This window comes from Danio rerio, chromosome 15 (genome assembly GCF_052040795.2).
Source record: "Danio rerio strain M-AB ecotype USA chromosome 15, GRCz13ab, whole genome shotgun sequence".
Taxonomy (NCBI): domain Eukaryota; kingdom Metazoa; phylum Chordata; class Actinopteri; order Cypriniformes; family Danionidae; genus Danio; species Danio rerio.
Genome location: NC_141035.1, coordinates 4652782 through 4706158, shown reverse-complemented (window position 1 = coordinate 4706158; position 53377 = coordinate 4652782). Strand labels below are relative to the sequence as shown.

The 53377-nt window shown below is 36.2% G+C and overlaps 1 protein-coding gene across 5 annotated transcripts; it reads left to right on the top strand.

Moving 5' to 3' along the window:
* The first annotated feature begins 4004 nt into the window (after nucleotides 1-4004).
* On the top strand, nucleotides 4005-42279 carry rffl (ring finger and FYVE-like domain containing E3 ubiquitin protein ligase). 5 transcript variants are annotated; one of them, XR_015508443.1, is made up of 9 exons: nucleotides 4005-4213; nucleotides 5806-5871; nucleotides 16676-16864; nucleotides 24509-24892; nucleotides 29243-29305; nucleotides 31121-31331; nucleotides 33819-33842; nucleotides 35231-41713; nucleotides 41757-42279. XR_015508443.1 is itself a non-coding variant. In XM_087282647.1 (8 exons), the coding sequence occupies exons 3-8, from the start codon at nucleotides 16688-16690 to the stop codon at nucleotides 35410-35412; spliced, it is 1041 nt and encodes a 346-aa protein (XP_087138773.1). In that variant the 5' UTR covers nucleotides 4005-4213; nucleotides 5806-5871; nucleotides 16679-16687; the 3' UTR covers nucleotides 35413-42279.
* Nucleotides 42280-53377: the final 11098 nt, after the last annotated feature.

Here is a 53377-nt window from a genome sequence, read left to right as displayed (position 1 = left end):
AGGTCAAAATTATGAGACCCTTTAAGCTATATTTCTTTCCAATAGTCTACAGAACAAAACAAAAAGTTACACAATAACTTGCCTAATTACCCCAACTTGCCTAGTTAACCTAATTAACAAGCCTTTAAATATTAGTTTAAGCTGTATAGAAGTGTCTTTAAAATATCTAGTAAAATATTTACTGTCATGATGGCAAAGATAAAATAAAAACTATTATGTTTAGAAATGTGATGTCAAAATCTCTGTTAAACAGAAATTGGGAAAAATATACCGGGGGGGCTAATAATTCTGACTTCAACAGTATGTATACAACTGAGGTCTGCTTGTTTTGACACGTTATTTAAAATATGTGGCTAAGAAAATACTACTTTATTTATTTTTTCTGGGCCATTAAAAATCTTTAGCGTCTAGCCCTTTATAAGTCTGAAATTTCATTCTTCATGGTCTTAAAAAGGTCTTAAAAAGTATTGAATTTGATTTGGTGAAACCTGCAGAAACCCTGGCATAGTATGAAATTAATGAGTTAATTACTTCATTACTTCTACTTGAGTGGAGTAAGTTCACCATACTCATATAGATTAGTTTAACTCAAATGGTTTGTAGCAATCGCTTCTCTCAAACGGTGTGAGTTGCCTTATCGGGTTTTACAGTACTGAGTTGGTTTGAGTTCTCTTCATTTATTGGGTTTTACTGTGCGCGAGTTGCTTCATTTACTCAAATGGATTAAGTTCACAGTACTCATTGTGATTAGTTTTTGAACTTAAATGGTTTATTGGAATCTGTTTGATTTACTGTTATTTTTTGGGTTTTACAGTGTACCTTTCTGTTATGCTAGGATTGAAAACATGCACTGAATTAAACGGCTGTAAAAACGCATCAGATTAATATTTTTATTCAAATTTATTTGCAATAATCTGTTAATCAACCTCAGTCCTGATTAAAACTACTAAATGTGTTTAAATAGATGTAACTCTTTAATTGTCAAATTTATAAATGGTGTCTCTGATTTGGTGAATAAAAACACACAAAATGACATTTGTAATATAAAACGTAATTGTGGACAGAATTTTTTTTATATTTTATCACAGTCTTGGACATGTGAACGATTAGTAACAACATTGCCTTTGATGCGTTGTTAGTGTTTGTACAGTGTAAGATTTTCTTTTTTTTCCCCCCTAATTTACTGTTGGGGTCTCTTTTTGCGCCACTGACTTCCATTATAACCACATTTTTTGATTGCAAAACAATGACACCATATGCATTTTTAATTGTTGGTGGCTTTCCTTTTGGGAAAAGGTCAACAAAAACAATGAAGATTTAAATCTAACATTGCATCAAAGACAATGTTGTTAGTAATCATTCATATGTCCAAGACTGTGATAAAAGCTTAAAAATCCAGTCCACAATTACTATTTATATTGAAAATACGTCATTTTGTGTGCCTTTTTTACCAAATCAGTGACCTCATTTATGAATTTGGCAATTAAAGAGGTGAAATCCTGTAGAAGGGTTGTCACGATATCATTAATTTACGTTACAGCTGAAGTATCACGATACCAAGTAGTATTGCGATATTGTAATACATAACTTAAATCTATGACAAAGAAAATTGTCAGAAGTACTATATTGTGTGTTATAATAGGCCTACTTGAATTAAATTCATAACTCTCTTATTATGGAAAAAGTATTCGTGCATCTAAAATGCATTCATTCGTTTTTATTGAGATAACTGACCAAACAAAAATACTAAAATTAAAATACAAATTATACAGAATAAAATTCTTTACAAAAAGGGCATCTTTCCAACTAAATTATGAAGTGGTCAAAAATTGTTTCAATGTTTCCTGTTGCTCTTTAGGGTTTTTCATCTATTGTTGTCTTTTTAACAGATTGTTGCAGCTGTTGTTGCTACTAAATCATGTTGACAGGAACAGAAATGAACTGGTTCAGATGTGCGATCAAACAAGAGTCAGAAAAAAACCTTAAGGTTTCCACAGACTTTTAAAATAATTTTTTAGCCATTGTGGCACAAACGTGTGAGCATTTTAGTGACTTGTGCATATATACATTCGTACCAAAGTCAAAACTGTACTAATCTAAAAAAGCAAACAAAAACAAAACTTGAAATCACAGTCCGAAAATAAGAACACAAAAATGAAAATAAATGCAATTTTATTAAATAGAAAAAATTAAGATACACATTAAAACACACAATTTACGTTAAATTGTGTAGTTTTTTATTATTATTTATTAAATACAAGAATAATAACATCACTGCATTGAAAAAAATATATAACAACAAAAAATAAGAAGCGATAACTTTTTTTTTTTTTTTTTTTTTTTTTTTAAAGCCTCAATTATTAAGAAAAAAGATTATCATAAGCTTTAGGAAATTTACCCCCGGTTTCACAAACAAAGTTTAAGGCTAGTCAAGAATTAATTGCATGTTTGAGCTGTCTCAACTCAAAATAGCAGTGAGATATGTCTTAAAATACGTCAGTGTCTTTTTTTGTCTCCAGGTGCACACCAGCAATATATTTTTCTAAAGCCATTTTTATAAATGTGGCTTAAATAGCCTAATTTAACTAAGCCTTAGTCCTGGCCTAATCTAAGCCCTGTTTGTGAATCTGGGCCTTACTATTCTTATTATTATTAATAAGCTTAAAAGATTCAATATTGTACGAAATTTCAACAAGGAAAGTATTAAATGCAGGTATTGTTTTTAGGAACTTATTTTTGTTTATGAATATGTACAGCGTAACAAAAAATTTACAATAAGATCGAGAGCATGATCATTACCCGAGAAATACAAAATTGTGTAGTTTTTGGTGGCGCAGAGGGTAGCGCTGTCGCCTCACAAGAATGTCACTGGTTCAAGCCTCAAGGAATTTCAGTTTGCATGTTCTCCCATGCGCTACAGGTGAGTTAAATATACTAAATTGGCCCGTATATGTGTGAATGAGAGTGTATGGGTGTTTGCCACTACTGGGTTGCAATTGGAAGGGTATCCGCTGTTTAAAACATATGCCAGACTTAGTTGGCGGACCAAGGGACTAATGAATGAAGATGAGATTAAATGTTTTTTTTCTTGTCACAGTCCGTTGTGCATTCTTTTTTCTTACAGCAGAGGTCGCTGCTTCCTATGTAAATGCTCACAGTAAAACAATCTACATTCATAAAACTAGCATCATAGAAAATCAGCACATTTTGGAAATGCACGTTTTTTTTTGCCAGTATGTATAGTTGTATAATAAGGTGATACAAGTTTATGTAAACGAATTAATGCACTTTTGTGCAATTTGAGCTGTTTAGGTTAAACCAGGTTTTCATAAAAAAGCCTGTAGAACACTTACAGCTTTTATTACAATTATGCCTATATATTTTTGGATGTATATTTGTATAATACAGATTATGTAAACGAATTAATGTATTTTTATGCAATTTAAGCTATTTTGTTTATCAGATTTTCATGAAAAAAGGCTGTGGAACATTAGAGCTTCAGCTTCCAGATTAAAATTGCATTAAAAGTTGCTGCAAGTTACTTGTCTTTTCTCGTGTTACCAAAAACAAAATTTAATTACCCTAAATATTTAATTTAAGAACTGATAGGGGATATTGATACTGATGTTTAATGTTAACATTAAAAAGTCTAAGATGAAGTAATTTATTGAAAAAAGTAGCATGAATGACTGCTGCATCATCATGGTCATGTGATATTTGTTAGGGTTCTCATCGCTTATCAGTGTGGACCAATCACAGTCGTTTGCGGTTGGCAGTAGGTAATATTTCCAGTTGTAGGTTATAAAGTCGATTGGGTGTACGTTAAGACAAAAACATATCGTCTTCCTCTTAAAGGAAGTTATGATCGATTAAGAATGTTACAATTATTATACTCATTCCATTAATGTTTTGTTTGTAATCAATAACTAATGGCTTAAAAAAACTTGTCCGACGTGCGCGTTCTCGTGATTTGAAAGCATCGACGTGCGCGCGCCTGGACTCTTAACGACTTTCTACCTCACGAAACGTCGCGTCCCCTTGTAAACTCGAAACACTGAAAGTGTGTGTGAACTGGTCCAAGTTCAACTATTAAACAGCATAATTGGACGTTTTGTTTAAAACTCGTTTCCAAATGTCCATGTTTGTTTCCCAGCAATACGGAGTTTTGAACATCTGCGGGTTTTGAGCGCCTCTCTTCTTCGTTTCATTCGAGGTAAGTTAAGTTTCGACCCAATAAAACGAGTAACGTTAGATATTAAACAACATTAGTTGTCGTTTAAGTTTTTACTTGTGCTAATATATACTTTGAATGTTTCAAGTGATTAATTGTACACTTATGCAAATTAGTTGTCGTTTTTAACTCTTGGTTTGCTCTCGTGACTTGTGAACGCAGTGTCGCATGATACCATTAAACTGAAAGGTGACATCTTGCTGCTAATATACCATTAATTTAGTTTATTATTGGAGGTTAACTGCTAATATACCATAAATTTACTTTATTATTGTAAGTTTACTGCAAATATATCATTAATTTAGTTTATTATTGTAAGGTTACTGCTAATATACCATTAATTTACTTTATTATTGTAGGTTTACTGCTAATATACTATTAATTTACTTCATTATTGTAAGTTAACTGCTAATATATTATAATTTTACTTTACTATTGTAAGTTAACTTCTAATATACTATTAATTTAGTGTATTAATGCAAGTTAGCTGCTAATATACCTTAAATTTAAATTTATTTTTGTAAGTTAACTGCTAATGTATCATAATGTTATTTTATTGTTGTATGTTTACTGCTAATAAACCATTATTTAACTTTATTATTGTAAGCTAACTGCTAATATACACCATTATATGACTTTGTTATTGTGAGTTAACTGCCAAAATACAATTTTTTACTTTTACTATTGTAAGTTAACTTCTAATATACCATTATTTTACTTTATTATTGTAAGTTGACTGCTATGTGCTATCATCACACAATAATTTTACATTATTATTGTAAGTTTAGTGCTAATATACCTTTTTTACTTTATTATTGTGAGTTTACTGCTAATATACCATTATTTTACTTTTTTAATGTATGTTAACCGCTAATATACACCATTATATTACTTTATTAATGTGATTTTACTACAAATATACCCTTATCTTACCTTTTTATTGTAAGTTAACTGCTAATATACCTTTTTTACTTTATTATTATGATATAACTGCTAATATACCATTATTTCACTTTATTATTGTAAGTTTACTGATAATATACCATTATTTTACATTATTATTTTAAGTTTATTGCTAATATACCATTAATTTACTTCATTATTGTAAGTTTACTGCTAATATACTATTATTTTACCTTAATAATATAGGTTTACTGGTCATATGCCAATATTTTACATCATTATTGTGAGTTAGCTGCTAATGTACACAATTCTATTACTTTATTATTGTGAGTTTACTGCTAGTTTACCATTATTTTACTTTATTATTGTAAGTTAACTGCTAATACACCATTATTTTACTTTACCTTTGAAAGTTAACTGCTAATTTTTTTGTTGCACGAGTTAGTCTTTGTGAACGAATCTTTTCCTGTTTTAAAGAGGAAGTTTAAGAAGAGGTACACACGGATGTTTGAGGTTGCCAAGTCATTGTGAGAGCTTTGAGTTGTGAAGTTGATTTGCAAACATGGGAAGTTATAATCAGATCCTCAATGTCGTAAAAAAGGCAAAGTGTCCCAACAAATGCTACAAACGTTCCTCACAAATGGGTTGCTGTGTTCTCTTTCTTTTTATAGATGGCAAAGGCTTGGACTTTATATCCTTGAACGTCACAGTTTACAAGACACTGAGTCACTGTCAAGGTACTGACATTGTTGTTGTTGCTTTTACTGTCTCCACGTAAGAAGTGTCATTCATGCATGCGTTTACCTAAGGAAAGTATTCTATGACAATTGTATCATAGAAGACTGAAAAATACTGAAAATAAGAGGATTTCAATTCAAATTTGACAACTTGTCATCCGTCAAATTGATAAATAAGATTTTCTTTTTAATTCAATTTAATTACAATTTAATTGCATTTATTTATTTAAAATTTTCATGTGGCTTTCCTCCAAGTGCTCTAGTTTCCCCTACAGACCAAAGACATGCACTATAGGGGAATTGGTTTAACTAAATTGGCCGTAGTGTATGTGTGTGAATGTTAGTGTGTTTGGGTGTTTCCCAGTGATAGGTTGGGACTGGAAGGGCATTCGCGTAAAACAAATGCTGTAATAGTTGGCGGTTCATTCTGCTGTGGCAACCCCTGATAAATAAGGGACTAAGCTGAAGGAAAATAAATAAATAAATGAATTATTAATTATTTTTCATGTGGGGTTCAAGATTTGAATGATATGAATGGTGGATGTTATTTCATTACTCATTGTGAATTTCTGATATGTTTTTGCACTATAAACATCCATTAATTATATATAAAAAATGTGTATATAAAATAAATAAAATAAAAATGTTGAAAAAATTTGTTGATGTGCTATTTCGTTTTCAAATTGGTCTCATAATTTGCATAGTTTTCTATGATGAAATTCTTTATCATTCATACATTCATTTTCTTTTCAGCTTAGTATCTTTATTAATCTACGGTTGCCACAGCGGAATGAACCGCCAACTTATCCAGCATATGTTTTACACAACGGATGCCCTTCCAGCTGGAACCCATTTCTGGGAAACACCCATACACTCTCATTCACACATGTACACAAACAATTTAGCTTACCCAATTCTCCTATAGCGCGCGTCTTTGGACTTGTAGGGGAAACCGGAGCACCTGGAGGAAACCCACTTGAACATGGGGAGAACATGCAAACTCCACACAGAAATGCCAACTGACCCAGCCGAGGCTTAAACCAGCGACCTTCTTGCTGTGAGGCGACCGTGCTACAAATTTTTTATCTGATTTGTATTTTTATTAGAAGATAGAATTGATTAATTTAAAATGGACAGCAAAAACCCTCCATATTTACCTGGAGGATGTACTTTTTATTGAAAATGGCCATGAAGATTTTATATGCGGTCACCGGCCACTTTATTAGGGACATCTTGCTAGTACCGGGTGTAACCTCCTCCTTTTTGCCTTCAGAACTGCCTTAATCCTTCGTAGCAAAGATTTAAAAAGGTACCAGAAATATTCCTCAGAGATTGTGATCCATTTTGACATGAAAGCATCATGCAGTTGCTGTAGATTTGTCGGCTGCACATCCATGATGCAAATCTCCACCACATCCCAAAGGTGCTCTATTGGATTGAGATCTGGTGACTGTGGAGGCCATTTGAGTAGAGTGAACTCATTGTCATGTTCAAGAAACCAGTCTGAGATGATACGTGATTTATGACATGGTGTGTCATCCTGCTGGAAGTAGCCATCAGAAGATGGGTACACTGTGATCATAAAAATGGAAATGGTCAGCAAGTAACAATACTCAGGTAGGCTGTGGCGTTGACACGATGCTCAATTAGTACTAATGGGCCCAAAGTGTGCCAAGAAAATATCCCCCACACCATTACTCCACCACCAGCCTGAATTGTTGATACAAGACAGGATGGATTCATGCTTTCATGTTGTTGATGCCAAGTTCTGACCCGACTATCGGAATGTTGCAGCAGAAATCGAGACTCATCAGAGCAGGCAACCTTTCTCCAATCTTCTATTGTCCAATTGTAGTGAGCCTGTGTGAATTGTAGCCTCAGTTTCCTGTTCTTAGCTGACAGGAGTGGCACCCGTTGTGGTCTTCTGCTGCTGTAGCCCATTCGTCTCAAGGTTCAACGTGTTGTGTGTTCAGAGATGCTCTTCTGCAGACCTCGGTTGTAACGAGTAGTTATTTGAGTTACTGTTGCCTTTCTATCAGCTCCAACCAGTCTGGTCATTCTAGTCCAGACCTCTAGTTAATATTTTCCACATCTCCCTTCTCGTTCAGTCAAAGCCCAAAATACTGCCAAACTGCAGAGGTTGTGTTCTTTTCGAGACCAGGTCACTTAGTGCGAGACTCGCCATCTTACCTAACCTCTCTCTCTCTCCTCCACACTGTCCCGTGATGACAATCACGCATACGCATATTTAGGCATTAAATGAATAATATTGAATACTTGTCTCCTATTTAGGTTCATTGTTTTCTATGACAGTATAACGGTATTGAAACTGACACCGCTGCTATTTCAGGCATACCAGATTACTGTATTACCGCCCAAGCCTAACTGGTGGCGATGTTCGGTACTGCGGCCAAACAAAATCTTACTGAAAGCTTTAAATTTGAAGTGTAATTTGATCAAATATTTAGCTTATATTTTCTGTCAACGTTGGACTAAAATAGGTTTTGTAAAATACATATTGTATATAAGATTTTCAAATAAACATTGTTTTATTATAATTTTTACAAACTTAAAGGCAAATAAATTTGTTTTATTTACCGTTTTTAGCTACAATCTGACAAGTGTCTTCATTAAAGTCAGAATAAGCTTAAACCTATTCAAGTGTTGAGGATTGGGGTTGAATTGAAGTTGAATTTTCGTGTCTATGTTCAAAAAGTGCGGGTGAAAGTTCTGGGCTTAAATGGTGTAGCAGTCAAAACCTAATGGGTCATTTATAATCGTCACTCTGCTCTTAACCGTATGACCTGTCAGCAGTAACTCCAGGCATCACATGTGTCCTCCTGCTGTCTCAGTGTGTGTAGCCACAGTGCTGCTATTGTTGGTGTGTTTCTAGGGAGCGTCCGGGTGTAGACACCACGGCAGGCCGGGGAAAAGGGGGCTGTGGATTTTATGACAGCCCAGCACTAACAATGTCCAGTCAGCTGGTCAGTTGGTGAAGGCTGTGAGAGCATTTGTTGTTTTGAACTTTGCACATGCTGCCATGTTTGCTGACTCCAGGTAATGGCAATTGTTTGTTTGGTTATGGGGATTGTTTTCCAATTTTGCAAAGTGAATGCAAGTTACGGGTTCCTCTTTAGATATGAAAGACATCCATATCATTTCTAGACACACATATGTGTATGTTTTGGAACTTTGTAATGCATGTGTAGATATAGTTGTGTTGTTGTTGTGGCCAATGGCAGATGTCAGAAAATGTGTGGAATGTAGTATATTAGGGTTGAGTTTACAGTATTGATTAACAATCTTTTTAATCTGATGAACTGTTATACGATCACGTTTCTAAGAATTTCGAGTTATGACAGACCCCTAGTTTTACATGTTTTTTTTTTTTTTTTTTGTGATTTAAAAATGATTTTGTGTTGGTAATTATCCGAAATTTGCATAAAATCTTGGGATTAAAAATATGTAAATTTAAAAATTAAAAGTTTCAAATATATATGATATATTATTTACCATATTAGGTAACCTACCATGTTGGATGTGGAATCTTCATGACACAAATCCTAAAAATAAAGCTTCTTTATTTTGGTCTTAGACAAGATCTAAAACGGTAGGTTAGATTAAGCTGAATTAAGGTTGTACAACTATTTTTACCCATGATCTTAGTTTCTCTTTCTCAAATTTCACTCCCCGGAGCATCTGACATTATTTACCTCTCTCAGGACATGCTTTATGGCTTCCCCTACCGTAATACACCTAAAACACGGATTGCTGTTAAACTCGTCAATGGCAGGAAAGTGTTTTCTCTCGTCAACGGCAGGGAAAGTGTTACGCAAAATTATTTATCGATTTGGTGCCGATCATAATACCAGCCATACATGTAAAGCACAAATAATTTCCTTCAATTCGGTCATGTCCAGCAGCCGTTATCCTTGAGTCAATCTCCATGTTAGCTACGTAAAAAAATCGCATACTTATGCACTATTCTACGCCATTTTGTAGTATAAATAGTGTAAGTAGTGCGTTAACACTGAAAACTCTAAAAATAATAAGTACACTTTAATTACCCGGATGATGCACCGCAGTTTTGCTCGCGTAGCGGAAGGGGCGGAGCTATCGGGCGCACATGTTGGATAACTTTATTTATTTTGGATGGTGAAAGCAAAATTCTCCCATGAAAGTGATTATAGCGCCTCCCGATGGTGAATGCGGTTATACTCATGGCAGGTATCATTTGATAGTTTGGTCATATTTCACTGATTTAGCAACCGTCAAAGTCATCAGGGAAACGGTTTGAATTTCTGCTTAGTAAAAAAACAGTATGCCATTTGGGACAACACTACACTATAATGTTGAGTGTGTAAGTGCATAAGTACATAGTGTATGAGTGCATAGTGTATAGTGTGCCATTTGAGACGCAGCGATAGCCTGTTCCACTTCTTCATTTGTTAGATGTTTGCTCTCACTTTTATAGTCTGAAGCAGTTTGCACCACAGGATGTCTAATCGCGTCTTTGCATTGACTTCACATGTAAATCACTCCCGCTTGACGTCTCATCTGCGTCTGCTTACTGCATAGATGTATGTAACGTCTCTAACTCACGTAAAACAATTAATTTTATACTGAAATAAATAGAATATGGTTATATGGTATTAGATTATTTACATTTTTGCGATTATTTTGCGTTTAGGAATTTTGCAGGACCGCAAAAAAACTTATTGGTTTGTTTTATAATTGTATTAATTTTAGACATTTAGGCTAATTAATTTACCTAAAAACCAAAATAGAAATGTTTAGGAATTAAAAGTCAAGTTTAATAATCAGTTAATTATATTTCTTTAATAAGAGACAGTTTAATAAAACAAACAAAAAAACACAAAGTTTAGTTGCACTTTTGACCCGGTAATGAACTTTTTTTGTTTTGTTTCTTTTTCTTTTTTGTTTTGCTTTGACCCTGGGTAAACACACATTTCATGACAGTGATGTGAAAGTGATGCTAGCAGGGTTAGCATCGCATTTGTGGTTTTAACTCTGCATTGTGGTGCTAAGTTTGTTCAGTGTGAAACTGAGTCATTTGCTTGTTGCTGCTAGATGCTTGGTAACAGACAGCCAATTAGAAATTGAGCAGATTGGCGAAATGGATTTAAAAGTATATCACAATATTTTCTGGTATTTATAGCAATAATAATATTATTTTTAATCATTCATAAGTATTCGTAAAGAGACAAAAGAATTATCTTTAGAAAAAAAGTTTCTTCTGATTTGTGTGTAAAAAAACAAATGTCTGCAACCCAGCTCCTGAATGCCCACGATCCTGCAGAACTCAAACCCGCATGTCAAACTTTGCATGATTATATAAAAAATACAGGCAGACGTGCTGGAGCAGGTTAGAAATAATCTTTGCAGCCAGGACAGTGGGCAGATAAAGCAAGAACACAATAAACAAACGCTTTTTTTGTTTTTAAATATTTCAATATATGAATTATTTGTGTTCTTCAGCCATCCTGGGTATTTTAAAAGCATAAAGTATATTAATAGTGCAATACTAATTTACCTAGCCTTTATCACTCTAAAGAATACTTTTTAAAATACTATGATTTCTGCTTTATTCTGTGATATTAAACCATGTCACAAAAAATGAGTCACTTCAAACTAGGGTTGAGCGATACTGCAAAAAACAAAAACCCACGATATCATGTTTCATATCATTTGGTATCGATAATGTATTGTTAAAAATATTACTATTCAATAATTTAGTAAAAATAGGATCTTTTAACCACTTTATTTTAATTTACCAACGTTACTAAAGCAAATAGTTTTAATAGTCAAAAACTAAAATATTTTAATAAAATATCTGATCTCTTTCTAATAAAATATACATGAGTGTTAAAGAGACTCTCTTAAACTTGATAAATAAAATGTTACAAAGTGTAACAATCAAAGTAAATTTCAAGGTAAATCCACATCTGTATAATGTCAATAATAATGATACAGTAAACCTTTGTAAACAAAATTAATTATGATAATCAAATCTGAGCTTTCAAGTAAAGGAACCAACCAACATCATTCAAATACATACGGCAACATTACAAATTGGGAAGTTGAATGACTACATCACCCTTTTGCTAAAAATCTTTCAGATGGGGAGGTAGTGGCTGAGATGCACAAGAAAAGAAACCAAACAGCCACTCTGACGACATCCTTACATCCTTTATTTACAATCTCCTCACTGCTGCTATACGCCACTCATTTTCACATGTGTTTTTACTCTGACCTGAAGTGACATGTGCATGCGCATGGTTTCCTTTACCATTCTTAGTGCGCTTTGCGCTCCCCTGGCGTCTCTTGTAACAAGACGACCATCAACTGTTTTTTCAGAGGATTACAAATGGAAAAATCATTGCTGCAGCTTGATGCATGTTTATGGAGGAAAGTGAAAAGCACTACAGTGTTTGGGTGTGCTGTGTTTGTCTGAGGTAGTTCAGATGTTTTTCATCTGGGTGCACCTGGAAAATGCACTTGGATTACTTGTGCGCCACTTGCACACCATGTGTGTGTCACTCTCATGTGTGCGTTGTGAAAGTCGCGTGCCTTCATTGAAAATGACAAATTTACACTCTAAGCTTATTGGCATTGCTTCCAAGGTGCGCACTTAGCAGCCACATTCAAACCCAACTTTTTTCGTCATTATTGACAATGATGTTTGGTCAGTAAATATCGATATTAATTTATCAATCCAGCCCTACCTCAAACACTCAACTGATGTCATGAGGGGAATTTAAAGTGAAAGCATGTCAGTAATTTTTTTATTTTATTTTTTGTAAACAGCAGGCATGTCCAAGCTTGGTCCTGGAGGGCCGGTGTCCTGCAAAGTTTAGTTCCAACCCCAATCAGACACACCCGGGCTAGGTAGTCAAGCTCTTATAGGTTTTCTAGAAACATCCTGGTAGGTGTGTTGAGGCAAGCTTGAGCTAAAATCTGCAGGACACCGGCCCTCCAGGACCGATTTTAAACACAACACAACAGGCTTGAACATGCAAAACTATCACACAATGTTAAAACCCATTATAGATTTAACCGTTATTTAAACATTTTTATCAATAGTTTATAATTTTTTCAAATGAAATACTTTGCTGCTCATTTTCATTCATTTGTTTTTGTTTTCTTGCCTTTGTGTGTATAATGAGGCTTAAAACAGCTAAAGCGGTGTCATTTTGTAAAAAATAACTGGTAAAAGCTGGTTCCCTACTGTTCATCCAATCAGTGATTCAAGTCTTGCAAATATGCAAATTAGAACATTAACTCTGGGTTTGTGAATGTACAGTATGAAACTTTTGTTAATGAATATCCAGGATTAACAGTTAACCCCAGGTGTAGTATGAGCAGTGTGATACGTGATTACTGACAACTCAGGATTCTGTTTATCCAGGGTTAAGGATCAACCAGTGTCAACAATTTCAAATGTGAAAAGTCCGTCAGTGTTTGCAAAATAAATGTGTTTAATTGTTTTGCTTTTCTTGATGGTTCCAGCACTGGACCATGATGATTTTGTCATTATTGTAGATGTTCTGTTACCATTGTCAGCCTGATAATAGCTGATGAAGTTGGATGAAGCTAGAGGTTTTCCTTTCTAAAGTTTTGTCAAGAGTAACAGGATCCTTCTGTTAGTTACTCCCTTTCTTTGGGTTTGCAGCTTTTTTTTTGTTTGTTTGTTTTTAAGTAGCAGGAGAAACTTTGTAGATCTGAAACAAAGAGCTTAAAATGACCAAGAGGCGACACTCAATAGAACGTTCCATTGCAACAGCAGCGCCCAGCAACAGCCCTGGATTTCGCCATTTTGGAGTGAAAGTGATCGGCCGTCCATTGGATCTCATTACTTTAGCAATGGCAAGCAGCTGCTTTTGTTTTTTATTTATCTATTTAAAAAGCGTATTAAAGCTGAGATACAACCTGAAAGACGACAATACAACACTTATTATCATATTCATCAGCACTTTTAATAGTTTATTTTACAGACTTATAATATGCTGTTGTTCTATTGGAGTTTTCATTCCAAAATGTTTCCCAAATTACACTAGAGTGTCGCCTCTTGGTCATTCTAAGCTCTTTGTCTGAAATCACTCTGGTTTTTCCACATGAATGTGATTTATTCAATTTTTTATTTCTTAGTGGGTTTTGTTTTGTAGTAGAGCTGCACGATTCTGGCTAAAATGAGAATCATGATTATTTTGCTTAAAATAAAGATCATGATTTTCTCACAATTCTGCAGATGTAAAATAAAGGTAAGGTAAGTTCACGCTATGCTGAATGATACACATTTCTCGTTTTTGATTGCAGCAATGATTTCAGCAAAAACTGTTAATATGGTGAATTAAACTGCGGACACTGAATGATAAGGATGAAATGTGAAAATCTACGTTCACATAACCTACCATACAGGTGCTGTTCACTGTCAGAATGCAGTTGTTTTGCTTGTTGATGATTACCCAGGCCTTGTACAGTTCCGTCTTCTTTCCTTGTCTTTGGCTAGGCAGAACCTCAGTTTTTAGCACTACAAAGTTTTAGATCTGGTAATCATTTAACATTATTTCCTGCACATGACCACACTGAACTAAATCGTTGGCATCCAAAGACTTGTAGACCTTTAACTTCTCTCTTGTAAAATCACTTGGAGCTTCAATGAGATAGTATATTTGGGGCTGGATGCTTGGCCATTTTGTCTCATCCAATATCATACGGAGGGTGTCCCAGTGTTGCAAATAGACCTGTCAGACGAACGCCGCTCACTTTAACGTTAATTTTGCAGAATAACTGTGCTTATCACTGGGTGACGAGCTGTTAGAATATGCTGAAAGCATTATGTAAATATATATATATATATATATATATATATATATATATATATATATATATATATATATATATATATATATATAAAATATGTAACAAGGCTCGAAATGAATCTTTTTGCTTGGTAGCATCGGTGCTCCTAACTTAAAAAATATAGGCGGATCAGCCAAAATTTAGTCGCACTTATAGGCACCGTTACTACAAGTTTTATACAAACATATTTATTGCATTTGAAATAAACAGTAATCAAACTAACAAGCAAAAAATATGCAAGCGTGAGGAAAATATGTCCAGTTATCACAAGAAAATTGATTTTTATAACATAACTGAGAGACCAAAAGCCAAAGGTACACGGAGCGCTCACCGGCCCTGCATGCACTGCTTGACATGAATGAATCTCGATATAACTGTGCTGTTCTCACGGGTGGTGTCTAATATTGCACTGATGTTTTTGACATGTACTGTACCTTATTATATGCATACGTCATGCTAATAGCAATACCGGTAGCAATATTAGGTTACTCAGTGCAAGCCCGTTTGCGTTGGTTTACGTGGTGTTAAATTTGACATATAGCTGCCACTAGCACGGCAGACACCATCTGGCGACTACATGAAGGATTAAACAGAAGCTCTCATGGTAGATGTGGCAAACGGTAACCTGATAATTCCATCCCGCAGACTTTTCATAGCAGACTTGAAGCCAATGGATGTCTTTTATCCAAAAGTGTAGATGGTAGATTAACATTCAGCACATGATCACTAGTAAGATGTGTCATTATTTGTAACTTTAGATGCCATGGTTTCTAAAACTAAATCTGTCAGTGTTATCTTCATTCTCCTCTTCAGCGCGTTAACAATTTTTCGCGGTAGTAGCTCTCCCTGTCATCCCAAGCCAGAGGGCATTGACTGAGTGATCGACAGCTGATATTTCAGTGCTAGAGCAGTGGGCCAATAAGAAGAGCGCAAAGGCGGGGCAAGCATTACGGACTTGGCTTTGTTTACTGCAGCATGTTGACATGACAGCTGTTTTAAACCATTCCTAAGCACTACATCTCGCGTTTCAAGTGCAGACAAAGAGCTTAGAGATGCATTCTGCGTGAATGTCTCCCGAATCTGCGCATGTGGTGAACATTTTGTAGTAAAAACTGGTCGCACACAACAATTTTATGCACTCGCACAAATGCTCCCAAATATATTTTGAGGTTGCATAGATCAAATTTCGGTCGCAATTTCGAGCCCTGTATAATCAATATAACTTGTCTCTAATACAACATCAAACTCTGTACCGCATCTGATGTCATTCCCTCGCTGTAAATGGTGGTAATTCGTCTATTCATCCGAAATCATCAGCAAATGTTTGCTAAAGTTTTAAACTGGACATATGGAGATTGAAGTCAAATTCTGATCATAAAGGTTTTTAATATCAGTACTTTTTTCCATATGACTGACCGTCTGTCATTGTAATCATGATAATAATGGCTACTGGCGAGAGTTACCTCGGTGCAGTCGTTTTTACTGTTTTAATGATTCATCTTATCGTCTTATTCAAACACCATGTCCAAACTGTGAGAGGTGCAACCATGGTAGTGCTACTGGATCAGTCAGCCTTTATTTGCCTGTGTGTGTGTGTGTGAGGATACAGTGTCATCCTAGTAGGAGTATTGCACAGCTCCTGTGTTTTAGACTGCACACAGCCTTTGAATAAATGATGGAAGTCCTACTTCTTAAGCCAAATGACTCCAGCTGACAGCTGATCAGCCACCCTGACTGACGCTGTAAGAACTTTAATCATCACGCTAATTCACTTCCAAGGGTACTTATTAGAGAAGACCACTCTTTGAAGAAAGTTCACCCTTTGTCTTTTAGATCTAGGGGGTTTGGTTTGATCTGAGCTGATTCAGTGTGTGGTTTGCTTGTAACAGACGCATGCTTTTTTTCCCTGTGTGTTTTCCAGTAGGTGTGGAGCATGTGGGCCAGCTGCTGCGGCTGGCTATGTCTGGATGATTCCAGTATGGAAGACACCAGAGGAAGCCAACAGCGCCAGGCCTTCACGAACTCAGGCTTCAGCAGTTACCCGTCTCCCACTGCACCAGAACACACATGCAAGTCCTGTGGAGGTCGCTTCGACAGTTTAACCAGGAAGGTAATCACATGAAAAGTAGGGATGCAACAATTTTAGATTTTGGTTGATCATAGTCCGAGGAATAATCACAATTTCATCGTCATCGTGATTATTCTGCAATTATTAACTTCAAAACACTACTAGTTTAGAAAACCACGTGAAAACTTATATTGTGAAGTGTTAATGCTGTTCAGTAACCAGATAATACAGCACAAAATAATATACCGCATATATAAAAAAAACTATAGTTTGTTTCTAGGGATGTAACAATATTGTAAATACCGTCATACCGCAATAGCAATTTCTTTCAATATTACTGTGGTTGTGACTTTTGGTGAAAAGTTTGCTCAGGCGAATGGAGCGAATGGGAGGTAGCGGAAACTACAATTTTCATCAGCCCAGGCGTGGCCATCATCCTTTGCGGTCTGTTGTCGCTACAGATCCAGTAATGAAGAAATGGAGGGTGCTGCTAGTAGCGGCAAAGAAAAAGAGCTAAAAATGGTCGAACCTAAAGCGGGTTTTAAATCAGATGTGTGGAAGCATTTCAGTTTCTCTCTGAAAAGAAGAAAAGGTGACAGAAAAAAGGGTATGCAGGCACTGCCAGACAGTGCTGAAATACAAGTCGGGGAATACGACTAACATGATGGGGATTCTTTTAGTCAAGGGGACAGCAGAACACAGCACACTGCTCAGATTGATGGAGACATTGACTTGTACCACCAAGAGACCTCTATCTCACTCATGGCTTGTCCTTTCGAGTGGTGTTTTTTTTTTTTTTTTTTTTTTTTTTTTTTAACATGGTTTAATATTTTTTGTTATTAAAATTGAATAATTTAAGTTCCTCTTTGAAAGTTTACAGATAGATCATTTGTATGTCATTGATCTGTTCAGTGTTGAGGTAACCTGAACATTCTAGCACTTTTTTTGAGTCTCTTCAATAGTTTTTTTTTTTTCCTTTAAATTATTTAATAAACACCGTACCGTGCCATTCATACCGAGGTATTACCGTATCGTGAAATTTTTATACCGTTACATCCCTATTCATTTCTCTTTGGACTTAAAAATAAGTCAAAAGTTTTTGGCATTTAAACACAAGTAATAATTTTGCACTGAAAATAAATGAATGACAATAATTAAATAATAAAAACAATAGTTTCTGTCTAATGTAAATCTAAGCATCAAATTAGCTAATATTTTTCTTTAAAAGAAATTAAATGTAGTCAAAGGCTGCTGAAACTCAGTCTGAGAGGCACTTTTCAGCAACTAGATTATGAACTTGTTTTGTATTTTTTTAATCTTTGGAGTAGAAATGTCTATATTCCTTACAAAGTTTGAAACTGAATGGTCAGTTCTCGTCTCGTGACATTCGCACCATTATTTTAACTGGGTGCGCCTGAAAAGCATGAGAGCGCCACTTCCAATATGCGCGAAGGATAAGAAATAACGAACTTGTGCGCACAAAAGTCTCAATATGTTAGCAGCCCTCAGTTAATAGCCTCAGCCACAGTTCATCTAATGACAATTAGAAATTGAAAGCTACCAGCTGCAAATAAATTTTTAGTTTATTAAGCTTTAGTGAATGAAGTTGTGCCAAATCATTTTTAAGTTGACTGAAAAGGCTGTTTAAAGTCATGTATACTTTATGGAATAATTTGGCACAACTTCAGCCACTGAAGCTTAATAAACTCAAGATGTCTTTGTGGCCAGTTGCAGAAGCATTCATTTTAAAAAAGCATTATGGGACATTGCATTCAGACAGAGCAGAGTGCACCACACATCATAGAACACTGATAAGCTACACACAACAAATAAGGTTTGATTCAAGTTCATTTAATAACATCAAGATAATAGTTCTGTGATAATGAAATCTGTTTGCATCGCTTCTCAATGAACTACGGTTGTGCAACTTAAATGACAACATATAATAAGATGTTTTTACTCAGGTGATCTTTGCTACTTTAAAAATGAATCTTTAAAATACCTGTTTCTTTGGCTCCTCAAATTTAAAACGATGATTAGGATGAGTAAATGATGACAGATTTTTGATGTGAAGAGAAGTGAATTACCCCTTTAAACCTTGTGCCAGTCACAAATTGCACTTATTTTATAATTCATGCAAGTCTATTTTTATTTAAAGTTAAAGTGGAACCTAACAGCCACACACCTAAAAGAGCACTGATGTCCTCACGAGCAGGTTTTGAGCCTTTGCTCACTGATTATCATGCTAGACACTCACATGTGAAAGTTCACAGTTTTTCAGGTCAGAATGTCTAGTTGAGTTTGTTCCTGTTCCAGCTGGCCCTGTTGCTGAAGGCCATGATGCTGCGCTCAAGCCTTATTCTAGTACAGGGTTTCCGCTGGGTTTTAAAAGGTCTTAAAAAGTTACAAATTTCTTATTGAAATTTAAGGCCTTAGAAAGTCTTAAGTTCGCTGTTTTTTTTTTGTTGTTGTTGTTGCTTGGTTTTCATGGTGTTGTAGTTCTTTATTTCACTAGTCCAAATGTAAACTACAAATGAGACCAACATGCAATAACCATCACCTTTCTGTTATTGAACTCGGTGTGCGTGGCGAATGTGACGTCATCGCAGTGTTTGCAGAGATCGCTTTGGGTGCACGCAACATGATTTCGGCTGGCGGAGCTCACGAAAATTTTTGAGACTTGAGCGAACAGTTCGTGCGGTGCCACGTTTCATTTGAGTTGAATATGAATCACTTGGTCTGTACAGAAACCTTTATGATCCGTCCATGCATGATCAGAGGGATAAACAGATAAACAATAATTCTTAACTAGAAATTGCAACAGCTCTGTGTTAAAAAGTTTGGAAAAACCTGAAGGAAAAGTTTGTTAAAGCCAAAAGTGGTCATGGTAAAAGTGGAGACCCAGGTACACAATTACAGAAATATGTTTTTCCACCAGTCATAGGTTTTACACTGATGTATACATTTCCGTTTTGAGTTTAAAACAATTTAATAGTTGCCAAACCAAAATTAAGGAACAAATTATTTCTTTGATAATTGGGAAATAATATTTGAACCTATCGATTTACAATACACTGATGACATTTTTCTGGGCTTTATTGGTGATATTGGTCAGGAATGTTGGACCATTATTGCCTTTTTAGCATATAAGAAGAGGACAGAAACTAGCCAGACAGTAATGTGTGAATTGTGGAGTGGATTTATTTATTTTTGTTCTTTTTATAATAAAAATATAATTGTAGAGCAACCGATATTCTGTAGTCATCAATATTTAACTTTATTAAGTAGAACTGTCTGAGATATGAACAAAAGCAAGTGATGCATCAAAGTTTGATCTTTAAAAATCTTGAATGGTTATAAAAATCCTTATCATTCAAATAAATTATATAAATCTATAAATATTATCAAAAATAATAAATATAATTAGTTTAAAACTCTTGAACGATATTAATGATATGATGTAGTTCATGAAAAATGTCGTACTTCTCTGTTTATCTGTCTGACTTTCTGGTGGCTTTCTTTTGACCGCCCCTGTCGTTTTTAAGAGCCTCGTCCGTTTGAGGAGGTTCCAGCGGAGGTGCGCAATGCAGCGCCAGATGGAAGTATAAATCAGACTTAAGGTGTTTTTTTTTTCCCTGTAGTTCGATAATGCAAGTAAATTGTCTTCATTCATTTCTTGTCGGCTTAGTCCCTTTATTAATCCGGGGTCGCCACAGCGGCATGAACCGCCAACTTATCCAGCAAGTTTTTACGAAGCGGATGTCTTCCAGCCGCAACCCATCTATGGGAAGCATACACACACACACACTCATGCACTACGAACAATTTAGCCTACCCAATTCACCTGTACCACATGTCTTTGGACTGTGGGGGAAACCAGAGCACCCGAAGGAAACCCACGCAAAGGCAGGACATGCAAACTCCACACAGAAACGCCAACTGAGCCGAGGATCGAACCAGCAACCCAGCGAACGTAAGGCTTGCTGTGAGGCGAACGTGATACACACTGCGCCACTGCGTCGCCTAAATTGTCTTCAGTCCTGTTCAATTTAAATACATTTGTTTTGTCACTAATTTGTGATAGGTCTTAAATTGAATGCTTAATGGTCTTAAAAAAACTTACATTTGACATTATGATATCTGCAGAAACCCTGTAGTACATTCACTGGAGAATCTCTAGTGTTTATTATAATGATAATATCCATGACGTCTTGATATTTTAGATAAAACGCTTTGCCTAAAATGAGAGGGCAGGGTATTTTGCATATAGCCAAATACGACAAGACAAGATATAAGAAACAGCTCTCATAGGTGCCTTTTGTATCCCTGTTAATAAAAGAAACAGTCCCATTATCAACATTAAATACTCCAACGCTTCTTGAAAGTACTTGAGTTTCAGATGATGCAAGAGCTCAACAGTACTTAAAAACAAACACAGGCCCTTGAAAGTGCTCGAATTAAAATTTACGTTAAAATTGTTTACGATGTTATTAAAGTGGTTACTGCGCTGCTCTCAAAAAAATGAAATTCTTCAATTAATAATCAACAGGAATTATGAGAAGTAATTAATAAGAACTAGCTAATATTACTAATTTGAATTCAACAAATTTTATTAAAGTTATTTGACTGATTAAAAACTCAATTTTAATTTAATTTTGACATTTATTTGACATCAACCTTATCATTACTCCGACACTTTAATGTAAATATTAATTGTAAGTAAAATGTTAAGACATTCATGGTGCTACATATGCTGGCGAGGGTGTGTGAATTTGCTTTATTTCAAATGAATGCTGCTTTTAAAAAGTCCTTGAATCTGCTGTACATGAAAGAGTGTGAAGCCTTAAGCCCCAGTTTACACCACAGCCACTGCACATTCTACATAATGTCCTACATACATTTTCAGGCCTCAGTGAGTAGAGTCATTATGTGGAGCGTGCTCATCCAGCGTGACTGCCCTTCCCTAGGCCTGTCACAATCATCAATATATTGACTTTTCGCACAATACATGGACATAACCTCTGTCATTTTTGATTAGGCAATGCACATTTTCCATGTTTGCATAAAAAAGATAGCTAGCAACATTTTAGTTTATTGCGCAGCCTATGCAACCTCAGCCATCTTCTATTGGAGGAGTCTGAGAGCTCAGATCACTCCTATAGAAACAATACTTGGTATCGGCTGAAAAAAAGGCAATTTTTCCTAAAAACTACTGACTGATTGGAAGAAGTTGCTCAAAGGAGCCCTCTTTCAAAAGTTGCAGTCCGCTTCTGTAGAACACACTCACAAATAACATTAAAACCATTTCACAAGGACATTTGCAATCTACATCAATGGTTCCCAACCCCTGGGCCACTGACCAGTACCAGTCCATGGATCAATTGGTACCAGGCCACACAAGAAATCATCATTTAATTCCATTTTATTTATTATTTAAGTCTCTACAATCTTTTATTTTAAAAAATGACATATTCTCTCGGTCACTTGAGCACCAAACTTGTACCCTCAAGCTAGCAAAATGAGTAAGAAACAGACGTCTTTGGAAAGTTTCTTTGTGAAGGGGAAAAGGCCCCGTGAAGAACTCACAAACTGTATCTGCAACCCATTTGTCAACAAATCAGGTGAATCCAGCATGTCTATGTGTGCAAGAAGATCAACGGCTGTAAATCGCAAATGACGGTGGCCTTGGGGGCCGTTCACATCGCATCTTATCCATGCGCAAATTGGTTATTTCCAACGGAAGGCAGTGTTGACTTGGAAGAATGAAGGTGTGCTCACTCTATTGGTTAGTAAGCCTGTCACACAAAGAGGAAAGTCAAACATTGTATGTTATACATTTATATCGCAACCTTAGCGATTAGCTAATCACAGTGTTTCAAAACACAATTGTCTTAAGATTTCAGTTTAATCGTTCAACTCATTTAATCGTTAATCTCACACTTCAGATTAGACATTGTGTTCCAGTCATAACATGACTTTAAAGCTCCCCTGAAAATAAAATAGTTTTTTTGTTGATGTTATTATTAGTATGTTAGTCTAGGATATCCATAAGCTAGTGTGCTCAAACAGTTTTGTTGTCTATCAGAAGGAATGCGTCGATAGAGCCGCCATTTAAGTACAGAGTAGTAATGTGGAACCAAGATGCAGTAGATGACTGACCATTCAGAGCCAGAGATGTATATATATGTATGTATGTATGTATGTATGTATGTATGTATGTGTATATATATATGTATGTATGTATATATATATATATATATATATATATATGTATATATTTATATATATATATATATATTTATATATATATATATATATGTATATATTTATATATATATATATATATTTATATATATATATATATATATATATATATATATATATATATATATATATATTTATATATATATATATATATATATATATATATATATATATATATATATATATATATATATATATATATATATATATATATTTTTTTTTTTTTATATATATATATATTTTTATATATATATATATATATATATATATATATATATATATATATATATATATATATATATATATATATATATATATATATATATATATATATATATATATATATATATATATATATATATATATATATTCTATGATCTGGATTTTTCCCGGTGGTCAGTATGCAAATATTTATCTAAGTTATGAAAATTATAATTTTACATCACTTTTCTACATTTATTAATAAGTGACCGTGCGGACATTACTGACAAAGAGCGTGTGTTTGTGTGCATGGAAATGTATTATCGTTCCTCCTTGTTAAAATTGATCTAATCCATGTCCTGAAACACACCACCTCTCCTGCTTTCACTTCTCATTTTAATTGAGGGGGTGATTCGTTTGTGGATGAATCCTTGTTATAAACGACTCGTTCACTTAGCCGACAATAATACAAGTTTCTGACAGCTCAGCACCTTATTGTCATATTTCATTTACATTGTTTGCTTATTTTATTGTACAAAACTAGCATAGGCCTAGAATTTAGTGTAGGGTGGTGCTACTTTTCCTTACAGGCAGGGCAGTAAGAGACTATTATCATCAATAATGTTAAAATAATGTAAATAACGGAATCTTACCTATGAAATGTTCTGCCTTTGTACTGTTTTTTTTTTTTTTTGTGTTTTTCGCTCATTACTACACCCATACACAGCGCTAAAGAACAGCATCTTCAGATTGGCTTCAGTCTTGACTAGTGTGGTTGAATGGCATTTGTCCTGTGAGCACTGTATAAATGTGGCGGCGCTATTGATGCATGCTCTGGGTCAGTATGCAATGTCTAGTGTATATATACATCTATGAGAAGATATAATCATCTAAAGCTCAATCTTTCGCTTAAAAATGGATCAATGTTTTCTTTTTTACATCACCTCATACTTCAGTTTCTCATCGAATCTTCTGACCAATCAAATGCGCTCTAGTATCTGACAAGCCCTGCCCCCTTTAAGTGATTTTTATTTGTTTTTCTTTTGATGTGCTTGAGCTCAACTATTCTCACTGGCAGAGCTGTGATATAAACCAAATGCTATTGGCTAAGGGGAAGAGCTACATATTTGTTGAGATTGTCAAACATTAAATAAAACTGACTGCACACTTCGAAGCACGTCACAAGACCTTTAAAACAGCCTCTCCCATTATTGTTTGCAGCACGTGTGCATGGACTGCAAGAAGAGCTACTGCAGCCAGTGCTCCACTCAGCAGGAGCTCCAGCCGTGGCTGTGCCGCACCTGCCAGCGTTTCCGCGGCATCTTGTTGGAGCGAGCAGAACTCATGAAGCTCAAGGTGAAGGATCTCAGGGACTACCTTCACCTGCACGGCGTCCCGACGCAGATGTGCCGTGAGAAGGAGGAGCTGGTCGAGCTGGTTCTCGGCCAGCAGACGCCCACGTCTGACACGCACATTCCAGCCCCAGAAACCACACGCTTAGACCAGCAGGAGACCCTGGACACTCCCGTCATTACAGTGAGCCCGTCAGGGAACAACAACACAACAGAACTGGGACCACAAACACAAGCCATGGACAATGGACAGGTAAACTAACAATAATAATAATTGATCAAATCAGGTGCATGTGATCACAAAGGTAAAAAAAATGTATTATATTCAGCAATGCTCCATTATTTTGATAACACTACAGTAAATATAAGTATCCTCGTAAGCCTTTAATTCATATTATGTGTCATTAAAAATATTACTGTTTGACATTTCTGCTGTTCCCCCATTCCATCAATAATTTCGATTAAGAGATGAGTCAAATTGGGGAAGTTAACTCCGTCCGAACAGGAGACAAAATCAGCCATGACCCCACCCCACCCCCACTCCCCTAAAATTTATCATTGCTGCTATTATTATTATTTTTTCTCCAAATTCTGAATGGTATTTTTCTTCTAACATATTGGCTATTTTTCATCATATATAACAATTAGAATATACCGATCCATACTAGAAACATACCAACAAACATACTTATACTAGCAAACATGCTTATTCATACTAGAAACATACTAGCATGTTACTAGTTTGATTAGTGTGTTTGTTGGTATGTTTCTAGTATGAATTAGCATGTTGCTAGTATGATTAGCATGTTTCTAGTATGAATTAGCATGTTGTTATTATAAATGAGCATGTTGCTAGTATGATTAGTATGTTTCTAGTATAAAGTAGCATGTTGCTAGTATGATTAGCATGTTTCTAGTATAAAGTAGCATGTTGCTAGTATGATTAGCATGTTTCTAGTATGAATAAGCATGTTGCTAGTATGATTAGTATGTTTCTAGTATAAAGTAGCATCTTGCTAGTATGGTTAGTATGTTTCTAGTATGAATTGGCATGTTGCTAGTATGATTAGTATGTTTCTAGTATGAAGTAGCATGTTGCTGGTATGATTAGTGTTTCTAGTATGAATTAGCATGTTGCTAGTATGATTAGTATGTTTCTAGTATGAAGTAGCATGTTGCTAGTATGATTAGTATGTTTCTAGTATGAATTAGCATGTTGCTATTATGAAATAGCATGTTGCTAGTATTATTAGTATGTTTTTAGTATGAATTAGCATGTTGCTATTATGAATGAGCATGTTTCTAGTATGAATTAGCATGTTGCTAGTATGATTAGTATGTTTCTAGTATGAATTAGCATGTTGCTAGTATGATTAGTATGTTTTTAGTATGAATTAGCATGTTGCTATTATGAATGAGCATGTTTCTAGTATGAATTAGCATGTTGCTGGTATGAATTAGCATGTTTGCTAGTATTTTCACCTCATTGACTTCCATTTTTACTACATTTTTTTATTACAAAGCCATGACATCGTATAATTATGCAATTTTTATTGTTGGGGGTTTTGCCAGCTGAGAAGAGATCAAATTTGTCGTTTTTTATCGTCGATTATCAGTTGGCAGCATTAAGCCTTTACATAGGTAGTGAGTGTGTGAGAGTTTCCTTTGCACACTTACCTTGATGTGTCTGAGAAAATCAAAATGTGCATCTCAACTCTTAGAACTACATGGAGTAAACAAAAACAAAGACTGTGTATTTATGCACCATCAAATGTGGTTATAATGGAAGTCAATGGGGCAAAAACAGACCCCAACAGTAAATCAGGGAGAAAAAATGAAAATCTAACAACGCATCATAGCTAATGTTGTTACTGATCGTTCACATGTCCAAGACTGTGATAAAAGGGGGAAAAATCCAGTCCACAATTACTTTTTATATTGAAAATACGTCACTTTGTATGTTTTTTTTTTTTTTCATTAAAGAGCCCATATTATGGGTTTTTGAAAATTCCCCTCCATGTAGTGTGTAACACAGCTCTAAGTGAAGTGAAGTATCCAGCTAAGGCTTAAATCTGTAAGAATACAGTGTTTAAAACTGTTGATTCATCTATAAAAGAGTCGAATCATAGTGCTTCAAACGAGTCGCCTTGATACCGACTCATTAGGTGTTTCGCCATGACGTACGAACGAAACAAAGTTTTTCACGTGCACGCGCAAACCCGGGAGATTTCAAACCTGAGGCCCCGCCCTCTGACGCAGTAACCCAGACACACACACACACACACCCACAAACACACGCACACCCACAAACACACGCACACAAACATGCCGGTCGATTGAAGTCACACTGCAGATGGATATTATATTGAGTCTCTACCCAAAGATGAAACATCAGCATTATAACCAAGCAGTTGGAAACTTCTGGAAGCTACATGCTACAAAGAATACTTCATCTGAGTTTGTTAAAGGAAGGATCAGTAAAGAGTAACTGATGGACGTCAGGATGGGTTTCTTCCTACATTTCTCAAGTGTAAGTACGTGCGGTTAAAGTTGTTGCCTCGTTTACTCTAGCTTGCAAATGTATTTAGTTGTGATTTGTTACTTGTAACCGCGTGTACTGTATCAGGTTAACTGGATATATTATCTTATCGCGTGCAGTCACGTTAAAAACGCGACGCGTGCTGTTTGTTTATGGAGCTCCGTGCTAGAGTTCTGCTCCCGCGATTTATTCGGAAATGTATTCCCGCGCCGCAGAAATCTGGCGCGGGGAGAGAGAGAGAGAGAGAGAGAGCGAGCGAGAGAGAGAGCAAACGAACGAACGAGCTTTGTGTACTTTGTGCTGTGTGTGTGTTTTTATACTGACAGCTTGGCTGTCTGGACTGTATACTGGGTGATATTTGGTTGTGTTCTCCGCTCTAGCGGGACCGGGCGCGGCGGGCAGAAAACGGAGCGGGTTCTCAGGCTAAAACCTGGCGGGTGCGGGCTGAAGCGGGAGCTTTGTCATCCGGAGATGTGTGTGTGTTTTTGTGTGTGTGTGGTATGGCGAGTACACGACTGTCTCCTTCGTTCGGTTATCCGTGGCACTATCCACTCGCCATAGTGTGGCAGCTAAAGTCCACGCCTACACTATCGAGCGTGTATGAACTGTGATTACTTTTTAAATTGCTGATTAGCTATTGGCCATTTCCCTCTCTGACTGAAGGCAGTCGACCAATCGCGACAGACTGTCATCGGTCCAATCAGCGCAGATTAGCTCCGCGCTAAGGAGGGGTTTGGGAACAAATGAATCACTGGACGATTCATACAGGAGTCGCTGGGATAATTAGATAAAAATAAATGCAGATTATAAGACCATGAAAGTGTTTTTTGACCTTGCATGCATATTAGACTGTTGTTGGAGACCCTTACAACCAAGATATGACCTTATTTCATGTATAATATGGGCTCTTTAAATCTGTGACATCATTTGTGAATTGGCCAATTAAATAGTTAAAATCCTGTTTTTTTTTTTTTAAAGAATTTAGTAGTTTTGATCAGGACTGAGGTTGATTAACAGATTAACGCAAGTAAATCTGAAAAACATTAGTCTGATGCATTTTTACAGCAGTTTATTTCAGTGTATGTTTTCATCCCAAACGTAACTTAAGGGTAGTAAATTTGAACAGTGCACAAGGGTTAACAAGTCAAATTGTTAATGCATTGCTTAAATTTACCTTGCTACATTAAACATGTTAAGATAAATTGTATTTAAATCTTTATTGAATTTTGATGGAATACATCAGTGTTCACAGCCTTTCGCTTTACTTTCAGTCTGCTTCACACAGCAGTAAAGTCTAGCTTTAAAATGACTCCTTTTTGACGCACACTGTTGCTCAAGCACACAGAGGAGTGTGTGTAGTATTTGTTATAAAATAAAGCGAGTAAGGCCGTACTCACACTATGTACAGTTCGTACACTATGTACCGGGTCAAAGCACGCTTGTCCTCCTTCCTGTCTCCCCTGATGGCCCGCACTCATCACAATCGGGCCTGGGCACGCTTATGTCATTAAGTAAGCGCTCTCGCTCTGCACAGAAGAGATTTCTCTAGTTATATCGCTTTAGTCCTTAGGGATGCAGTGACACGCAGTCAGATATTTCGCCGAACAGATCAACCACTTTTGAAGCTCATAAACAATCATAAAGTCCTCGTGCTGCAGGAATTAGGAGGTTTGCTGAAGGTGCAGCTGTCGTGCAGTGAGGGGTTTGCATCTTTAATAAAATACAACAGTTTGCGTTCATTGAACAGTAAGAATGATTAATAAATCCATATCAAACAGTCTCTTAAAAAACACGTCTTGCTTTCAGTTTCGGGCATAGGCGCATTTTGCACTCACACACAAGCGTACTGCCAAAGCCCAAGTGAACCGCGCTCAGGCCCACCTCTTCCAACCCGGCCTGGGCTGGCCAAGTGAACCGTGCCTGAGCCCGATTCAGCGCACTCACACTTCTCAAACGATCCTGGAAACGGGCCTGGGCACTGTACGGATAGCATAGTGTGAGTAGGCCCTAAGATGGTTAGCACAGCTGTGTTAAACTGTGTTGGCTGTGACCTTTGACCCCCAGAGCTTGGCTGAGGTGACAGCTGAGAGCGAGATGGACACTGAGCTGCAGATGGAGCAGGAGCAGGTAACTCCTGAAACTCCTCTCCTCCTCCTCCTCCTCTTCGTCTTTCTGCTGCTCTCTGGCCTGTTCAATGGGGCAGAGGAAAGAACAGTCAATTCTGGCCATCTTTCTGTGAATCAATATTGCTATTACTATTATTTATTTACTTATCTTTTGCACTGAAAGATTTGGCTTCTTGTTAATTTGTCGTTTTCCTTTCATGAACCGCTCGTCTATTCGTCTATTTTCAAGTCTTTTCTTTTCATGCCAGTCCCTCTTAAAGGTGCAGTAGGGGATCTGCCAAAATAATATCCGTTAGCGTAATAGATTTGAAAACCCTGTCCCTCCCATGCCGACCAAAGTCACACTCATCAATCTGAGCCTTTTTGTTTTTGCTAGCGGCAAAAAAAATACATAGGCTGTTTCTCAATTCCATGAACACAAAGAACGGGCTCACATTCTTGTGAAGACCGGTCCTGCCAAGTTACATCAGAAGAACAAACTCGTAAGACGGCGAGAACACAGAACACTTCCTGTGAGAAATGAGATGCAGCATTCTTCCTGATGTTCACATGTACTTCACATATTTGAACAGATCATTTTTTAAATATTACAGCATTCATACAATGATTCATAGTTTTATCTTTTCATTATTTTTATAATGCACAGAAGCCTTACAAATATACTTTGCACGATACAAATAATACAGATTTTAATATGAATTTTCAGCAAATAAACACCCTTAATGTGTTTACACCTTTATTAAGATTTTTTGACAGCATGGACACTTCATAGAATCAATCTACTTCCAACATTATCAAGCAGGGGAGTTCTCGAGACCTACCTGAACTCGGACTCCCCTCTCGCCCTGCAACGAGAGGGAGCCCCGGGCTCGAGGATCTCACGAGTTCAGGGCTCTCTCCCAGGACAGCATGCCAAACTAGCTTCATAATCAATCATCAGCTAAAGGTGAACTCTTGAAAGTGAAATAGATTTTTATTTAATGTATTTTTATGGTTTCTAATCAGCTTTTGGTGGTTATTTTAGTCAAAACGTGAAAACTAAAATAATATATAATATAAAATAAATCGATTATACAGACGAATCGCGGCAGCCATACTTTTGTTGAACCCAAAACAAGAGCCATTGACATCCATAGTAGGAAGAAAAATACTATGGAAGTCAATGGCTCCAACATCCTTTTAATATATATACTTATTTGTGTTAAAAGAAGTAAAAAAAAACAAGCAGGTTTTGATACAAGTGGAAAATGAGTCAATATTTTTATTTTTTTAGTGAACTATCCCGTTAAGCAAAACATGTGCAACATTAACAGTGTAGTGGAAGGCCAACACAGCGCACCACTCCTTGGTGTAATAATAATAAAGTCTAAAGTGTGGAAGTCCTTCAAACAGACCTTTAAACTGCAGATGTTATCGCTGCATTAGCATATATTGTTTGCATATTAACAGGATGTGGGCTTAAACTTTCATCAAACTGTCTTACATTGATCAATAGTCCGTGTGTGTGTTTTATAATCTCCCTTTGCATCCTTCTTGGCATGTCACACACTTCTCTTCACACTTGGTTTGTTTGCCACAGCTGATTTGCTCCTCTTTAGATTGCTCTGTGGTTATGGCTTTGGGTGACTAACTGGTAAACTAGTTTTAAAAATAGAAAAGTGAAAGTAAAAATGACGCACTTTCATTTTCCAACTCATCACCTTATGTCACTTCCAAATGATCAACTAATAGTCAAATTATTATTAATTGCTCTTATAGCTGGAATCAATAACAAGACTTTTGTCTTGTACTTACTCGCTGTCTCTTTGTGTGTCAGTTTTCAGACTCAGAGGAAGTTTTGGCTCCTGGCCGACGGGCGTCTCTCTCAGACCTAGGATCAGTGGAGGATATTGAGGATTTAAGTGTCCGGCAGTTGAAGGAGATTCTAGCCCGAAACTTTGTCGACTACAAGGGCTGCTGTGAGAAATGGGAGTTGATGGAGAGGGTCACCCGCCTGTACAACGACCAGAAGGACCTGCAAAACATGGGTAAAGAGTTTAAGAAGGGTTTTTACTCTCAGCTCAGCACTCTTGACATCAGAGGTGCCCAAACATTTTCTTATGAAGAGCAAAAAAACTAAACTTAATAGGGGGCAGAGGGTAAATGTAGAAAACTTGTATTTTATTAAAGTCGCCATGGGTAATTATGGAGCCAGATTAGTCTTAAAAATAGTACATTTACAAAATAAAATTCATATACACTTTATTTTTGCAAAATGTAATTGGTAAATTCAAAACGCAATTCATAAATACGCAAATCTAGTTTGTAAATAAATAAAACACAATTTATAGATTCAAAACGGTTCATAATTACGCAAATCCAAGTCGTAAATTCAAAACACATTTCCTAAATATGCAAATCTAGTTCAAAAAGATGCAAATCTAGTTCATAAATACACAAAACACAACTTATAAATTCAAAGCACTGTTCATAAATACACAAAACGCAATTTAGAAATTCCAAACCGTTCATAAATACGCAAACCCAATTTGTAAATTCCAAACACAATTCATAAATATGCACATCTAGTTCATAAATACACAAAACGCAACTTAAAAATTCAAAGCGCTGCTTATAAATAACCAAATCTATTTTATAAATAAAACACAATTTAGAAATTCAAAACAGTTCATTAATACCCAATTCAGATTCGTAAGTTCAAAAGGCAATTCATAAACCTGCAAATCTAGTTCATAAATACATCAAACACAACTTAAAAATTCAGAGCACAGTTCTTAAATATACAAATCTAGTTCGTAAATACACAAAACACAAATTAAAAAGACAATACAGTTCATAAATATGCAAATCCAAATTGTAAATTCAAAACCCAATTCACAAATATGCAAATCTAGCTCATAAATAGACAAACACAATTTATAAATTCGATATAGTTCATCAATACACAAATCTAGTTCAGAAATTAAAAAAAACTGTTCATAAATCTACATGCAGTTCATTTGGGCAAATATTTCAGATTTGTACTTGTGAATTCACACATTGTGTTTTGAATTTATGAATTGGATTTTGTAAATGTGAATTGTGCCGTGCATCTATGAGCATCTAATAGTTTTGCAAATCTATTATTTTTGAGACTGATCTGGCTCCATAGGTTATTTCCTAATTTTTTTTCATAATATTTCAAAATAACTAGTTTGGGCATCTCTGCTTTAGAGGTTGATAAAAAAATCTTTTGGGATTTTGTTTATAATCCGTAGATCTTACATTTTTTTGTAAACACCCACACAAAAAAAGTTTTTAGACCAGCGCAGAAGTATTTTTATTGTTTTGCGACACGTTGTTTAAATAGCAAATCCTTTTGCGCCACTTGTGGACTCATGGATGTGCTGGTCTAGAAAAGGAGGTGTGTTGGTGTGTTGCAATTTTGAAGAACTGATATAGGCTGCGCCATTGACCATCTAAACATTGCTCTAAAGTCCAGTGCAAAGCGTGCTAGTTATGCGCCTATGCGGGTCCAAGCGCTTACACATTGCTCAGGGTGTACAGCAATACACAAATATCATTACATACGAAAACAATAAAAGGTTTAAAATGTTACAAAAATATTATTTTCTTCATAAATATAAAAACCACTGCCTTCATCTTGTTTTTTTTTCTTCAGTTTATTTATGAAAATTGTTAATATTATTAATATTATCAGTAGTATTTATTATAATCATATTTATATTTGTTTTAATAAAAAACAAGTTTCGATTTGTCCACTTGTCAAGTTTTGGAGACGTCTGCATCTCCATATCGGGCATAAGAACAGGACGTGTGTTTGGATATAACAGTTTCCACACTTCGTTATTACTGTTCATTTATTCATTTGCTGGAAATTAGAACTGAATTTAGAAATAGTTTTCAAAATCTTTGCGCTTAACAAACTAAATTAAATATCTAGGCTAATGGATGTCCTCAGGGGAGGGAGTACAACACCGTTTTACTCCACCAAAGTAAAGGAGTAAAGAGTAAAAGTAAAGTAAGAAGAAGCCAAATGGAGGAGGCTCATTCTTTATCCTCGCGCTGTAGATGGTTTATTTAAATGTTTTCTCGATAGTGAAACGTTCAGTTTTCACGTTCAAGTCCACCATGTAAATAGCTAATGCGACATGGTGCAACGCAACTGACTCTTAAAGGGTATGGGAGATGAGACTCTGATTAGTTTAATGCACATTATGCTCAACTTTTGTGCCATGCAATTTAGACTTTCCACCTAGACCATTAAAATAGAGCCCCAAATATATAAATACCAAATGTCGTATATTAGATGCATAACATCAGAGAATAACTGCATGGAAAACTAAACAAATTAATTAATAATAATCAAGTTGTATTTTATTCAGTATATTGGTACAAACATGATCCCATTTACTAAAGTAACCATAGAAATTCAATGTATTATTTCTGTTGATTACATTATTCTAAGCTGTATTTTCAAATTCTTTTTGGTTTGTTTTTCTCTGTTTTGACAGTGTCTAATGCTACAGAAGGCACAGGTGAGTCCATTTCATAGGATTTCGAAATGTTATGAGTAGATTTCATTCATTTTAAGAGGCTATTTAATCTGTCAAGAGTATTATGTCCTGTTTATTGTGAGTTCATGCATAATTGATTCAGTTAACAGTTCACGATCATCAAGCTTGCAGATTGAATTCATCCGGGTGGCTTGTTTTAATTTTAACAAGCGGAGCTCATGGATGTTACTTAGTTAATTATTTAATATATTTTAGTTTCTTTTTTTGTCTGACAAATTAGATTATCCAAGAACTTAAATAAATAAATAAATATGTTTCATTTACTTTTGTTGGTTGTACCACATGATTTTTCTTTCAGTGGCCAAAAAAATCTACTGCATACTTAATAAATAATTAAATACATCACTAAATATAATCTATATATACACGGTCAAAATCAACTTATGATCCCAAATGATGTTTAACAGAGCAAGGAAATTTTCACAGTATGTCTGATAATTTTTTTTCCTCTGGAGAAAGTCTTATTTGTCTTATTTCGGCTAAAATAATTGCGGATTTTAAATTTTTAAACACCATTTTAAGGTCAAAATTATTAGCCCCTTTAAGCTATACATTTTCTTGATAGTCTACAGAACAAACCATCGTTTTACAATAACTTGCCTAATTACCCTAACCTGCCTAGTTAACCTAATTAACCTAGTTAAGTCTTTAAATGTCACTTTAAGCTGTATAGAAGTGTTTCGAAAAACATCTAGTCAAATATTATTTACCGTCATCATGGTAAAGATGAAATAAATCAGCTATTAGAGATGAGTTATTAAAACTATTATGTTTAGAAATGTGTTGAAAAAATCTTCTCTCTGTTAAACAGAAATTGGGGGAAAAATAAACAGTGGAGCTAATAATTCAGGGGGGCTAATAATTCTGACTTCAACTGTTTATGCATGAAACCTTTTAAAAATTTGGGCACAAACGGGTTAAATGTCACCTTAAATATCTTGAAAAATATTTGTTTAAAGATGTGCTGTCTTCATGGCAAAGATAAAAGAAATCAGTTATAAGAAATGACTTATTAATACTATTATGTTGAAAAAAACATTTCCTGTATACAGAAATCGAGAGGAAAAATACAGGGGGGCTAGTTATTCTGACTTCAACTGTATATACTTATGCATAACACATAAAACCAAACATTATGTAAACACAAACTTTTATTTTGGATGTGATTTAATCATTTGACAGCACATTTATTTATATAATTGTTAGGACAGTAGAACATATTGCCTTTATAACTCACCCTACATGATGTTTTCAAGTCAGTGTATAGATTGAACACATATTTAATCTCCTCCATCTAGATTTTCCCCATAAGTCAGTGATGGATTCTTGTCTCCTTTGTTTGCCTGCAGACACTGGCTCTGGGACGGCCGTGGAGGAGAACCTCTGTAAGATCTGTATGGACTCACCCATCGACTGTGTGCTTCTGGAGTGCGGACACATGGTCACGTGCACAAAGTGTGGCAAACGCATGAGCGAATGTCCCATCTGCCGACAGTACGTGGTGCGGGCAGTGCACGTGTTCAGATCCTGAACAACATTTTCCATTCTCGGAGATCTTCCCCTGATCAACAGATACTGTAGAAAACCATCATGTGGCCTTTAAATCTTGCACAGTTTATCCTGTGGCACTTTATATGTGATAATGACTGAGACGCGCAAATCTCAAACCAATAACTGCGCTGGTTTTACTTTCATTTCTTCAAAAGTGCGTCTTCTGGATATTTTGAAGAGGAAGAAGCTGTTCGTAATCATGGATCACATGTTTGTTAGATGACAAAAATCAGTGCAGCAATAATGCCCATTTCTGCTATTGGTAGGATCATATGAATGTTATAAGCACAGATAGCATCTTCAGAAAGTGCCTTGCATGTCACTGCCCTGCTGCTTTTAATACACCTGTTTATCAAGCACTCCTTTTCAAAATAATCGTTTCTTTTAGATCCAAAACACTGGCGCTCAGGTTGAGTCTATCCAGGCTGACACGGTGAAAATGTGCTGGCAGGAATTAGACCTGCTACACCAGTCTTGTGAGGTTTTAAGATCACATGAGCAACGGCAGGTAGTTGGAATTGCTGACAAGAGTGTTTGAGACTGAGACAGTTGAAATGTGTAAAACACGACTGTTTTGCGCACAAAATAAGATCAAAATAATGTTTAAATGCAGACGAATCTGAAGCTTTTAATTTTCTATATATAAAAGAGCAGTGCTGTCAAACTCTTTAGTTTATTAGTGAACAGACAACCTATTCAACCCTTCAGTCCTCATTGGGTTGTCAAAAAGTTTGTTTGTTAGTCATTCATTCTCTGCTGCTTTTCTGGGGCCGGGTTGCGGGGGCAGCAGTCTTAGGAGAGAACCCCAGACTTCCCTCTCCCCAGACACTTCCTTCAGCTCCTCCAGGGGGATCCCGAGGCGTTCCCAGGCCAGCCGAGGGGCATAGTCCCTCCAGCGTGTCCTGGGTCTACCTCGAGGCCTCCTCCTGGATGGACATGCCTGGAACACCTCCCTAGGTAAGCGTCCAGGAGGCATCCGAAACAGATGCCAGAGCCACCTCAGCTGACTTCTCTCGATGTTGAGGAGCAGCGGCTCTTCTTCGAGCTCCTCCCGGGTGTCAGAGCTCCTCACCCTATCCATAAGAGTGTGGCCTGCCACCCTTCGAAGGAAACTCACTTCGGCCGCTTGTGTCCTTTAGGTCATGACCCAAAGCTCATGACTAGCAGTAATGTGGTTGGTGTACCGGTCCGACTGAGCCGAAAGGCAAAGCTTTCGATTTACCGGTCAATTCCTACTCTCACCTATGGTTTGTAAGTTAGTCACAGATAATATTTTGACCATTAAAGCCTTATTAAATGTTATTTGTGAATCGTAGGCAGTGTTTCAGCAATTTCTGGCTCCGTCAGGTAGCTGAAATATTTGTTCAAATTGAGCAAATGATATTTAAACCGCTTCAGTCTTTGTTAGGTCGTTGAAATGCCGTTTGTTAATTGAAGATATGTGTTTTAGTCTTAAGTACTCAGAACGCTGTTTGTTTATTGTACACAAATGTTTTGTTCCTTTCAATCCTCTTTGGGTTGTAAAAACAATGTTAATCATAGATTAAAAAAATTATATTTGAACTTTTTCAGGCTTCGTCAGATAGTTGAAACAATGTTACGACCCTTTTTTTTGTTGTTGTGTAGTGTAAACATTGTTATTCCCGCACACACAATATTTCATGGTCTCTTTATCGGGTACTTAAAGGTTTAGGTCAATTCTGTTGCTAACTAATTAGTCACCATCGTGTCATTTCAATCCCCAGAGAGCTTCATTCATCTCCAGAACACAAGTTAAAACAGCTTGGATGAAATCCTAGAGCTCTCTCATCCTCCATACACTGTAAAAAATGCAGGATCCACACAATTTATGTTATCCCAACACAAATCCATCAAGTTAACTTAACAAATTGAAGTTGTCCGGAAAAAAAAACTTAATCATGTTGTTTTAGTTCATTTTAAATAAGTAGTTTGAACAAAAATACAAGTCAAAACATTCTATGTGACTTCAGTGGTTCGACTGTAATCATGCAAAGCTCCTAAAAAACTGTTGTAGGCCAAAAAATTACGTAAAAATTAGGTCATTTTTATTTTTTTGTGTTTGCTATGACAATACAATGCAAGCGGCTTGTTTTTTTGGCATTCATGTTAAAAGATCAAGGCTAGCATACCGCGCGCAAAAGCAGCGCGTCAGCATGAGCGTCGCTGAGGCAGCAGTGCTGCTATAGTTTTGGCGCTGGGTCTATTTTTGTCACGCTGCTCACACTTAACTGAAGTGACAGTGCATTGTTGACCAAAAACACATTGAAAGACAATAAAAAGTAGCAATCTCACCCAATAAATGCGTCGATAATATCCACTGATTTATATTTAGTCAATCAAATGAACTTAAACAATTAAAAACAGCAATAAATATTTATTTGGGCCCAAACTACAAAACCTAATTTAAAACACTTTTAGTTTTGCTTAAGTTGCACACCAGTTTGACCAAGTATAAATATCATTTTAACTATAGGCCTATTGTATAAATCTTATTATAACTAGTTTAACATCAAGCTGACAATCAAAAACAAAATTATATGATATCACAGCTGATTGTCTTCTGTACATGTGCAAGTTAAACGACATGAATGACACTCCTCATAGAGTTTGAGAAGCATACAGTTCAGTAGGATCTATATAATTTGTAAAATAAAGACTTGTAGGTTAAGTAAACAGCATAGGGGGAGTTGCAGCACAAGCCTTGGTGCAGATGAAAAGTAAAAAAAAAAGTGATAGATAGATAGATAGATAGATAGATAGATAGATAGATAGATAGATAGATCTGCTCGTGCTTGCACTGTGAAACAGGTGTCATAGTAAATAGTCTGACCAACCTGATCTCACGAGAAAACATATTTTACGTTTTGTCAGTTTAGGGGCTAATTCGTACGTTTCGAGTTCAGTTGTACGAAAATGTACTATTTTAAAAAAAGAGGTGTAGCACCCAACCCCAGCCTTAACCCTAACCATCATTGGGTGATGAACAAATCATAGTAAATTATACGAATTAGATTGTACGAATATATACTGTACGAATTAGCCACTAAATCAAAAAGTTACGAATTGTCGTGAGATTGCGTTGGACTGACATGACATGGATGAGAAGATAGATGAACAAAGTTATTTTATATTGTTTTAGTCACACAAAAGAGTTCTCGTAGCGTCATATGATTACAGTTGAACCATTGAATTTTTCAGCAAAGTTGTTGCTTCCTTTTCTAGACTGAACATCTCAACACCATTGCTGTCTATGGCGGACGAGAGAGCTCCAGGATTTCATCTAAAATATCTTCATTTGTGTTCTGAAGATGAACGAAGCTCTCGCGTCTATTGTGATTGATTAAAAACTTAAACCAAACCTGGCTAAACCAACGATTTAAAATGTGGCTTGTCTTATATTAAAATGGAGTTTGAGAGCATTGTTGCTCTTTTATATTTCATTTCTATTCTGTAGATTTTATAGGTGCATTTATACAGATAATCAGCTCTTTCCTGATGAATGACTTTAATTTTTGGAACAAATCTTATCGTTGTTTAGCAGGAGGAGAGCTAGTAGAGGAATGACAGTCAAAAACAGCCAAAAGCACAGCAGCCAGAATTCAGGACAACCCCAGAGTGCCGTCGTAGCTGATGTTTCAGTGCAGCCTGAGGTAGGAATTCAGTTAGCAGCACTTTAGCCTTCTCCACCCACCAGTGCAGGAAATATCAGGTGAACATGCCTCAACAAGTGACTCACCACAGCTCCTCCCTTCCCTCCAGCTTTCAAACTCACTTAGCATTGACTAGCGCTATTCTCAGCAGTCTTCCTTCACACTCTTCCCAATCATCGACGCTTCTTAATCACACAATCGCATACACCATACAGGGTTCATTCAGTAGGTTTGTCATTTATTCAGTCATTCCAACCTCATGTATTATTATTATGCAAAGAGATACACAAATAAAATAGAAAGGAAACACACAATTTGGTCAACAATGACACAGATTTGTGTGTGTGTAATATTAAATGGATGTAAATATCTAAATATATAAACATAGGAACATTAAAATGGATAACAGCAGTAGAAACTAGTATTCACTAAATCAATGCTACAGAATTAGCGCTGTTCAATGCTGTCTCACACCAGTTTTGACCCAGTGTGGTAGTTAGTCACAAACAGTATTTCAAGCATTGAAGCTTTGATAAGGTTGCAAAAAAAAAAAGATGCAATGTGGTTGATTAATGTGTATATAGTGATCAGATTTCAGTGTGATTGATTTTTGTAGGATGTTTCAATGTGGTTGCATATTGATTAATCATATGGGGGATTTCAATAATTATGATGGCAAATATGAAAATGGTTTCGAAAGATTTGTAAAATAGCGCACATGTGAACACATTTATAATAAAAATACAAATAGCATGCAATTTAGTTATTTCAGGGAGAATTGTAGGCATTTCAATCAATGTTTCCAAGCTCTGTTCCTTAAGGCACATCAACAGTACACATTTTCAACCTCTCCCTAATCAAACACCTGAATCAACTCAGCAGAACATTAGAAGAGACTGAAACCTGAAATGAATGGGTCAGATAAGGCAGACGTCCAAACTATGTACTATTGGTGTGCCTCCAGGAACAGGGTTGGGAAACACTGCTTTAAATGATCAATTTTAAATGGGTAGTTCACCAAAAAATTAAATTTCGTCATTGTTTACTTGTTTAAAACCTATTTGAGTTTCTTCTGTTGAACTCAAAGGAAGATATTTTGAAGAATGCTGGAAACTGGCACTCATTAGCTGCGTCCGAAACCGCCTACTACTCAGTAGGTACTGCATTTGAATTTAAACGTACTACTTGGCTGTTAGAAAAGTACGTTCTATACAGTATGAATGTGAAAAGTATGAATGGAATTCGGACATACTACATCCGCCATTTTGTCATGGTCACGTGACCTACCTGCGTCAGTTGCGTCGCCTCACTTCCATTCATGAATTCTCTCATGGGGCATTATGGGATAGCGCAGCGTGCATGGGATGTGCACTCCAGAATCTTGCCGGAAGTAGTAAGTCATCCGGGTACTTCTCGCATACTGATTTTCGAATTCTATGAATTCAGACATACTACTCGGCTCGCATACTGATTTTAGCGTACTATATAGTATGGAAGTATGCGGTTTCGGACGCAGCCATTGACTCCCAGAGTAGGAAAAATGACTACCATGGAAGTAAAGAATCATCATTTTTCTAAATATCTTCTTCTGTGTTCAACAGAAGAAAATAAGTTTCTTTAAAACCACATGAGCGAGAGTAAATGGGGTGTTTTTAATATTTTGGGTGAACTATCACTTTAATTTTATAAAAATGAGCAGCTTGAACTTTCTACATTTTGGTTTACAGCTGAGCAAATACAATAATACAGGGCTGGAATGACTGTAAACATTTAGACGTTTTCATTCTTGAGAACTATTCCCCTTAACAGCCAACATCCCGGATGTTTTTCCAGTATAGCTCTAATATAAATATTCATGATTGTCTGAACCTGAATCGATCTTGACAATATATATTATCCTTGAGTGCGAACTCAAGGGTAACAGTTAAAGGAAGTTTCGACATGCGTTTGTACCATGTCGAAATTACACGCTTCCGATTAGCAAAAAGTGTCCTTAAGAAACGTACTATTTCTGATTATAAACTGGAAACTTCAAGTTACAGCAGGCGAATGACTAATGTTATTTTGAAATGGCATGATTTTTGTTTAACCCAAGGCTTGCCAACTATTAGATTTATTTCCAGTTTTCCTTCAACAACAATCACCTTCCCAAAGAAAATTAGAAAAAAAAAAATATATAGTCAGAAATACACTACCTGACAAAAATCTTGTCTTGAATCTCAGTTGTTAGAGCAACAAATAATAACTTGACTTCTAGTTGATCATTTGGAAAAGTAGCAGGAGGTGGATTTTTCAGATGTATCATCAATTGAGCTGCATCCCAATCATCACAAGCACTGCAGAAGACCTACTGGAACCAGCGTGGACTCAAGATTCTCACAGATATCAGTCAAGTTTGGTGAAGGAAAAATCATGGTTTGGGGTTACATTCAGTATGGGGGCGTGCGAGAGATCTGCAACATCAACAGCCTGAGGTATCAAAACATTTGTGCTGCCTATTACATTACAAACCAGAGGAGAGGGCAAATTCTTCAGGATAGCCCTCCATACTTCAGCCTCCACATCAAAGCTCCTGAAAGCAAAGAAGGTGCTCCAGCATTGGCCAGTCCAGTCACCAGACATGAACATTATTGAGACTTTTGTTTGAGCAAAGTCAGACTTTACTGTCCTAATTAAATAATTAAAAATCAAGGTGTGATGCCAACTAGAAGTTATTATTTGGTGTTCCTAAAACTTGGATAGGTGACAGGTAGTGTATAGTTATAAATAATGTGTGTGTGTGTGTGTGTGTGTGTGTGTGTGTGTGTGTGTATATAGTCCTAAAATAGGGCTAATTAATGTGTCCGAATTCAAATCTAGTGCAAGACGAACTAATAATACAACCTGCGTCAGCTTTGGGTGACTTAAAACTTGATATCACTGTGAATTTACAGTTAAAAAAAAAAAGTTCATTTCTGGATCAATGTCATCATGTCTTGTTAAAGAGTCTGTTGTGTCAATACCAAGAGGGAACACTTTCATTTTCAGATGGTTTGAATGGTAATGGTGTCAACCAGATGCCTTAATATCCAAAGCAGAACTATTAAGATCTAGTTGTACCTGTACTAAACCACCAAAGTAGTGTGTGCGTTTTGTGTTGTTAATGATTTTTTTATTATTAAAATATATTTCCAAGACTTCAGTACAATACTTTTGTGTCTGTGAGTAGATCAGCATGAATAAGACTGTTGAACGAGTTGTGCTGGTTTGCGTCAGGCTGTGTGAGTTTGTGGATCTGTTGTTGTGGGGTTTAAAACGTATCTGATTCGCAGAGAACAAAGTATTCTCGCGAGGGCGGAGAAATGTTATTGAGTTACAGGTTATTGTTAGCCGTCTCTCCCTCAGACAATTGCTCGTCCCTCCTGAGGTTCTGGCATAATAAAGCGGAGCAATTACGTAATAAAGCAAATAAACATTTATGTAGAAGCATGACGGTGCTATTTGAAAACTGAGGTTACGCAAATTAAATCCCACAGAACACTCCATTAAATAAACACAAGCATGGGAAAAGCAAATAGAAGACTAAAACTACACTGAGACAAAAATAAAAAATAAAAATAAAGTAGTAAATCCAGTTAATCAAGGTAAGGGGATGCAAACAATTTATATGTTGAGGATGTTTTCATCCACTCTGGGATGATTTTGAGTCTTAATTTGGGCCACAACTTTCTCAGTTTCAGCAAATGGAGTGATTTTTGGTGACAAATCTGATTTTGATACAAATTTTAAGAAAATGCTATGGGAATTTTCAAAAATTCAATACACTCTGGGCAAATTTACTATTTCATTATGTTGGTGACTGTTTTTGCCCCATTGACTTCCTTTTATATGACATTTTTCAACAGTAAAGATGAAAAGTTTTACCTCTTCCCAACAGTGAAAACCACAAACAATCGAGAATGATGATTATATGGTGTTAAAGGAGCAGTAGGTGATCTTTCACAATGATTTTTGTATCACTGTGAATATACAGATAAAAAAAAAAGTTAATTTCTGCATCAATGTTGTCATGTCGTAAAGCATGAAATCATCTTAGACTATTTTCTTGAACATCACTGTACTGGAATGGCCTCCACAGTCCCCAGAGCTTAATCCAATAGAGCACCTTTGGGATGTGGTGGAACAGGAGATTTACATCATGGATGTTCAGCTTACAAATCTGCAGCAACTGCGTGATGCTATCATGTTAATATGGCCCAAAATCTCTGAGGAATATTTCCAGTACCTTGTAGAATCTATACCACAAAGGATTAAAGCAGTTCTGAAGGCAATATGGGGTCCAACTAGGTACTAAAAATGGGTACCTAATAAAGTGGCTGACGAGTGTGTGTGTGTATGTGTTCACAATTATGTTTTCCAGAATTTGTTAGACTTATCAGCTGATTAAAATATACATCACTTTACCCGTTGCTGTAACCCAAAACTCAGTCCTGGGGGCCAGTGTCCTGCATAGTTTAGCTCCAACTTCCTTTGACACACCTAGAAAGCGGTTGATTAGCTGGTTCAAGTGTGTTTAATTGGGGTTGGAACCAAGATATGCAGGACACCAGCCCTACACTTGGTAAGTTCCCTTCAGTTTTGAAAGGGATTTGCATCTTAAAACAGACTAGCACTTAATCACCATGCAGGTTTTCCTTTTATTGACCACTTAATATTATTTTAGTACCTTTCATTTGACATCAGTCAAGCAGCAGATTCTGCGTGAGAAAGATCTGAAGATCTGATGGGGTTTATATAGTACACGGCGACCCCTTGTGGATGAAAGACAGCTGTATTTCCATGTAGTAGACTAGTCAAATACATTAGCTCTGTTCCTCTATCATTTTATTAACGGTTGAAAGAGTTCACCTTCTCTACAATAAAGTCCGCGTGACTTTGAAATTACAAAAACATATACATGCATATATATATATATAATTATTATTTTTTATTTTTTTTACTTGAGTGGATTAACTTGCACAGGTTAACTGTTCACATAAAAAAATATTTCACCATTTTTAATTCAGCAGATTTAGACATGTTAATGTTTTAAAGCGCAGGTGTCAAACTCTGTTGGTGTAGGGCTGCAGCTCTGCAGATTTTAGCTTCAACTCTAATTGAAAACACCTGATCAAACTAAGGCCTTTAGGCTTGTCTGAAATTTACAGGAAAGCGTGTCGAAGCAGGGTTGAAACTAAACTCACTACCTGAGTTTGTCAGCCCTGTTTTAAAGGGATAGTTCACCGAAAAATCACAATCATGTCATCATTTACTCGTTTCAAATCTTCACTTGAACAGAGAAAAGAGGCTGTTTTGAGAAAAGGTAACAGGTTTTCAGCGTCCATCACCATGTCTTATTTTGTGTTCAACAGAACAAAGTTTATACATACTTGAGGGAAAGTACAAAGTGAGTAAATTGTAATTTTTGGACTACACCTTTAAAATCGTTTGGCCTCTTAATAATAACTACTAAACTTCGCCGCCTAGTGGCAGATTTAAAAACATCAGCATAAAGCTAACTCAAAGGAAATGTGTCACGGGTACATTGGATAAAAGAGAATATATGAAACTATCTAAAGCAATTGAAAACACAATAATCAGTCTAAAATAGTCCAGCTTTCCGACTTTAAATTCACCAAAAGTCTACCAGCAACCAGCATGTTAGACTGGAAGAAAGAAAAAAAGGACTAAAACGCAGTTACAGCCAATGTGCTATTAAAGTAGTTTTTATGTCAACACTAGACTGTAAAAACAATAAATTATATATATATATGATTTTTAAAAACTTTTTGAAAAATATTTCCCAAGGAAAATGTTCACAGTGTATCTGATATATATATATATATATATATATATATATATATATATATATATATATATATATATATATATATATATATATATATATATATATTTATTTTTTTATTTTTTATTTTTTATTTTTCTAGAGAAAGTCTTATTTCTTTTTATTTCAGCTAGAATAAAAGCAGTTTTTCATTTTTAAAACACGATTTTAAGGTAAATATTATTAGCCTCTTTAAGCTATATATTGTTTTGATAGTCTACAGAACAAACCATTGTTATACAATAACTTGCCTAATTACCCTAACCTGCCTAATTAACCTAGTTAAGCCTTTAAATGTCACTTTAAGCTGTATAGAAGCGTCTTGAAAAATATCTAGTCAAATATTATTTACTGTCATCACGGCAAAGATAAAATAAATCAGTTAACGGAGAGAAGATTTCTTCAACACCTTTCTAAACATAATGGTTTTACTAACTCATTTCTAATAACTGATTTATTTTATCTTGAGACATTTTTGATTTAATAAAAAAAATCATTACTATTGTAAAAACTAATTAAAAGATATAAATAAAAAAAGATTTAATTCCTAAACAGTTAACTCTATGAACTAAATCAAATCAGTGTTTGGTAGGACCACACATTTCCATCAAAACTATTTTGTTCTTGCAGTGAATTCACTTTGCACACCAGTCTGCAGAGTAGCTTGCGGACAAATCCATCAGTGCAGTGGAGATGTGGCACAGAAGCTGTCTCTGAAATGGCGTTTAGATTATGGCCTATTTAATGCTGCTCAAATTGGGATAGTCATCTGCAGGTGGGTTTGTTTGTACCCTTTTATTTGAATAGACGGTAAATATGTTGCACTTGACTGCGACTAGTAATGTAGTACACAAGCACACTGCTGTACAGATGTGCCGGAGAGTCTCTCACTTCCTCTGTATCGTTGCCGGCTGCAGTATGCTGGGTAACAGTAGCATGAACTGTAAAGATAGTGCACCTGCATAAGAATAACTCTGTTAAAAAGAGTTTGAAGCAGATCCAGATGTTATTAGCTTCAGCATATTCAGAATGCACATCCCAGGTAGTGTTCAGGGTACTTCTAGATCATTCTGAGGATACATTTCTCATGTTGCTTTTAAAGGAACTCGCTCTACTTTTTTCTTTAGAAAAGAGACATATTTTACAACTCCGCTAGAATTAAACTGCTAATTTTGATCATTTTTGAATTCATTCATCTGATCTTCGGGCCTGGCAGGAGCACTTTTAACTTAGCTTAGCATAAATAATTGGATTGGATTAGACCATTAGCATCTCAATCAAATTTTCAAGAGGAGTTTTGATAGTTGTTTTATTTGAAAATTACCAATGACCTATGCAGATTCTAGCTGGTGGTGCTGGGACTATTTTCAGGTCCTGCATGATATCATTGCGCCTGCTTCAGTTATGGTTCGGCAGCAGCGTTTCTTGATTATTATGCTGGAATGAGACTATAGTTCCTAGACATATCAGCCTAGAAAACAGCAGCTTTAATTTTTTATATACATCATGTAACTACAAAAGAGTCAAGCTTTAAATAGTAAAATTATTAAACATTTTAACGAGATGCTAATGGTCTAATCTGATTCAATAATCTATGCTAAGCTAAGCTAAAATGCTCCAGTCAGAGCCAAAGACTGGCTGATTTGATTTAATAATGGTAAAACTCAATAGTTTAACTCTAGTGGAGCTGTAAAATGAGCCTATTTTCAGAACAAAGTGGAGTGTTTCTTTTCAAGTATTGCTTCAATACCTTTAGACGTTGTTGTATCTCTCAGATTTCCACATTTGTGTTCAGAGAACATTGTCAAGACAAAGTCATTGGGATTAGAAATTAAATTAGGGTGAGTTAATAATGCAGAGTAAAAGCTGGCATATTAAAGCGAACGGTTTCTTCAACACACTATGATGTGTGTACTGGACATGCATATTGGTTTTGTTATTGGCTTATTTTACAACTCCTAGAGTTAAACTGTTGAGTTTTTTAATCCATTCAGCTCCGACTGGAGCACTTTAATTTAGCTTAGCAATGATATTAATGCAGATTTAATGGGTGGTGTTGGTTGGTTTAGGTCAAGGGGTCTATTTTCAGGTCCTGGATGATATCTATGCGCCTGCTTCAGCCATGGTTCGGCAGCAAAGTTTCTTACATTTACATTTTACGTTTACATTTAGTCATTTAGCAGACGCTTTTATCCAAAGCGACTTACAAATGAGGACAAGGAAGCAATTTACACAACCAAGAGCAACAATGAATAAGTGCTATAAGCAAGTTTCAGGTCTGTAAAGTCTAAGAAGGAAAGTATTAGTAATTTTTTTTTTGAGTACAGTTAGTGGTATATCCAGAGGCAATTGCACATTAGGAAGGGAAGTGAAGACTAAATAGTTGAGTTTTTAGTCGTTTCTTGAAGACAGCGAGTGACTCTGCTGTTCTGATGCAGTTAGGGAGTTCATTCCACCAACTGGGCAGATTGAGCGCGAGCGTTCGGGAATGCGTTTTCTTCCCTCTTTGGGATGGAACCTTTAGGCGACGTTCATTCACAGAATGCAAGTTTCTGGAGGGCACATACATCTGCAGAAGTGAGAGCAGATAAGAAGGAGCAAAGCCAGAAGTCGCTTTGTAAGCAAACATCAGTGCTTTGAATTTGATGCGAGCAGCAACTGGCAGCCAGTGCAAACGGATGAGCAGCGGATTGACATGTGCTCTTTTAGGTTCATTAAAGACCACTCGTGCTGCTGCGTTCTGGAGCAGCTGAAGAGGCTTGATAGAGTTAGCTGGAAGCCCGGCTAGTAGAGAGTTGCAGTAATCCAGTTTGGAGAGAACAAGAGCTTGAAGAAGGAGTTGAGCTGCATGTTCAGATAAGAAGGGTCAGATCTTTCTGATGTTATAGAGTGCAAATCTTGATTATATTCTTGATTATTATGCTGGAATGAGACTATAGTTCCTAGACATATCAGCCTAGAAAACAGCAGCTTTTCATTTTCTTTCATACATGATGTATCTACAAAAAAAAAGCTTTAAATAGTAAAATAAATGAAACTAGGAGTTGTAAAATAAACCTTTTTTTAAATACAAAGTGAAGTGTTTCTTTTAAAGTATTGCTTCAATACGTTTCAGCATCGTATCTTTCAGATTTCCACATTTGTGTTCAGAAAAGATTGTCAGTCAAAGTCATTGGGATTAGAAATTAAATTAGGGTGAATAAATAATGCAGAGTTAAAGCTGGCATACTAAAGCGATTGGTTTCTTCAACTCTTTACCATTTGTGTATTGAACAAACATATCAGTTTTGTTTTTGGCTCATTTTACAACTCCTCTAGAGTTAAACCATTGAGTTTTACCATTTTTGGATCCATTCAGCTCTGCCTGGAACACTTGTAGCTTTGCCTAGCAATGATGTTAATGCAGATTCTAGCTGGTGGTGCTGGGACTATTTTCAGGTCCTGCATGATATCATTGCGCCTGCTTCAGCCATGGTTCGGCAGCAAAGTTTCTTGATTATTATGCTGGATTGCGACTATATTTCCGAGACATTTCGAATTAGAAAACAGCAACTTTACATTTTCTTTCGTACATGATGTTTCTACAAAAGAGTCAAGCTTTAAATAGTAAAATTAATGAAACTTTAGTAATTTTTGAGCGAGATGCTAATGGTCTAATCCGATTCAATGATCTATGCTAAGCTAAAATGCTCCTGAATGAATTCAAGGGTAAAATTAAATTAGCCTATTTTTAATAGTAACTTGTCAATGTTTCTTCCAAATTTCTACATTTGTGTTCAGAAGAGAAAGTCAAGACAAAGTTGTTGGGCTTTAAAACAAAATAAGGTGAATAAATAATGGCAAAGCTGGCATAAGGGTAAACATATCGGTTCTGTGTTCGGCTCCAGTTTGTACTAACTCTGACTGCATCACTCATGCTCTGATCTTATATTAACTGCCCATTCAATTTACAAAATTCATTGTATAGTTCTCTTACTCGTGTATGAATTCTATTGCATGTTTATACTCCCACAAGACGTTTAAGATCCAGTGATCAAAATTCGTCTTTTAGTGCCTCGGTCCAGAATAATATTGCAACACTTTGGTCATTTAAACGAGATGCTAATGGTCTAATCCCATTCAATAATTCATGCTAAGCTAAGCTAAAGGTTCCTGCCAAACCCAAAGACTGTCTGAATGGATTCAAAAATGGTGAAACTCAACAGATTAACTCTTGGAGGCGTTGTAAAATGGGCCTGTTTTTAAAAAAAGTGGAGTGTTTCTTTTAAAATGCAATGCTTCAGTGCCTTTCAATGGCATTGTGCTTCTGAATTTTTACATTCAGAGGAGAAAGAAGTTTAAGATCCAGCTTAACAATCTAAATCTTTAATGTCCTCAGTCCAGACTAAAATGCAAAGCGGACAGGTTTTTTTTTTTCATTTAAATTTTCTTCAGCGCATGAGGTTTATGCAGTGGCCGAAAATAAATTTCGATATTCAGGCGAACATTTTGAGTTTACTTGCTTCATTCATGTGTCAGATTCACTTCACAATAGACACAAATTCACATTATGAGCAGGGTTTCTGTCTGCCCGGTGACTTTAGCTTTGTTGCTAAATGACTAGCATGAATTTTGTATTTGATAGCTTTTATTAGACTTGATGGCGACTCTCCTCCAGAAATGACAGCGACTCTTTGTTTACTAGTTTGTGGGTGTTTGAGTAGTTGCTGTCATGTGAAGTGTGTTTGACAGGACGGACTGTACCTCTTTTGTTTTCAAGTGTAGTTGGTTCATTTAAAAGTACAGATGTCTCAAGACATTGGAATTGACATTACCGAGGAGACATGGAAAGCGGTCTTGAACAGGGTTAACTCCTTCTCAATCTGTGCACGTCACAGGCTAATACAATGCAAGGTAGTGCATTGGTCCAAGAGCAGGCTAGCTCGCATCAATCTGTCGATAGACCCTGAGTGCGACAGGTGTCATTCTGGTACAGCTACTTTATTCCACATGTTTTGGTCCTGTCCTTCCCTGCTTTCTTTCTGGAGACAAATATTTCTTTCGCTATCAGCTATTACCACTGTTGATATCCCACCATGTAGCCCGACCACACTTTAAAGGGCCATGAAGCCCCCTCGTTTCAGCAGGGTGTTTTCACACCTCTACTTTGGAAAAAGTCAGAAAAGTGGGCGTGTCCAGCTCTGTTTAGGGGGGAGTGTCGGAGGAACTAAAGTGGGAGGGTGTGGGAGTGTCTATTTGGGCACGCGCGAGTTTCAGTCAAAATACTCACACACAGTAGAAAGTGATGATGTTTAACCTACATGGACATCTGTAGTCGAATTATTTGCCAAATTATTAAATGGTGGACTTTAACTGCAGTTTGGCTCTTTCATTCAGGGAATTCATTCATGCCCCTCGTGACAAACGAGATATTTGATTCGAGGATCTGCTCTAAGCGTGTATTTTTCATGCAATGTTTGATACCGCACGGCGAATGAGAGAAAAAAAAACTCAGCATTTCCCGGAAACTTAGATGCACATAGCAGCTAGCGTCAGAAAGCCGCGTGTGTTATTCCAGTCACTAAATGCGGTGAAAACCCTACACGAGGTTAAAGTTTGGTTGTGGTGCTAACATGTTTACACTCGGTGCAATAGTTAACTTAGTTCGATACGAACAAACTGAATAAACAAAGAGCACTGGTCGCTCACTAACCAAATCTGTAGAGACAGGACAATCACCAGCAACTAGAGCCGCGTCTTTATGAAGAGAATAATACAAGCGAATCCGGATCTCAGCGTTTGCAGATGAAAACAGCTCTCAGGTAAACAATAATCCTCCTTAGACACGTAAGTTATTGCTGTCGAGCGTCGCGTACACTGTAATCCACACATGACTCCAGATGAGCTCTCACAGAGAGAAAATGAAAACAAAACTTAACAGCAGCAAACTATAAAAGCAACACTTCACGCTTGTTTTGCCAACACAGCGTGGCGTCTCTGTCGTGTAAACACTGTGACAGTAATGAATATTAATGAAGTTGCACAATAGAGCGCGCTGATTGGTTTGAACCAAGCTTTACTCATGCATTAATGCATCACACTGTAAGACGTAATAAGACACACTCTGGCACAGACGTCCAGTCTGCACGCTGGAATACCCGCTATTATGTCATGACCGTGACGCAGCTTCAGAAATTAGTTTCAAACCGGAAGTACGAATTTGCTTGAAATAACGCAAAAACAACCAATTTACACTTTTTAGTGAAATATAGGTGTCCTAATAGTGTTTTTAGCAGTGTGGGACACATATACGACTGTCAACAGTTTAAAAAACATGTGTTTTGGTGTTTCGTGACCCTTTAACCTCACATTTTGTAGACTTTGTAGCCTTCTTAACCCTTCTGGCGATTAATTCTTCTGAACTGGAAGAGCCCTCACCCTCCTTCTCACACTTGTTGGATAAGAAATGTTCGTTATTTTATGAAATTAGAAAAAATTAGGTACTCTCTTCACCGAACTAGCACTATTTTTATTAAATTGTGGAAACACCTTCGCAAACATGTCCAAACTCTTCAGCTTGACCCTGCTCCTTCTGATTGAGTCCCCACCCCCTAATGCCCGGCTTTTACGGGAAACTATTTCTGGTCAACACACTTGGGTTTTTTTCTGTATATAAGATTGCACTAGTGTTGTTGTTTTTTTATTTATTAATCTATTTATTTTTATTATTATTATTTTATTTATTTATTTATTTTTATTATTATTATTTGCTCAAAATACTTTTTTACAATTTTTTTAATTACTTTTTTTAATTTGCTTATTGTTACAAGTTTATGTCTTTGTAAATTTTTGTAATGTTTCACAATGTATAAATAAAACAGTTTTAAAAAGTACAGATGTCAAGCTTTATGAGGATGTACTTCTCATATCTGTGAAGCGAGTATTTGCTGAGATTCCAGTGTGTTGACCACCAAACTGTCGTAAAAGCACACGTCTGGTCTGAGCCCCTCTCTTGGAGAAACGTCAGTCTATACCGATCGATGATTGGCTCCTGTACTAATAGGCGGGGCTTCATTCGCCATATTGACCGTTACACTTTTCCCCTTTCAAAACTATAAGAGTGACACGTCTTGTGGATTCGATAGTCTTTGAATACACACAAGAAGTGCTGATCATACAAAAGAAACTGCTAGAGTAAAGACGGGTGAGTGTTTTTTTTTTTTTTTTTTTTGAGAGGGAGAAGAGCGTTTGTACAGGTGGTTTGTCAAGGCCACTCACCTATGTGAAGCACACTTCATAAATGGAGTGTTTTTTTAATAGATATGAAGTGATTGTAAGAAAGCGTCGGTTAAAATGAGAGAGAGTGTGTTTTCTACAGGTGGTTTGTCAAGCGCAATCACAATTATGTTTTGAGGTCGTTGGTCGTGTTGTCGTGGAGGGGGGGGGGGGAGGGGGGTAGGGGGTCCTGGGTTTGTTAACAGTGGTTCTTATGGGATTTTGGTGGTTTTAATGATACCAGTGAATCTGCAGTCTGTGAGGGAATGGGAAGATTATTCCACCAGCACAGAACACTGAAAGGAAAGGTTCTGGAACGTGACTTATAGCCTTACTGTTAAGATACCACAAGGTGGCGCTCACTTACCGACTCCTGGAGGGGATGTAGACCTTCAGGAGCAGGTGGAGGTAAGAGTGCCAGTGGATGTCCTGCAAACAACAAAGTTGACCAGAAAAAGGGAGAGGCGCAATATGCATTCTTTTTAAGCACTAAAATTACGAATATTACACAAAACATAATATTTATTTAATTTAGCAAAGCAGACACACCTGACAATTAGCCTTAATTATTTTTTTTTAATATGTAAATCTGAACGTATCATTCAGAAGTCAAAAATAACAATAGTAGGAGCCTTTAAATGACTATTTTCAAGACAAAAGGACCCTAAATACACATACAAATTTATTTCAAACCAGATAACTTGATATAATTAGTGTTATTTTTCAAACATTCTTTCATTATTACTTTAAAAACACAAAGAAGCTTTGTCTATCTTGGAGATGTACAAAATGTACCTGCAGTATTAGAATCACCCATACACTGCATTTATGTGCAACATTCAGTTCAACTCAATCTTATTTATATAGTGCTTTTCACAGTAATTATGCTGTCAAATCGGCTTTACACATGGTAAATTAATTAAATTAATAATAACAAATTAATCATTTAAGTGAATATAAACCAGATCATGTGCGTAAGTCTCAAACTGACCTGTCACATGAAGACACTGGCAGAATTTGCTGCTGCGAGTTCATTTGTTCGCAAATTCGGCGAGCTGCGTCACAGACCCACACCCTGTGAAAACCACCGTCACCATCGTCTTCACAGGAAATCCTCTTCAGCATGAATAATGGGCCAGCCTGTTATAGATAGGACA

What these genes read in the sequence shown, in the direction of transcription:
- rffl (XM_087282647.1), top strand. Translation starts at nt 16,688, where the DNA reads ATGTGGGCCAGCTGCTGCGGCTGGCTATGTCTGGATGATTCCAGTATG. An exon ending in AAGCCATGGACAATGGACAG is followed by an intron (nt 24,893 to 29,242) that starts GTAAACTAACAA and finishes TTTGACCCCCAG; the next exon opens with AGCTTGGCTGAGGTGACAGC. An exon ending in GAAGGACCTGCAAAACATGG is followed by an intron (nt 31,332 to 33,818) that starts GTAAAGAGTTTA and finishes CTGTTTTGACAG; the next exon opens with TGTCTAATGCTACAGAAGGC.